This window comes from Pteropus medius, unplaced genomic scaffold, assembly GCF_902729225.1.
Source record: "Pteropus medius unplaced genomic scaffold, Ma_sr-lr_union100, whole genome shotgun sequence".
NCBI lineage: Eukaryota > Metazoa > Chordata > Mammalia > Chiroptera > Pteropodidae > Pteropus > Pteropus medius.
In genome coordinates this window covers 22,987,912-23,060,000 of record NW_024349801.1, presented here as the reverse complement: position 1 = coordinate 23,060,000, position 72,089 = coordinate 22,987,912, and the positions used below count along the sequence as shown (strand labels likewise).

Genomic DNA, 72,089 nt, shown 5'->3' with positions numbered 1-72,089 from the left:
TGTCATCAAATTGCTACGAGGATTAAATAAGGCACAAAAAGTGTTTAGCATATTGCTTAGCATTTTAGAAGCACACAATGAGTGATAGCTAGTAGTTCTAATGATACTAATAATAGACGTTCCATCCCAAGTCATTTTTTAAAAATTCAGTAGTAAAAATATGACTTTATGTAGTCTTATTTTACATTCTTTAATGAATAACCCAGCTTCTCCCAAGAAAGTATTTGAGGTAGCTTACGAAAATATGCAATACCAGCTGTGCCAACAAAACATACCACTCTGGAATATTTTTACAGTTATTGATAAAATGTTAATGTATTTCATTTACTTATTCACATATTTCATGGCAAACACCATTAACAATCTCATTCTTCTCATATACAATACTTAATGAGACTAGTGATCCAACTTTAGAGAAAGAATCATGCAGCCATCTCTAACTAAATTACATGCAGTGGTCTGGTCTCAGCCCCACTGATGCACGCATCTTTGCTGAGCTGTACCCGTGTATCGTCCTCTGTCCTGCAGGTTTGGCATTTCTATCTGTGGAAAACAACTCTTGTAAAATATAATGTGTGTGTGAACTAGTGTTCTGGAATCAACTTTCCCATAATGACAGTATTTAATTTAGTACTTACTCAATGTATTTAATGACTCTCGAATATCGTGTATTGTAGAGCTGTTTTCTCTTTTTATTTTTTTCTCTTTCATTTTATTTACAGTTTGTAGGTTTTTGTGTCCAGTATTCCTATATGGTTAGTCCTATAGTTTCATTGTTTTCTCATTTCAATCATTCTTCTCATTCTGAAGTGGCCTCTGTCTATATATCTCTGCTTTATTATTGCATTTGTAATGCTTATAAGGTTCCCAGTGTCCTTAGTCATGATTTAGTTCTTTTTACACTTCTTAAATTACTTGATTCAGCAAGTATATACTCAAAAATTAAATTAATAAAGGCCCAGATAGGAGTTTTATTTAATTGAGAAATATGTTTACTTTTTGTAAGCAATTTTTGTTCCCGCTATTAAACCCAAAATAAGTGACATGTTTAACATTACATGTTGTAGAAATTCTAAGCTTAACCCAAAAAGATTAGCTTTATAAATCCTCAAAACTTTGTATTATTGGTAAGTGATCATAATCTGATGAATCTTTCCTATTATAGTTTATAAAATAATATCCTTGCTTTTCACACGATTTCCAGAAACTTGCACAAATTAAAGGTGCGTTAAAAGAGAATTTCAACCAGTAAACCTTGGGGAAAGACATTTTAACATTAAATATTCAAGAAAGATTCTAGAAAAGAAAAAGAAACATGAGAAGAAATTACAGGGATGAGGTAATCAGGGAAAGATAATCAAATAAAGTAAAATTATTCCCAAGAAATAGATACCATATTTTTCTTCATAATTGCTAAAGCTGAGCCTGAGCCACCAATCTGGCTGAAACTGGCAAAGCAAAGAGGAAAACATATTTGCTTATGAGACTCACAAAGCATCAGTTCACTTAAGGGAGTCACAGGTCTTCCCAGTAATGAAATCTTAGAAAAATTTCCCTGTGGGTTCTAATGAAGAGACTACTATAGGAGGAAATGAATTACTTCTTCAGTATCCCTCTATATTAAATAGCATGGAGAATTAAATAAGAATGCTTCTTATAGCATCCAAGGCAGCTCAAGAGAAGTGGTCCATGAGGAGTCAAGACAATGGTGTCCCAGGTTGCAGCCCTAGATTCAGAAATAACTTAAAGTTTTTTAAATAGACCTATTTGTTCATTCAGTAAACATATGTTGAGTATTTTATGCATCAGGTACTGTGCTGGGAATTAGGGAAGAAGGAGTGATGAGAAAAATATAGTCCCTTCCCTCAGAGAATAACATACTCGTGGAGAGATAAAATAACTACAAACCCCTGAGATGTGTGCAAAATGAGATGACATCTAAACAGATTTTCAGCTCCATGACCTTATCATCTTCAGCTGCTTTTTCTCCATTTATTATAGCCGATCTAGTCTTATTATCACACACTACCGTGGTATTATTACAATCAGCATCGCCTCCAAATCTGTTTCACTAACCCAGACCTCTTCCACTAGCTTAAGCTCACCGACATAATTCTTTAACCTTACTGATATCTCCAAACCATCAACCACATTCTCATTATCCACCAGTCAGTTCTTTTTTTCCAATTTCCTTCTTATTCACTTAGATCACGTACTCTATAATTATAATCCCTTCCTTGGAAATTTGCTCTCCTTTATACCTCTCTCTTCTGCCACACTTGTCAGGAATAAAACTGAGGCTGGGGGAGTCCAGTTTATCCACACTTTCATTTAAAATAGGATACATTGGAGGAAAGCACACACACACACACACACACACACACACACACACAATATAGCTAACCAGTTTTACTTTAAATTCATGAGCAAAAGCCTGAACAAAACACTCAACTCTCCTCTTATGTCTCTCTAGTAACTTAGCTTTTCCAGTCTCATAATGATTATTTTATACCCTTTGCAGTCTCTCTCCTGAAACCTTCTTCAAATGGGAGCTAAACATGATTTTTTATAAGATTTTTTAAAAAATAGAATCCATCAGATAAAAATTTATGATCTTCCTCCTTACCAAATCCATATGTCTCCTTTTTCTGTAGCCATCGTCTCCATTTATCTTGTCTCAATGGAGAAAGCAGCACTCCCTCAACAAGGGCCCATCTATCTTCTGGAGCTCTGGAACCTGATCCCCGGCACCTTCTCGAGCAGTCCATTCTCATCGCTGCATTTTTCATTCTCTTGCTTGCTATTGGATCCTTCCCATCAATGCAAAAACATGCTAAAGATTTTCCCCTGGTAAAAACAAACAAAAAACCAAATCCCTCACCCAATAATCCCCTCCAGCTGCTAATTCAATCTCTCTTTCACATACAGAAAAAACCAAACAAACAAACAAACAAAAAAACCAAAAAACAAAAACATCCCTCTGTTCTTTCCTTCTTATAATTGACTCTAATTTCACTTCTGCCCAGTGAATCTTCTCTGTTAAGGTCATCCATGATCTCTGTGCTGGCTAATGTAATGGAATGTTTTATATTTCACCTTAGCCTCCAATCAGTCCCTCCTTGAAACCACCCAACTTCTACCCCGGCAGCACCATGTTCCTCCAATTTCCCTCCTACCTCAGTGATCCTCTTTGTGAAACTCATTTGCTGGCTTCTCCTCATCCACCAAGCTGCACCTTTGAGCTGTGTATCTCTGTATTCAACTGTCCACTTGACACACAAGTGTTGGAAGGACAGTGGGCTGTAGGGTGGTAAAGAGATGGCACCCTTATCGGGAGCCTATTATAGAACTCTGAGCAACAGATGATGGTAGCAATGGATATGGAGAAGAGTGTGTTGACCCAAGAGATGTTTAGGAGAAAAAGCTATCTGGACTCAGTGATTGATAGATGAGGTAAGGGATGGGAGAAGTAGGAGTCAAAAATGACAACCAAGGTGTCATTTTCTAAGAGGGAGAACTCGGAAGGAAAATGAGTCTTTATATAATATGTCCTGTAGAAACGTTCCAGAAACTTGGTTTCTCACAACTGAGCCTTTAAGAAGAATTAGGCAGCAAGTAGAGGATTTCAGGTTTATTCCTCAGCAAAAAAAAAAAAAAACCCTGATATGTAGCTATTGCTCCTCAGAAACCACATGCTTTGATCATCTTTGACTTTCCGCAGTGCCCAGACTATGGCTCTTTTGTTCAGCACTTTATCCCCCAGTGCTGGCATTGCAACTGGCATACGACACGTGCTCAGTGAATGGTTATGGAAAAACTGAAAAAGGAAACATCATCAGCAACTCCTTATAAACAGCGAGAGACTGAACCAGAATGGATGCCTGTTTCCTGTAAAAATCGGAAATGCTAGTAGCAACTTTCTCTTATAGTTATTGTTAAGAATTGAATACAATAATACCTTAAAGTCTTAGAATATAGGACAATGCAGGACTCATAACAGATGCTCAAAAAACTTTTTAAAATTATTATTATTATTGATACTCTTTTTTTCTAGGGAACATTCACTCTACCATGTGGAGGGGCCAAATGATTTTATGATTTCCTTTTAAGAAAACCATGAGACTTAAAGAAAGAAAGAATCTTGAGACTTGGCTAGGACTTCTGAGCCCCGCGGGGTTCAGTGTCGCAGGCACCTAAAGATCTGAACTCCACAAAGTACAGTCAGAGGAGGGACTTCACTCGCATGGCAGCTACCTTCCTATATCTCATTGTGAGCCCTCTTCAGAGGAAGCCAAGTCTGCTAACAGGGTGCTGAGCGAATGTTAAATGTTGCAGCTAACTTCCTTCAGAAGAGAATCCAAAGCTGCTGGTCCTTTGGCCACATCTTCCAGTGACATGAGTCCCCATACAGTACGAATTGATGGCTGCACACTCGCATTCAAAAGATAAGCACAGAAAGCACAGAAAAAGAGGCTACTCTTTGAACATGAATCTATCATTCTCTTTGTATCCAGGAGGAAAGTCTGAAAGTCTCTGGATTAGAAGGATGCTCCAAAGCCACGAAATAAGCACCTGACAAAAGGAGGGCAGAAAGTATGCTAGACAAAAAAGACAGGGGCTGAAATTAAAATAGTCTAACTAGATTAAAGCCATTTCCACTATCCTTCCCACTGCTTTGTCCTGTCTAAACAGCCCCCTGAAGTACCTGGAAACACAGAGTCGACTGAGGAAGAGACTGCGACAAGGCTAGTCCAGTTGTTCAATGTACTGCAACATGGCAGAAAGGACAGTGCTTTTCCATCGAAAGAGTGATAACCTCCAGGGGCTGCCTTGTGCTCTAGAGTTTACAAAGCTCTGTAACATATATATGTATATACATGAGATAACGTTGGAGAAATACTTTCCAAATCTTTTTTTTTTATTATTATTTTTTAATTTTCTCTTGTCCTATGGCTGCTCTCTCATGGAATCAACAGTATTCGTTCTTTCAAAGAAAGGGTAGACACAGCCTAGAACAAAGGAGTCATTCCTCCACTTCGAGTTCAGATTTCATTTGTTTATTCTATCCATGATAACAGTTTTCAAAGCCAAGATTTGTTGAAGGAAGAAGTGTTTTCTAAAATCTAAAATCTAATATCAAGAGTCATGTGGAGTTCTGAGCATAGAACTCTACCAAGCTACCAAGCCGGCTAGAACTTCTCACAGGTAGGGTGCTTTGAAGCTGTTACTGAGATGAAGCTTGGGGTATAAGATGTTTACTAGGCTCAGCATCTGTGAGGAAAAAGGGAGGAAGCAGGATTTGGAAGTAGAAGTTGAACTTCGAGGCAAGTCCAAAGAAGCCTCAGCCAAGCCAGCAGGGAGCTCTGAAATGAACATTGCCCATCAAAGTTGTCAGAGTCAGGCTGGAGTGTCTGGGCTTCTAAGTCCCCACTTGCTTAGATGTGGGCTGCCCTAAGACAGGACTATCTCAGGTAAAGCTGCTCTCTGCAACTCAGGCAGTCCCTAGGGGCTGTGAGCTAGAGACCATCTGCTGACAGCACCCCCAGTGCTGGGGCAATGGGTCCTCCCTCGAGGGAGATCTGGGAGGCACTTGTACATGTCTCCCATAGTGGCCTTCCAGTTTGAGGAAGAACTGGAAAAAGAGGGAGGGAAGGGCTAAAAGTGAGATATGTGTGTCCTTGAGTTCTAGAACAAAGTCATACAGTTCTAGTTCCTTGGGACTATCTGTCTAAAGACGAGACAGACTGAATAGCCTGGCAATCCAGAAAGCAAGGGTCTCTTTGTCAGGGAAGTATGCAGAGCATGCCTTCGGAGATTGATTTACAAAGAGCGACCACTATCACAGCCCCAACAACAGTGTGGACTGCATGGCCATGTGTGGTGCACTAAGCTCTTTGCATTGCTGTTGTCAGTTTTTCTGGTCAAGGTCCCTACTTCTCCTCCAGCTCCAAACCACCCCCACCACCATCTCCACCACCACCACAACAGAGCTGTGACAATCTCCATCTCTGCTTGCTAAGGAAGGACTTCAGAGCACGTGAAGCAATTGGAATAGCCTATCCCAGCCTGGAGAGAATTACGAAGGACTTACTGGCTTTCTCTCTTCAGGACCAGATTCTCTTATGCTCAGTTCTTATGAGCTCTAGAGGTTTGGGCTCTTAGTTCCAAACCTCAGGGAGAAATTCTAAGCCCAGCAAATTCTGAAGAATCCCTGATGAATGCCTTTGTCCCTATCATTCAGAGTAAAGGAGGCATCAATCTCCCCACGTAGGTTTGGCAGCCTTCACAGAGCAGACTAAGGAAAAATGATGATGCTAAGTAAGACCCTGAGGGGGTTTATTATATTAAAGTAAAGAAAATAAATCTCCACACTCCAGCGTGTTTGAGTCAGAGCTCCCCCACTTCTGGTCTCACTTGCCATCCCCTCAGAACACCTCAATGAAATAGAGCTGGAGGAGAAAATGACAAAGCCAGACTGAGGCAGGCCCTTTTCCAGATCACTCAGCAAACCACTAAGTATGGAAACACTCAGGGAAGACTTTCATTTGAACTCTTAGAACAAAGACAAAGGAAGGCTAGCACAAATGAAGTGAGAGTAACAATATCAAAAAGCAGTCTAAAAGTAAAATTTCATTTTTTGTAAATATAGCTAATAAAAATCCCTGACCTATTAATCTTTTCCTCAGATGATGGCCTGCCCAATGCATTCAATTTCATTGAGAGCTAAGCCTCTCTGCCAAGTTCTGGCAACAAAAAATGTGATCACATAGAGTTACAATGCAGAGGGAAAAGGGATGAATATTTATATTCTAGGCCTATAATCACATAGCCTAAAAAGCATGTGGTATTATCCCCTTGTATTGAGTTTCAGAAAAACATAAAGGAGAGATATAACTAAGGTTAAACTAATTTTAAAATTATTTCCACTCTAAAATGTTTTTATTTTATATAGTATTTGATCTGCAAAACTTATACTCCCTCTTAGTACTCAGAGAATTGGAATATGCCCACCAGTAAAAGAAAAAAAAAAATTTTTTGAGAAGACCAAGAAGGCCTTCTGGAAATTGAAAATATTTTAAATAATTTTCACTGACTTGAACCCACACAGCGGTGAATGAGACTAAACTGAAGTAGCTGCAAATTGGAAATGGTCAGTTGATCATATTCTAAACCAGGGCCCGACCTTGATTTTCTCTGGTAAACTCACTAAGGATGAGGTTGAAGGAAAGCTGGCAGCTACCTTGGGAACATGTTAACCATTGAAAGGAATGCTGCTCAACTCACGGCCGTGGCCGCGGCTCCAGCTAGCAACTCCTGTGATGGCGAGAAACAAAATATGACAGAGCTGGGCAGACTGAGCTGAAAGCTCCGCGTCATGAAGTTTCTCAGGCTACTCTCCTGTGCAAGCAGCCTGAGGGAGGGCCACTCATGAGACAGCAGCAATTGAGAAACTGAAGGCTCCCTTTAGCTATGCATTCATTCACATTCGACACTCACTCCACTCCTGCCTTCCCAGGTTGTTCTCAGCGTGGGAACAATCAATCCTTCACTTCATTAAGTGTTAACCCATGGGTCTCAACTCTGCGTGTGTAAATTGTAAAAGCCAATGGCAAAATATGTGCACTTTTCCGGATGTGTAGTTTGTATATACATTACATATGTATATATTACATGTTCATCTCATAAAAAGTTAAAAATAAAAAGGTAATATTGACAAGCTGGAGTTAGAGCATGGGAAGAGCTTTAGCCATCTTTTTCCTTCCTCTGCACAGTAGCAGAGGCAGCCTATGAAACCTTTCATTTAGGGTTGAGGGTGCAGATAATACAAGGCTGAGGGTGGTCAACATTCCTAGCTCTCATTCCATGGAGGAGAGTCAAAATAACTTTTCAAATGACAGATTTCACAGGGATCCTAATAGTAGATTTCCCTATTTTCCCTCCAACAGAAAGTTGGAAATCCCAACAATGTTTGAAGCATCAGCAGGTGGAGCTGGAGAGCTAATTGAGCCATTCAGAAAGGAGGCACTTCAGACAAATGCTTAGGAGCAGAGGGCATTTCGATGGGACAAAGGGCCAATTTATAAAAGATACTGTGTATTTGAGCGGGGGCGGGTGGGGGTCCTGTGGATGTTGTCAAGGAAAAATTATAGTGGAATTTCTTATTTATTTCATTTATTTATTCATTCAACAATAGTTATTAGATTCTCATCAAATGCCCAGACAGCCCTGTGTTGAACACCAGAAGTGCGGTAAGAAGTTAGACATGATTTTGCCCTCATGAAACTTACATCGTGAGGAGTTAACACAGCTTAGCAGGTAGGGATGTTCGTGCCCTTTGGCATCAGACAAACCTTTGTCTACATCCTGGCTCTGTCAGTTAATTCAGAACTATGTAACCTTACATCTTAGGCAATTGCCCAATCTATCATCTATGAAACGGGGATAGCAATAGCCATCCCAGTAGTTCTCAACTTTCCTAGAATCAGCTGGAAAATTTTTGTAACTATCCATTCTGAGCCTCCCCCATAGATTTCGATTCAGTTGGGCTGGGCAAGTGCCAAATAGTAATTTTAAAAGCCACCAGTTACTTCTGTTGAGCAGCCAATGAGAACGACTCCTCCGTTCTCGAGGATTGGTGGATAACTGCACTGAATGATGCACGTGAAGGCCTCACGTTTAGTAAACATGTAACTGTTAGCTTTGATTCCCAAGCATAATAGCTGCTGTCTAACTCAGCCGAGGTCCAGGTATCTTAGAGAAGGCTGTTAACTTGACATTGGTCAGTGAGAAAGGAATTGCTGAAGATAATTCTGATAGTTTTGTTTCTTAAAAGAAAAATGACTACCAATCCATAACTTGCTCAAAAACCACGTTTACAGTAATTTTAAATGGGTTAGCTTACTTGGCTATTTCAAGAGATGGCTTGTTCTGGAACGTCTTCGTTCATTTATTTTAATTCTACCATTCAGAGTTTAATAATGTTTAATACTAGCAAGTGCTAATAAAGAGAGGAATTGAGACAATATCTTAGAATCATATCTAGCCCAGTCCTTTCATTTTACAAATGAGAACAAGGAAGCCAGTGAAGTGATTTTTCGAAGATCAAACATTCAACAGCTTCGTAGTTTTGTTTTGTTCACTCGGCATGAACTTATGAACAATTTTGCTGCATGCAACTTTACGTAATAGATGAATTTCCCATTGGTTGTATGTAAATAGAATCTTTGTAAAGTAAACCACATGTTCAATGTTCTAAAAGAACTATCTGGTTTAAAAAATAAAACTCTAAATCTTTTTGGTTGAAAACAAGAAATATTTTCAAGATAGAGACAGGAGTGGCACGGTTCTTTAATCTTTCCAAATCTCCACATAGAAACAGGAAAGCAATCAGATAGCAAACCAAAGACCCATGGATAGCATTTCAAATAAAATTGTGTCAAATACAAACACAAATAAGTGGGGACAAACCACCGTCACAACACCAAATGCATGCATGGTATCAGCTTCTATGCAAGAGAAAGCACAAGAAAGGCGCAGGGAATATTGCCAACATGAGAACAGGGGATCCCAAAATAACATCAGGTAATTGCTGAAGTACAGCAGGGCTACTGTACTACAAAAAAAATTTGGCTCAGTCAGTTCAATAGCAGGTGAGTGTAAGGGGTCGCAATAAGGCCTGACATATATAAGCTCTCAAAACTGATCAACCGGGGACCGCTTATAGGATGGCGCCAACGATTAGAGATTTGAAACTTCATTTTGAAACTTCTAGTCATGGAATAAAGGCTAAGCTGGATAGCGAAAAGAAAGACAGAGAAGTTCCCAATAAATGTAGGAGGGGAGAACAGAGCCAGTAAATCTCACTACAAGAAAACAATAGAAGAGGGATCTCTGTGAATTGAGAAACTCTATACTGAACAACACCTTATTCTAAAAGTTCAGGCAAAAAATCATTTCACATAAAAGCGAGGGAAAGAAAGCTGTGGAGGCCAAATCCCACACAAAGTTACTATAAGAATAAAAGCGAAGGTGCAAAATAGCATCTCTTCAGACAGTGAAAGCAACCCAGAAGCAATAGGCATCCTTAGCAATGGTCTTGATACACTTTCCAATTAAAAAAACTAAGAGGCATTTTGGATAAATGGCTGGTTTCATGTATAAGAAGACTCTGGAACATCTTTTTATATCAGGTGGTGAGAAAGCTATCAAAAACTATTAAGATTATGTCATAGGCCCTCAGAAGACAACTTGAAGAAGCTCCCATCAGCTAAAGATGAGACTATTTGAGCTTCAAAAAGGATAATAATTGCGAGTGAAACCCATCAAATCCATTTAAGTACATTAATTCATAATAATTTTAAAAATCTCATTGGTTATATTTGGAGGAAAACAAAGAATTAATTACCTTGAAAACTGATAAAAGAAAAAAATCAAGCATGTATTTTGTCTTTTCTATATAAACTGGTATCTTTGAGTACCCAAAGAAATCATCTAATTGTAAAATACCTCAAGTAATAAATAAAGAAGAAATTATAGAATTAGAATGCCACCGTTTTGCAACCTCTAAAGAACAAATGGATTTAGGTAATGAGCATGAAAGGCTGGCTGCTAATGTCACAAAGAGAGAGACAAGCAGACACTGTGTGCTTCTGAGGAAAATCACATCACCACCTACAGTCTTGCCAAAGGGGCAGAAATGAGTCTGATCAAAACTCTGCATCCAGCTGCCAATTAACAAAAATACATAAAACAGAGGACCATATCGAGCTATAATATAGAACACAACCAACAAAATCTGGGAAGCTCTAAAGATCAAATGCCCTGGGGTTTTTCAACAGATAAATTATAAAGAAAAAAAGAAAGGAAGGAGGGGAAACCTACTTAAACAACTTTTTTAAAAAGGCTAAGCTATGTTATCCTAAAGATGCACTCAATTAGGAATAGGTGATAAATTGGTAAACACACACACACACACACACACACACACAAACACAAAAGTGATTACAAGTCAGGGTCTGGGGTTACTTTCAGAGAAAAGGAGTTGAGACTGAGTCACATGAAATGGGTTTCTTGGGTGGCTGGAAAAATTCTGTTTCTTGACCTGAGGTGTTTACAAAGGAGTCCATCTTATAAAAATAAAATAACAATAATAAAAATATAATATCATAATAAACTATACCATTATTTTGTGTGGCTTCCTTTATGTGTTTTATTTTCCATCGAAAACCTTTTTAAGATCCTTTGCAAAATAAAGAATAAACATACAAAGCAAATCTAATTAGCCTCCTAAATTCTCTTTTTTTGGTAAATCTATGATACAGTTTGTTATTATACATTATATATTATACTTTAATAATATTTTATTATACAGTTTGTTCAGAGTAAGTACATGTTTGTTCTTGGAATGTATTTTTAAGAATCATTACAATGTAATCAATCAACAAATATTTATTAAGGGCCTACTATGAGCAAGACACTCATGTCCCATTGTAATTGGCTTATGTCTTCAGATACTTGCTCTGTTTCCCAAATTAGCAACATGCATTGGAAGTATTCATTGTGTATTTGAGTTTTTATGCTATTTTGTTTGTTTATAACATTTAGTTTCATTCATGGTTGAACTATTATATTTTAGAGAAGGCTCATGAGACATTTCCACTCAGCATAAAAGTAAATGGCCTCTTCCCTTGGTTTAGCCACTGCTGGCATTGAAGCCAGGGCCCAGAGGTCCAGGGCGCCTCCTCCTGTGGGTGTCAGCAGCCGGAACTCTACTTGCTGAGAATCTGCTCTGCTAGTGGGCTACACTTTGGTGACTCATCATCCTAGCCTCATAACCACACTACATATCTGGATAGCCAGTTCCTTTAAATGACAGTTTCAGAGAGGTTTATAATGGGTACCAATTCCCAGCAAAACTAAAGGGCATTTGAAAATTTTTACCAACCCAAGATCACAAACATCCAGAAGCACTTACTCTTTTCTAGAAAAAAAAAGTTTCTAAATCTTAAACTAGAAAAGCATATGCTTTTTCTACAAAGCAAAGGAACCATGAGAGTTGCAAAACTACATATTTCCTTTAAGGCCAAGAAGCTTTTATCTCAATTAACAGTACTACAATAATAATAATAACAATAATAATAAATAATATAGATCAATGATCGAAAGTTAACACTGACCACGAGGCAGAGGCTGTTCTAAGCGGATTACTTGCATTAATTTATGTAATCCTCACAACAGAAATAGAGATGGTACTATAATATTCCCATTTTACAGATACTGAAACCAAGGAACATAGAGGTTAAATAATGCCCAAGGTCATACAGCTAGTAATTAGCAATGCTAGGACTCAAACCAAGTGGTCTGGCTCCAGAGCCTGGGATATTAGCTACATGTTACAATATTGCCACAAGTTCTAACATCTTGGCAAGTCCTGTAAATGGTAGGGCAGGGAAGATAGCGGTCTATATTTAAACACTTCCTGCCTTGTCAAATTTGCATTTTAGATAACAACCTCTGCAGAGAGCACAGCTAATTAATGATCAAATGCTCTGTCTCCTTAATAGTTTTTGAAGCTGTTGATTCTTCTCCATCTCCACTGCCACTGCTTTGGTTAAGGCACCCTCATTTCTCCACTAGATTATTGCAGTAGCCTTCTAAGTGACCATCCTGCCTCTAGCCCTAATTGCAGATCAAGATAAAAAGCCAAAATAGAAACATAAAAGAGTACCAAGCCAGCCACAGAATTCACATAACACATGCCCCCAACAACTTCTAGAAGCAAGAGCTGGAGTGAGAGAAGTGGAGGCAGTTGCAAAACTCGAATTCTTACAAATTTAGATAAAGACAAGAGCAGAGCCAGCATGGAGGCATGAATTAAAACCACTCCACAAAGCGGAGCTTCCTGGATCTACCCTCAGGGACTGTGGGCCAGGGAGAAGCTGTAGACGAGGATTATCTGCTCTCCTCCCTATCTCCTCCAGCCTCCTGATCAGAGAAGCTTGGCTGGCTCCAATCACCCGCCTTCCTGTACTGGCCTTGCTGAAATGTGCCCTGGGCAGGGCATTGGGCAGGAAGGAGACTCCTCACATGATTCAGCTTAATCCTCCTTCCCTCCCTTCCCGAAGCTGCCCACTGCAGTAAGAGCGCAGCAGAAATGCAGACAAAAGGGGGTCCACGGTGGACAAGAAGGGCCCTGCTCCTTGGCATCCTCTGGGCTACAGCACACCTGCCTCCTCCAGGTGCCTCCCTGCCCCAGCGTCTCCCAAGGGCCACAGGTAGGTGGAGACTGGGGTTAGTTACTCACTGCTGCTGCTGCTGCTGCCACATGTGGATGAAAGAACAAAGAGGGAAATTTTACTTGACTCACTTTTGCTTCCATTTGTACTTGCTCTGATTTTTAGCATTTGGAAGGATATGAAACACTTTTGATCTCTCAAATAAGTTCTCAAAGATGGGTCTGAAATAACTCACAGACATCACGAAGCAGGAAAGCCTCCAGTTTTTATTGTTAGAGACAAGAAGGAAAAAAAATGTTTCACCTTAGAAATTCTCTCTGCCAACAGTCAATGATTCTTTACATGTCTGTGGACGACTTAGGCTCTGAAATGGGAAAACGAAATGGTACAGATATTAGAAATCTTTATAATCAGAGATAGTTTCTACCTGAGGAAGAAGAGCGATTAAAAATTCCCTTTTAGAAATGAAGCGGACAAGGAAGAATGATTTCATGATTTTCTCTTTTTAATTCTTCCACTACCATCAGCTTATTTCATTAAAACACCTCTTTAGGATCCCAAAGTCTAATTTTCTGAGGACCTAAAACTATATCATATTCAAAAGTGCTTTATACATTTACACCAGGGTTCTAAAGATTTCACCCAGAAATCCCTCACTTACAGCTTTCTTAAGTAATTTCTCTTTGTGGGCTTGGAATGTGTGACTTCAACATCCTTCAAACATTCACCTCTTTTTCCTTACCAGGAAATAGCTCCCAGTGTGTTATTTCTCCCTCATCGGAGTTTCCTGAAGGGTTTTTCACGAAACAGGAGCGTGCAGATGGAGGCATCGTAATCTACTTCCTAATTATCCTTTACATGTTCATGGCCGTGTCTATTGTCTGTGACGAGTACTTCTTACCCTCCTTGGAAATCATCAGTGAAAGTAAGTGGCTGGAAATCTCCCCTGAAACCTTCCAGAATAATTGTACCGCACACACATATGTCTGTCTTTGAAATAGCTGCCTTTGAAATTCTGTTCATCTCAACTGGTTGCCGAATTCGGCTGCTAGAAATTAAGCTCAGTTACTGGTTTCTGAAAATAAGATCTACCATTTCAAGCCCATCGGTTCTATCCCTTCAGTCATGGACAGAATTCTGAGCATAGACCTTTCCTTGGTGCCCTAGCCCCCAAAATCACAATATCAGTGATGTTTTATTCCGTATAAGCAAAAATGCCAGCGTTTCCAGTCTCTGTCTCCCACGTGGTTAGTTTAATTATTTGAGCATGCTCACTTTAGAGAAGATCAAAGTTAAGAGTTAGGTTTCCTGTTGCACAGAAACAGCATCCTTTGCCCCTGCTGCCCACACCACACACAGAGCTAGCATTTCTTCACAGAAGGAAAGAGCATGAACATGAAGTCTCCTTTTCCCATGGCCCTATCCCCCACCCCTGCTGAACTGAAAGTCAAGTTCTTTTCTCTCTTGTTCACTACAGTATAACAGTATCCTTAGTGTCAAAAACAAAAGCTGGCAATAACAGGGGCACCCAACACATATTTGTTTAATGAAACAAATTATAGAGTAAGTCACCAGAAGTTTATTATAATTATTATTATTTAACATAAGTAAATGTAAATATGTACATTTTTACATTAACATTGTCTTACATTGTTACTGATATTTTTCTTTCATAGAGATTAAATTACTTTAACATAGTATTTTTTACTTAGATTGATGAAATATTAAAAAAAAAATAGAAGAAAAAATAAATCACCTGCATTTCTACAGTTATCATTTGGTGTATTTCCCATCAGTCTTTTGGATCTTGCTATAGATACAATTTGAAGTCTTTTCTTTTTTGTCATATATTTTATTGTGCACATTTTCCCACATTATTACTCTTCAAAAAGATGATTTTTAATGGTAGCAGAAGAGTTTATAATTCTGTAAATGATTTCAGACTGTTTTTTATAGAGTAGGCACAGAGTGGAAATTTATAATTCTTAAAATTACTAAACGCATTAGACATTTGATTTTTAATTTTTTTTGTTCTAAGTAATGTTATGCCCCTACTTGTATAAAAGCTTTCCAAACTTCTCTGATCGTTTCTTGATAAAGATGCAAAGCTATGCATATTTAAGCTTTAACTTAAACATTGCCAAAAGCTTTTCACAAAAGGTGTACCAACTTAAATGCCCAGAGTATGGTAGCTTCCATTCCAGAAAAACATGAAAAACAACATTTTAAATGTCTTTGGTAATTGCTTTAAAATGGAACTTCATTTTATAAAATTTGTATTTATCTTATTTGTGAAGTTGAACATTTTATGTTTATTGAAATTTATGGTTTCACTTTTGTGTTTTATTGCCCATGTTCTAATGGGGGGTGGTATGTGTCTTTTTCTTATTGATTTCCAAGACATTTCTAAAAATATGAGGGTATTAACTCTTTTTTAAATATAAGTTTTATATCCTATGCTTTTTCATGGTTGATTGCATTTTATTTCGTGTTTATCACATTGAAATTTACATATTTTAAGTGAATTTATAAATAGTTTTCTTTATGACTCTCCTTTTGGTTTTATATTTAGATTCTTTTTTTATCCCTAGGTCAGAAAAATTGTCATGCTTTCTTTTACTTATAGTTATTTTTTACATTTATTTCTTCCCATAAGAATTTTTTTGCTATAGAATACAATGCTATTTTTTGAAAAGTTGATCAATTTTCATATATTAAATTCATATATATATATGTATGTATGTATATGTGTGTGTGTATATATATATATATATATATATATATATATATATATATGGATCTGTTTCTATACTCTCAATTCTGTTGTAGTAATCTATTTGTTCATCCTTGTGGCAGTACCGTACTTTTAATTAGAAAAAACAAATAACTTATGTAATTATATAAATCTAAGAAACTTAAAATTCAAGGTATTATATCTCACCTAGAAACTTTCTCTTTCTGGAAAATAAAATAATCACTTAAAAAAACTTTTTGCCTTCACATTTCCAAACAATGACTTGATTGAATAATAAATCCATCAAGGATTTTGCTTATAAAAAATTTCTCTTGGGAGTGGTAAATAAATAACTTTTCTAGCCCTACAGAAACTAATGCATTAAAATTTAGATTGCTACTACAAAAAAAATCTTCATTAAATGACTTCATAGAATATCTATAATAATCACTTTCACCATGCCACCTGTGGAATTACTTTGAAACATCATCAAAAACATGCATTTCTCCAGCGCATTGCTCTTTGCTCTGAAATAGAGTGCAGTAGCTATTCTGGATGTGTGATTGATGGATGCTATGCCACTGCCAAATCTTCTTCAGCTGCTAAGTATTGACCCTGCTCTTGAGTATTGAAAATATTGGCAACAAAATGAGATAGAAATAGTGCTAGCTCAATTCATTTCCAAATACTTATAAATTAACTCTGTCATTTCTCTTCTCAAGGTCTAGCGTGGTCTCTTCCAAATAGGATATTAGCAGTAAAAAACGATCTCCCTGGAATTTGTTTACAGCCACAGAAAAGTCTGCAAATGCTTTACATTTCCCCATAGTTCTTTATTGAGCAATGAGTTACAATAGTTTTACCCATTTTGTCCGCTAATAAATATTATCCTCAAAACAGTTTACTGAAGTGTTCCGCAATGTAATTGAGTGTTATTATTTATTTATTTGTTAGTTACCGTAAAACAATTATAGAAAACGAAGCATGGTTTTAAATTAAATATACATGCTTTCATTTAGCCTTCACAAAAACCCTACAAAGTAGGGACTATTAGATTGATTTTACTGGTGAGAAAACTGAGGCTAATTCCTCAAGACTACACAGTACACAGCATAGCTTTGTTCTCTCTAATGCCAAAACTGAAGAATGTTCTCAAAAGATATAATTTCGCGCATCTTTGTTTGAGATTAGCTGCCATAATATGGTTGTTTCCTGTTCTATTTGAATAATCTTAAAAGATGTTTTCTTCCCAAAGGCACTGAAAATTTTGACAAATAAAAGAACAGGAAATACTCATTGTACCTATGGAGGAAATTTATTACAAAATAAAATAATTCACTTTAAAAAATCAGTTTAGACTTTTGGCAACCTATTGAGTGTTGGAAACTAATAAACACGCATAATAAAAAACCCTGAGACCTACACATTTTGTCTAAGATGTACATGAGATCTTAGGTACATATGATGTACATAGTATAGCACTGTGGAATCAAATCATCAGGTATGATGCAATGACTTTCCTCAGGGTGCATGTTCTGAATCCCAGCCTAGAACACAATGGTAGAATTGACAGGCTCCTAGCTTACCCCAGCCTCATCACCCCATTACCTTTTCCTCGTTTAGCCAGCAGAAGAGTCATCAGCAAGGTGAGGACTGGAACCTCTGTGCAGGAGACAAAGGAGGTAGAGAGCAGAGCCTCTTGCTGACACCCTGACCAGGCCCTAGCCCAGGCAAGTGAGAGCTCCTTCTCTATAGCTATATATGTTGGCCTGGCAATTTCCCCTAGAGTTGCCACCACTTTTCTCTTCTTGTTCTACTGGTGATCATGAAAATCTCTCAACCTCTCCTCCCCCCACACAACCCTCTGTCAGCAGTGGAAAAGTAAACACATACCCCTAATCAGACAAACTGAGACATTGTGCTGTCATCTTAACTGTGTAGAACCAATATGAGAAAATGCTGTTGCTATACCCTCTTCCTCTAATTCTATCTTCTTTTTTCACCCGTTTAGGTTCTATAGGAAAAGAGGCTAAGGGTGTTTCTTTAAACAGAGAGGGCTGAAGTGAAATGAATCCACATTATAGAGGGAATGAAAATCATACTCTAGCTGCTCAGGGCATTTACCTTGGGCAATAAGATCTGGTTTCTGTGGTGGGAAACAGATCAGAGATTTGGGCAAAGGGGTTAAAAGATGTTACCAGAGGAAGAATATTATCTGAGATAAGTGAGAGCTAAGGGAGCTAGAGATAATGGCTAACGAAAAAAAACTTATGGAGAACTCCCTCATTCCCACCACTTGTGCTTCTCTAGACTTGGGTGGACACTCTAGAGGGGTGTGTGTGTGTTTCTGTGTGTGTCTGTGTGTTTATCTGTGTGTGTGTGAGGCAGAGACAAAGACAGAGAGAGAGAGACAGAGAGAGAGAGAGACAGAGACAGAAAGAAAGACATAGAGAGAGAGAGAGACAAAGAAAGACAGAAACAGAAAATTCCAAATGACAATGAGAAAGGAAGGAAAGCCTCTGTGGTCTCTGCTCATTTTTGTAAGCCTGACTTATGAAACTTTGTCTAAAATTCCCGTGCTTGTTTTGTGAATTTACTTACATTACCTTGTACTCATATCCAGTATTGTCTGCTCAGGGCTTTTCCTTCTTTGTTTTACGTCTCTATCGAATACTTGCTGAATGGTCTATGACAATCCTTGCTCCAGTCCTTGGAGGTGCTGGAGGGGGAGAATGCCATTTTATGCTATAATGCCATACTGCTATTGGGAGATGGTTGAAAGTATCCACCTTGAAGCCTGACACGGCCTAGGCTCAAATCCTAGCCCCACCATTTACTAGATTTGACTTAGGGTGAGGTGCTAAATGTCTCTGCCCAAGCTATCTCAGCTGTGCAGCAAGGGTAACTAGAGCTCTGAGTTCATAGAGCTGTGTGCCAAGTCCATGAGGAAATACAAGGGCTTTCACAAGGACCTAGCACATAGTAAACATTCGCTAAGTTCATTATTACATAAGAACAGACTACAAAGATTAGAATTCTTTATTCAAGAAGGATGAAAGTGAAGAAACTCACGGTGGATATGAATATGTTTGGGGCACATACCAAATCTAGGGCACATCTGTGAGAGCTTGAAAACCAAGTTTAAGACAAATAAAAGCAAGCACTACTTCACAAGGTAGGAGGTAAGTTTATGAAACTCGTTCTTTTATTTGATCTAATAATCCATGCAGCAACTTTAAACAGTACCTTAAACATCTCTGAAATATTGTTTAGAGTTCCTTTTATTTCTTTTACATTAAAATTCATACTGTTTTATTTCATCTTTAGCAATCCTTTATTCTTTAAAAGTGGTATCTTTAAAGTATATTCAATTTAACTATAAATTAATATTGTATAAATTAAAGATATAAACTACATTAACTTATAGCCAAAATAGGACTATTATTTCTCACTTCATTTTAGAAACGCAAAAGTTCAGTATAAAGCCAAAACAAATCTTTTCATGTCCTTTTGATATGTAATGAGAATCTCCAAATCTTTGGTTTGCTTTATATGTATATATACACATAAAGGTTTCACTGTTCAGAGAAACCTTTTTTTACCTTTTTTCCAAGCTATCTACCTAAAAAACAGAGAATCCCTTAAGATTAGGCACTTGATATAGCCCAAAGTCCTCATGAGCTAACTATGAAACGTTTCTTTTTAAATACTGCACTAGTATATCATTCAGTTAGAAATTCTAATCCCCGCACCATACTTTCGAGGTACAACATGTCTTAAGTGAGAATGGTCTTAAAGTACAGAGAAACGTATTCAATACTTTCTGTTAAAAATTTATTTTTATTCGCTCTGCTTAGAACTAATATTTGCCCACGTTCTACTTTATGTTTCAGAAATAGACAATAAGAAAGAAATACAAGATTTAATTCCAGGTGGATTTGGTTCTAAATTGATAAAATTGAAGGATGTCAAATAATCCTGTGAGTATGGCATTTGGATAGCCTACAGTTCCAGGGATTGTTTGATTCTTAATCCTTGTGAAATTTACAGAGGCAAAGCCTTCCCAAAGAGCAAAATACCTAAGAATAGTGTTTCTTCTCTGCCACACAGGCCCTCATCCTCCTCTTAAGGGCATTTTCATCGTCTTTGTTTTTCTTTTCTCTCTGATTCTGATTGTGGTCTCCTTGGATAGCATCTAAATTTATTCCAGATGTATGGATCTAAATAAGTGCCAAGGCACCTGGATATTACCAAGATACTATTGCTGGAACAGGCAATGATGATGATAATAATAATTATAAAGTTATGTTATTAATCTCTTCACTTTACCTACATGGATAACCAAAAGAGCAGCTTTTTGAAGTCAAAAAAATCTAGGTACCTATCCTATCTCTATAGTTACTAACTCTGTAACCTTGGGCAAATTATGGAGCCAAAACTCAGGTAATAGTGAGGTTTGGAGATAAAATGTCGTGCACATGCTTTATGTGATAGGCTTAAGGCAGGTGGAAATTCATTGTAATGTTACAACTGTTAGATTGGGGGTTGGGAGAGTCCTTCTTTTTCAGTGAAAGAACCAAGCATTTAAAAGCATTATACAGGGTTTCAGGATTTATTCCATTATAGCTCAGACAAAATATGAGGTGGTAACCATGAAGTACTCAAATGTTTTTATTTATTGTTAAAAACCTCACAGAGCATATACATGCAGTTGTGCACGAAGAAGCAGGCATTTATTCCGATGCTAACTTACTCAAAATATTTCTAGAAACATATTCTAAATCAATGTCAGACGACTTTTGCAAAAACTTTGGATTGCTGTCACAATTCATTTTGGATCCTAAATAGAATTACTCAGCATGATTATTCACTCTAGTCACAAGACTTGGGTCTGAATGACTTTTGATTGCTTCTAAAACTCAAATCCATTCACAAAGCATGAAGAGTTGCTATCATTGAGGACTTTTTAAAATTGTGCCAGACGATACCTAGTTGTATATAGCCTATGCTTGTAACTCTATTAAAATGTGCAATGTGAAAAGGACTGGGAATACATTAAAATGATAGCAGTGATTAAAATATAATCATGAGAGTATAAGTGACTCGCTCCCTCTATTTTTCCCTTCCATTCTCTAAATTTTCAATAATGTTGTTTTTTTATTATAAAAAAAATTATTTAACATAAAAAAGTGGTAAAGTCTTAAGGCATAGAGTTTTTTACTCTATGTGTTGAGTAAAAACATGATAATTGTGTAGCCCAACCCTTCATTTTACAGGTAGCAAACTATAAGCCTTGTCTGAATGACTTGCTAGAGTCTCATGTTAAAGTACTGACAGGGGCAGAAGCCAGGTCTTCATTTTAGTTTAAAACTCTTCCAACTACGTTATATTTCCAGAAGTGGATTTTCGAAACCTGTTATAAACTTTCCAACATGGCATCCTAGAAGAGAACACGCTTAAGGAAAATTCTGATGAGTTTTAGTTCATTACCATAAAGTTGCATTTTATATAAAAAACATGTAATGATATCTAAACTTGCAAAGAAAATTCACCTTGAACATTTCTACAATATCTTGAAGGAAATGGGATTATCCCTTTAGAGTAATAGAGAGAAAGGAATTAATAGATCTGGGGTTGGGGGCGGGGGGAGTGCAGAAGAAACCCAGAACAATTTATCTTTAATAATAAACTATAGCAGAGAGAAATGCTACCCAAAGGTCAGTGAAGACAAAGCTAGTCTATTCTAAAGTTCAGAAATATAAACCATTTTTAAAAATATGCTTAGAACCTTAAGATATAACTTGTTAAAATATCTTTGAAGTTTTACACATCCATTGATGTTTTTTCCTTTCATAACTCAATTAGAGCCCCTCGAATAGCAACAAGCTTTACTTTTACTGCCTTTTGATAGTGAAAGTGTTAGAAAGGGCCGCCTATTTTCCTACCTGGCAACAACTCAATAGATCGTTCTTGAGATTGCATTTCTCTAATGAAGCATTCTTCAGCTGGCATTAAATGAAGATTAGTCGTTCACTCTTCAGTTGCACCAAGTTTGGACAGTTACTTCAAGATAAAGCATGTTGTTCGTTTTCAATTTCTTCCATGTTATTTAGCCCCGATTTTATTTGAGAAGAGAATTCACAATCATATCCAATATTACTAAATTTCCACGCTCTCTAGAATAAGCTGAAAAACCTCCCCCAAAGAAGGGATGAAATGGGGGCAGTTACATGCCAGTGCCATGAGACAGGGAAGAAAATAATTCAATCACCCACTATGTTATAATTGACCTGCCTAAGTGCCATTCTTATATTGGGTTTCTGTGGAGAAATTGAAATAGCACTGGACTTAGAACCAATATATTCAAGGTTTATGTTTAACTCCTTATATTTAAGATTTTTACTATCCATGTAACTTTGAGTTACTTTACCTCCTGGACCTGTTTCTTTATCTGTAAATTGGAAATACCACCACTCATATGTGAGGATAGTGGAGATTATTATGTACATGAGAGTAATAAATTATGAATGTAAGATATTATTTGCTTCACATCTAAAATGAAAAAAAAAGTTAATCAGAGCAATATGCTTTATCTTATTCTATTTTAAGTTTTACGCTCAACTGGCCTTACTACACATCATATATATATATATATATATATATATATATATATATATATACATACACATATATATAAAAATTACATATAATTATATATACTATATATTACACAAATCAATATATGTACACACATACATATATAAATCTCAGTCTCAATAAAAGAAATACTATGCAATATAAGTTACATAAATCATTACTTCTCTCCCTTCATTAGTCACTGCAGGTAGATTATCAAGTGACATGACCAAAAGCCAAAAGTGTGGAATAGGATAGAGGGTCTGGATTAGATAGATCATCAACTATCCTGAGAGGACTTTTCACAAGGAAAGGCCTAACAGGTGGCAAAACAGCTCAGACTAGAGCTAATTGGGCCTCTGAGACCAACTAATCCCACAAGGATAAAAAAGATGACTGGGGCTGGTATCATCAACAAACAGTATGTGGATGGCTTTCCAAGCACTATACCTTTCAGAATAAAAGTCAAAGTCCTTACTAGGATCCACAGGCTTTACATGTTCTGGCCACTTATTACCTTTAACCTTATCATATACCATTCTCCCTTCACACAGGTCCAGATATTCTGGCCCTTCCTCTGTTTCTCGGACACATGGGCTAGCCTCCACCTCAGAACCTTTGCATTCACTCCTTCGGCCTAGACGACTCTTACCCCAGGTAGATGCATGGCTAACTCCCATACTTTGAAGTTTTTGTTCAGTTACTGTCTCAGCGAAGTCCTTTCCAATTACCCAATCTAAAATTACAATTCTTCCTCCTTGACATTTTATATTCCCTCTCCGTGCTTTTCCTCTTTGTTTCTTCTAACATAGGATATATTTTGCTTATCCCATTTCCTCTTACTAGAATTGAGGCTCCAGACGAACAGAAACCTTCGTGTTTCATTACTGCCATATTTCCCAGCACATAAAAAAGCATCTGGCACAGTAGGTTGTCAGTAAATGCAACTATTATCTATGGCTGCTTAACAAGTCACCCCAAAACTAGTGGCTTAGAACAACTATCATTTTATTACCTTTCGCAGCTTTCGGGGTTTACTCAGCTCAGCTAGGTGGTACTTGCTTGAGGTCTCTCATGCAGTTATGGTTGGAAGAAAGGGCCAGATCATCGGAAAGCTCCCTCCCTCACATGCTGGTGCCTGGGATGAGGAGATTCAAAATATAGGGGATGAAACAGCAGGTGTTCCTCGGGCACCTCTATTTCTATATGGGTCTTCGTGAGGTCTCTCCAGTATGAGGGTTTCAAGGTAGCCAGACTTTTTAATGGTGGCTTAGGACTCTAAAACAAATATCCCTAGAAAGAGAACGCGAGGAAGACTTGCCACCTTTTATGTCCTAGCCTTGCAAATATTATGGCTCTGCCATAGTCTGTTCATCAAAGCATTAGTCATGAATTAGTCATCTAGGCCCAGGAGGAGATATAAACATAAACTTCACCCTTTTTTTTTTTATAGGGAATGTAGAAGTTCTGGAAAAATCATGTGGGCAGAAATACTGTAGCCCACGACTGTAAAATATAATCTGCTATGCCAAGAAAAAACAAAACAAAAAAACAGTAAAGTCAAAGGCAGATGTCCCAGCAAAGAAGTAGAACATGGGATGGACCTGAAAATGAGAAACAAGTTATGGTCCCCACAGGCAAGCGTAAGAAAATATTTACCAAAGGAGACACTCAACCAGGTGCACCAGAATTTGAGGGTACCGGTAAGACTAAAGTGCCAACAATCAATGGGTATAGTAAACAGTAAACATCAACAAAGGATTGCTATCGAGAGCCTTGGAAACCAGAATTTTAATCCTAATTTTAGCACTAACTTTGTGGCCTAGGGTAAATAACACCCAGTATGCTACCTCTATCGGCTATTTTTTAGTCTCCCAGTAAACCCTGTTTGAGGATTTCTGATGAAACTTTGTCTTGACCTTCTCAAAGCAAGGTAGTTTCTTCAACGTGGCTTTCTTCCCTACCCATAGTAGGTACCTTAGCTCTAAAATTGAAAGGGCCAAAAATGTCTTAAGACCCTCATCCCATCGATCACTGAGGATAATGGATCTGCATGCTTGTAAATCTGGGGATACAAACTATTTAAATAGTATTTTCTTGTATTTCTTGCTCCAGAGTAGTTTTAATGGTTCCATGTTTTAAACCAATAGGCTCTAATTATACAATAGTCAATCTTGTTTTTAACCAAATTCCTCTCATTTGTATTTAGACAAGTTTGAATTGCCAATTTGTGAATATACAACTTGATTCGGCTCTATTTATAAATGTTAGAAACTACCAACGTTCACTCTTTGTCAAGTTGGATCGACTCCTGAATTAGGCTTTCTCAGGTCCTACTAGAGCACTCTTGACAGTGTAGTTTTCAGTCATGCAGTTGCTACACACCTACAAGCCCTACGGCTAGAAAGGGATCTTTTCTGGGCCCCAAACGATCCCATCTTGGCACTCAGAATACTGAGTTGCAGCAGTTTCTACAGAATTAAGAACTAAAATCATAAGGAAAGATACTGGATTCCTCTATTTCTTAACCTGCATGTTTTACTTTTCCAGTCGAAGTCAATATTAATGCTTTTCTGTGAAGCTATGGCTTTGAATATCTACTGAATTTAAAGACATAACTCTTTCACTTGTCGTTTTAGTAGGCATAACATAATTTTATTTGTCTTCAGCCCTTGGATTGTCCCAGGATGTGGCAGGTGCAACTTTCATGGCAGCTGGCAGTTCAGCTCCTGAATTAGTTACTGCTTTCCTAGGTAAATATTGCTCCTTGTATTTTTTTACTATCTCGATGTGATTTTATCTATTTCAAGTCAACACTAACTTACCTACTATCTTGCTCATAGGTGTATTTATCACAAAGGGAGATATTGGCATCAGCACCATTCTTGGATCTGCAATTTATAATCTCCTTGGCATCTGTGCAGCCTGTGGCTTACTATCTAATGTGGTAAGAAAACTTTATTTAACAAAACTTATTGTCTTGACAAATATAAGAACGGTTTTATAGAATGGAACAAACAAGGCAATAGTAGTGTGTTCAATCAAATTTATTAATCAGTAGAAAAACAACATGTATTCAATTTTAAGTTAACCCACAAATAGCTCTTGGTCAAATTTATGAAAATCAGAGGTTTAGAAACAATTTTGCTTAAAATTCCTTTTTCTCTAAGCAATATGCAAAAGATAACAATATTTAGCTACAAATATACAAACAATTTTAGTATTACACTAACCATGTACTTGAAGTTACAGTGTAATGGAAACAGTAAATTATTATTTTACAGGTTTCAACGCTATCTTGTTGGCCTCTATTCAGAGACTGTGCAGCATATGCGATTAGTGTAGCGGCAGTTCTTGGCATAATATTTGACAACCAAGTTCACTGGTAAGCTTGAAATATTTGTTATTCTTATGTAAAACACAATTACAGAGATGATTTTATGAAATTCTGATGGTTTAGTAATATTTTTTTTCAGGAATATTCAGTCATATCTCAATTATGTGCCACTTCACCATTTCTAGTGGGTCTCTGAGCTAAAGTTCCTCATAATTGCTGATTGGGTTCTCCTCCCTTCCTTGCAATTTTTTTAGTCAGGTCAGTCTCCTTATTAATCACTGGATAATAGAACCCTTTCTTCTCCCCAGTGACCAATCAAAAAAGTCTCCCAACTTCTGTTGCTCATTAAAGTCTTAACAGTTGGCTTTTTCATCTACTGGGTTATTGTTCACCATGCCTCAGTTAGAAGTGGTCATGGTCACAAGACTGGAGAGAGATGATGAAGTAAAAGAAGTTCCTTGAAATTCCTCCAACTTTCTCTTTGAGGTTTATTTTGCAAGAACTATAGCCTTCTTCCTCTAAGAATCAACAATGTTTAGGTTTCAATGTTAAAAATTGTTTGCTTTGTAATCTCCATGTGCCCTACATCCCAAGAAAATTAAAAAGCAGGTGACTTAGTGAACAGATAATTTTTTTCAGTTAATATGCAACAGGTATCTATTTGATGTTTATCCCTATGCTAAGAATCATAAGGCATTAAGAAATGTAAAACATACAGCCACAGAAGCTGTGCCTTACACAATGCCAGAGGACACCAGAAAAATAGAAAACAATGTAAATGGCATCCCTCTGGAGTACAACTTAGCAGTGCTGCATAATACCTGCTATCAAGAAACTTAAAATCTAGCAGGGAACAAAATTTCTAAATTAAATCCTTCTGAGATCAGTCTGTCTCCCAAAGAAAGAATGCTGGCTACGGTAGGGATGCTTCTGGGACTCAGGAGCTGTCTGTAAGGGATCAATGACTGTGATCACATCCCTCCACTGGGGAAATCAAGAACTCTGTGCTTCCAGCTGGAGTAGAGATTCACTAGCTATAAAAAGTAAATGCAAGGTTCAAATGTGATGGTATTAGCTCATCACAATTCTTTAAATAGGAAACTGGAGAGCAGGAAAATAGTTCTCAGAGCCTAAGGTATAATTTTATTTTTGAAAATATGTTTTCTTGTGAATTCAGTTACATTAGAATAAAATAAATAAAATTAAAAAAAAAAAATCTCTGTATAGCAAACTGAAAATCCCCAGTCAAAGCCTAACATATTCTGAATATTTTATACAAAATTCCTACACCGGGAAGTCTGAATAGACACAGCTGAAATGAACTAACATGCTATATTCTTTTATAATTATTACCTATTTGGGGAATGTATTCTGCCAATGAACTGAGATGAGGAATGCCCATCACTATCTATTTCTTTCACTTTAATTTTGAAAATATACAATTATTTTCAAAGCATTTTTATGCCTACCATTTGGAAGGAATCTATAAATGAAGACGAGTTTACGATCCCTGTTTTTTTGAAATATAGAAAGGACAGTGTCAAGATTTTAACAATAAATTTAAAATAACACTGTAACCAAGTCTGGACACAGCTACAAAATCAAAATATAACTAGAAATATTTGTTCTATTGCTGCATTAAGAATTAAGCACATATTGCCCCAAAGCTGTTAACTCTCAAATAACTTTCATTTTTAATTAAAAAGCACAAATTTCTCTAATTTACAGGTATGAAGGAATTTTACTGCTTTTGATATATGGATTGTATGTTCTGGTGCTGTGTTTTGACATTAAAATTAACCAATATATTATAAAGAAATGCAGTCCTTGCTGTACCCGTCTCGCCAAAGCTATGGAAGAGAGAAGTGAACAAGAGCCACTGATGGGATGGGAAGATGAGGGTCGACCATTCATCCGTCGGCAATCAAGAACCGATAGTGGAATATTTCATGAAGATTCTGGCTACTCCCAGCTTTCTATAAGTTTACATGGTCTTAATCAGGTTTCTGAAGGTAATAACCACATCCTGCCCACTATTAAGTCTATTCAATAATGAAACTTAACCTCATTTCAAGTCAGCAAGTACCATATAGTTACTATGTAAAAAACACTGAAGATTAAGAGATGATGAAGAGGCAGTCCATATCCTTAAGAAGCTTCCAGTATTGTAGGAAATAACAGATTAGCTCAAATATGAAGGTTTAAGTACTTAGAGAAAGAAATAAAGTGTAACTGTGTTTCCTAAATGGGATAAATTATATAAACTTTAATGAGGATGGTTACATAGGAAAGATTATCAGAAGGGAGAATTTAAACTGAGCCTTGCAGAATGGTAAGATTTTAACTGATGACCTAATTTATAACCAGTAAGTAATGGCTGCTAAAGTCGTTATTAGGTAAATGATGCAGAGGTAAGAGTAAAGTATATTCTATGGTTGACACCAAGGAAATAAGCAAAAGATCTGTTCAAGTACTAGCATAACTGAGCACAGTGAGAAAGCAAAGGTGGATAGAAAGAAATAGGTTAGGAAGAGACTTAAATGCTTGTGTAAAAGTCTTTATAGGTTTGTGAGCAGATAAATTATCAGAATTGAAATATGGAATAAAAGACATGGAGGTCTGTAAGAGGCTACTAAACAGCTGATGTGCTCAGACAAGGCAAAGGCAGTGGAAATGAAAGAGAACAACAGATGGGAGACAGTGCAGAGATAGCATCGCCAAGACTAGGCAGTTGAAAGACTATACATGAGACCAGGAAAGGGAGCAGAGACAATTCTGAAACTTTGATCATGTCTAAGAAAATGGGAACACCACCTACAAAAACTAGGAATTTAGGGAATTTAGGGAATTTAGGAAATTTAGAGAAAAGGGCTTCTGTGGAGAAAAAGAAAAAAGTAAACGGTTGAGTTTTAAACATATCATTTGAAGCAGCAGCAAAACATTTAGGTAAATACGTTTAGTGGAAGGTAAAATTAAGCTATGTCCAGAAATATAAATTTATGGATTACTTTTATAAAATGGTTATATACAACAGAGTCTAAATTTAAGTTTAGGAAGGGAACTTAGATTCTAATTTACTAACTAAAAAAATTAAAATATCACTTTTCCTCTTACAAAAACTATAGTTTTAGTCTTTCATGTACAAGAGGTATACGTCTCTAAGTTAAATTTTAAACAAGAAACTCAAAAGAATCAGTCCAAAACTTTTTATTACACTAAAATTATATCTAATATTACTTAATGGTCCATTGGCTGAGGTTTGGCAAGTTATTTTTGTGAGTTATTTTACTAGCATTAGTTGTAATTTGATTAAATATATGGAACATCGTTTTGTAAATGCATACAAATTTTAAACAATTTTCAAGTGAATTCCCATGTTTATCCAATATATTATTGTCTTTCACTAACTTCATAAAACAAACTGAAAAAAGGGAAGATAGTCCAGTTTTATAAATTACACTGTAGATTCTATATTAGTTCCTATTTGCTTAAGGTTTTTTCCTAAGAATTGTGGTGAATTCTAAATTTAGTAATGAAAAAAATGAAACAAGCTCCTCCAACTCACAATGAGAATTAGAATGAAATTTCAACTTAATAAAAAGATTATGCTCCAGTTATATTATAATTCCTAAGTATGAATTATCTGATATATAGGGCAGGCTATCAGCATATTGGGGAGTGGAGATTAGAGTAGCTAAGGTATAAACCAGGTTAATCCCACAAGCGAAAATATTATTAAAGACCATCTACATCGTTAGAAAACCAAGAGAGATGTTTAACTGACACTTCATAAACATTATCGCTAACATATTTAGTGAATGACCGAAGACAAAATCAAAAAATGCTGAGTATCACATTTTACAGTCTGCCCTAAAGTCTCAATTAGTTTCCTTTTGCCAGCAATATCAGTAATGATGTACTCAAATGTTTTAAATAGCCTCCTAAAAACTGATACAGCTAATTTATTTCAATATAGCTTTCTAAATGGACATTTCTAACTTAATCGGCCATTTGAGAAAACTCAAAATCATTTAATTTTTCCTCAACAGATCCACCAAGTGTTTTCAAAATGCCTGAAGCAGATTTTAAAAGAATATTTTGGGTACTATCCCTTCCTATTATTACATTACTTTTTCTAACCACACCAGATTGTAGAAGAAAGTTTTGGAAAAAATATTTTGCGATAACTTTTCTCATGTCAGCACTATGGATATCTGCATTTACATATATCCTGGTTTGGATGGTCACGATAACTGGTATGTATCTTAAGTGCAAGAGCATAATTTAAAAAGAAAATAATCAGTTTCATATAAGAACTGTATATATTTGCTAAAGGTAGTCTAGCTAAGGATTAATTTTTTTTTTCAGCAAAGATTAGTGCTATTTACAAAAGAATTAAATATTAATACACTAATCATTAAGGTTTTGTAAACTGCATATTACATACCAACTATATTCTCACAATTATACAGCCCAGAGGTACAAGTCAAGGGATCACCTTATAAATGAAATTGGATTCACAAGATGTCTTTCTAATATGCTAATAATTCACATTGCATGAGGTCCATAATATGCTCTTTATATTAAATTCAATTCCCTAACAAAAATATAGCAAGATGCCAGTATTTTGAGAAAACGATGGGTGCTCACTGTTTAACTGGATTATATTTTATTTTGCTGTTTAATATGGCAATACAAACATACTAAGAAATTAGTAAAAAGAATATAAAATTAGGTTTCACTTTAGGTTTCTGCTACCTTCATGATTAATATTTAACTACCAGTGCTTCGCCATAATCAGCTCTAGTCCCACAGAACTCCTAGTCCAGGAGGAAAAACTGAATACAAACACAGAACAAGAAATTCAGGAATTTCTCCCCAAAGGGTAACCGGAATGGACTCCTATCAGAGGTGAGCAAACTACTGCTCTCGTGTGCCCAAATCACTAGGTCTCCTGTTTTTGCTAATCAGGCCCATCTATTTACATGTTATCTATGGTTGTTTTCATACTACATTAGCAGAGCTGAATAACTGCAACAGAGACCATATAGCCTGCAAAGCCTAAAATAATTACTATCTGGCCCTTTACAAAAAAAGTTTGTCGACTTCCAACTTTTCCCAAATTAATGTGACCTTAGAAGAGTATGCTAGCAAAAAGCAAAATATTTCTTTTTCTTTTTTTTTAATAAGGAAAATAAAAAGTCCAATTAGCTTGCATAGTAAATCTCTCCAAACTTTCTCAGCCAGAACATATTTGACATTAGGAAAACAACAAAATCAAGTAATAGATCAGAGAACAGCCCCCAAGATGACAAACATTAATGTTATTTATGTACATATGAACTGTGGCTAACCAGTAACAAAAATTAACCAATTTCAATTCCAGTATCAATATATAAGCATGCAATAAATAAGCTACTTAAAGTTTCTTAACTGACATTTTAAAAAAGAGAAAAAGAAAATTTTCAATTACAACAATAAAAGAGCAGTTACATGAATTTTTTTAACTTCCCACTGGTTTTGTTTCCTAGATTGAATACATTTCTGAAAAATGTTGAACTGACATCAAATTTAACAGAAGCATTAATAAGTTGGGACTATAATGTTAGGAAAACTCAAGCACCCTATTTTGTTTTCCTCAGATTTATGGTGCTTTCCCAAAGAAAATACTAAATTAAAGTACATCACTAAAGTAGAACTTAAAAAATGTATACCATGTTAACACATTTACAGTTTTAAAATAGCTATAATTTGCTTAACACTGACCACTTTAAGAAAATGCTTTAAAAAAAGAGAGAAAATAACCAATCCCATTAGCATATATTAAGCAACAGCCTTGCTGATGTAACAGTGGACATTCAAAACTTCTGTAAGCATACCAGGTAGGGAAATTTTGTCTATTAAATATCTGTCATTAAAAATCTTTGCTACCCATGTCCCCAGTTTACCAATATTATTCAAATACTTCACTAGCTAAATTCTAAGTACATGTTGGTCATGAAATCTAAATGTGCCTATTTTCTTTTTGTTCTGGAAAGAAATATCTGAAATATGTGCAGAGAATGGTTAGTGAATAAGATTTATAACTTATAATATCTATGTTTATCACAGGAGAAACACTGGAAATTCCAGATACAGTAATGGGCCTTACTTTATTAGCTGCAGGAACAAGCATACCAGACACAATTACAAGTGTGCTGGTTGCAAGAAAAGGTAAGAAGTAGGTCCCTTAAGCTGCAATGCCCATTCTTCAAGACTGGCTGAAATACACTAAGCACAGGTACCCTTTTGAAATATTTATTTCCTCAGTAACGTACTTTGAAGAAAAAAAAGGAGTAGCTCAGGAGGAAGGATTTAGTATTCAATTAGTTTTACTAAATCTAATTCCCCAAATAATATTCACCTGAAATGTGCACGAAATTGTAATTAAACATGTTAAATTAGAATGAAAAGCAACAAGTAATCTACATATCTTATTGAAAAACGGTTTAATAAATAAAAATAATTATTAAATAAATGTTAATACTTTAAATACTAACCTCCTAAAATTAAAAATACAAATTCAGTAAGACTTTTGTTCTACAACAATTTTCCAAAACCATCAAACAAAAAAAAGTATGTATCCAGTGTTTTTTCTTATGAAACTTATTAATAAAATACAGTATTGATATGCACATTTTAACAACATACTTTTTTTTTTGCAGGCAAAGGAGATATGGCTATGTCTAACATCGTGGGATCCAATGTGTTTGATATGCTGTGCCTAGGTGTTCCGTGGTTTATTAAAACTGCATTTATTAATACATCAGCTCCTGTAGAAGTGAACAGCAGAGGACTGACTTACATAACCATCTCTCTCAACATTTCAATTATTTTTCTTTTTTTAGCAGTTCACTTCAATGGCTGGAAGCTGGACAGAAAGTTAGGAGTAGTCTGCCTAATATTATACTTTGGGCTTGCTACATTATCAGTTCTATATGAACTTGGAATTATTGGAAATAACAAAATAACGGGCTGTGGAGGCTAAAATTAATAGTGTTACGTAGGAAACGTGAATGACAGATAAGGGCAGGGAAAGAAAATTCCACTTCTTCATTTTAGCCAAATAAAAAATAACCTGAACTTTAGACTCTAAAACTTATAGTAATTCTTTATCACCAAAGAAAAGTAATTTAAAATCGACCAAAATTACATCCTAATTTGTCTGAGTCCTTTCTTTTCAAGGCCAATTACATATATAAAACAGAAGTTTTGAAAAAACCATCTATGTTTTACCTTATAATAAGTTGATAAAAGCTAGAGAAACTTGAACAAACAAATCCCACTAAGTAGTACTGAAAATAACAAGGAAATGGCTTATTTCATTAAAAACAGTATAACCATTCATTTAAACTGAATGACCAGACTTGCTGTCTTTAAAAACCCAAACTAGAGATTAACAAAAATCACAGTATATTTAACACTATACTGTTAAAAGCTGGTGGGAGTTTTAAAGTTCATTTTTACAGCTTTTGTAAGCATACAGCATTACTTAAAAATGACTTTCACTAGGAGATTCAGCAAAACAGATGTAAGAATGTTCCAACCGTGGTTTGAAATTATGCATTACGATCCAAGCGAACATCGATTTCTCTGCCACTGATTTTTATGCCATTCATTATTCTGCAGGCTTTTTCAGCTGATTCTGGGGAGTCAAATCTAACTGTTCCACAGCCTTTTGACTTTCCATTCTCCATTTTTATTTCTGCAAACATTACATGACCTGTAAAAGAGAAATTATAGAATTACTAATCAGTTTAAACATGTTCAATATTTCACTACACAAGTTTGAAATTTCTCACAGCCAATAAAATGGTAAGTAACTTGACCTAATGTTAACATTAACATTAATGATTTAAATATAATACATCATATAAGCATTATTCATATTTTACATTCTGAATATAATGCCTTTCATATAAAGTAATGAATACATACAGGTTAAAATATACAAAATTGGAATCAAAATAAATTTTAGGATTTAATATTTTATTAAAATAAATTTTTTTGTTAAATCTTGAGTTTCTAAAGTGAATTTGATAGCAATAAGGCAAGCTATAACAAAATGTCACCAAGTAATTAAACCCAATAACAAATTTAAACAAAATTTATTTTTAGACAAAATTGTTACTTTCTACCCGATCTCCTCTTCCTTCCCTTCTATCCTCCATTTCAACTCCATCATTTATCGAAATACAAAGTGGCCATAAAGATCCATCACCCAAACCAGAACACTTGAAAGAGTAAAAGGGGTGGGGTTATTAATAATTATACACAAATAACATATGTAAAGTGTTAAACTCGATCTACACAAGTTTAGATGTGAGGTGCATGACTACTGAATCTTAACCACTAGGCCACCAGAGAGCACAGGTGTGTGACTACTTACCATAATATTTCCCTCCCCTTGAATAGTATAGTTGCCAGATTACTACAGGACAATTTTAGTTTGGCAACAAAATCAGAGAGCCAGACACATTTAGTTCTATAAAGGGAGAAGAAAGGAAAAAGGGGGGAAGGTAAAAGTGAAGTGCTTAGCAAAAAATTCCATAAGCTCTTTCCAGGTAATGGGAACAATTTTTATCTCATGCATGAGTAAGTTTTTTTTTTTTCCTTTTTAAATACTGATCTGATTGATCTCTTATCTACAACATTCTGGGCTACTTTTCTACTTTTGTATTTTCATCCATTACCTATCCCCTCATAAATAAATTATTTTAAAAATAACTGGTATGTCAATCAATCATTCACTCAAAACTAATTAAATGGTCCAAGTTAATAAATGTCGCTGAGCCAAAACCATGATCTTATAATTAATCCAAGCCACGCAGTCTTTAACTGTGTTATCAAAGTCATAAAACAGACTAATCTCCAGAGAAATTATATTACAATGGTTTAAGTAGATATAAACAATGCTTACCCTACAATTGATACACACACACACACACACACACACACACACACACAGAGGAATCACACTTTCTAAAAAACATAGGACAAAATAGTATGCAATGAGAAATCGGTACCACAAAATAATCAAACATACTGCTGTTACATATACTAGTCATAAAAATGACTTATCCTGCAGTAAAAGAAAGCTTTCTACTTTATTTAACCCAGCCTATTAACTTCTCAGTATATATTTGGGAAATCTTATATAGAAGCATATCTAAAATTAGACTAAAATAAAGCATGCATGAATGCATGCATACAAACATAAATAAATACACAGTTCGATGAAATCTACTTCTAAAGTGAAGCTGTAACATAACCAGAGGAGAAAAAAAGCAAAATCAGATATTCTACAAAAAACATTTATGACATAAGGGACAAAAAAGTTTTACCATTTCTTTACAAATAAAAAAGTGACTTCATCAATAAATGTTCTTCATATGTTATTTTTTACTGTTACTGCATTATTTTTACTCTTGGGTTTTTCTAGAGTCAAAGTCTACTAGTCATGCTTGAAGCAGCATGTGCTTTTAGTAAATAAAATATCACGTTTCCATTTTCTATGCAATTAATAAGCATACTCATGTTGAAATCTGTGGAACAACGTTATATTTGTTTACATAGTTTACAGCAGAAATAAAGAACAGGCACTATAGTTCTATAATGTTATGGCCCTGCATCATACTCAGCCAGGGGGTCAAAATAGAGCTACAGGGTATACACAAAAATGGAGCAAATTTGAAAGACTATGCCTATTTAACTTCATTAGCACAACCTGAAATAATGTGGGATCCAACTCTGAATGGGTTACTTAATTTATTTACTCAGCTTTCTTAAAAATGTATGTCACTGAGAAATTATATAGGAATAAAAAGATTTTATTATATTCACTTATTTTTCATTTTTATATTTGAGCATGTGAAAACATTTTTTCCTGAATTACAAAGGCCAAGGAAATGCTTTATTGAGGGTAATATAACCCATAACACAATATTTTCTCAGCCTTTGTAATTGCCCATCAAAGACAATTAACCACTAAGAAATTTAATAAGCAGAGGGCTTGCTGGTGGCCCAGTGACTAGCAGATAATGTCTAGGGAGATGCATGGAGCAGTACTAGACTCTTAATAAGAAGCAAGCAAGAAAATATACTTATTCACCTGTGGCTCAAGGGGGAAAAAACAAAATACTGCCTTTTACCGAGAAAGAGGCTATTCCTGGCTTGGAGCAGATTAAATTTTCCATACTCAGAAAGAAAAATTCTTAAATTTAAAAACAAAGTGATGTGAAAGAAAAATGGATCACCCAATTCACACAAACCGGGGAATTTTCATAGTTGTCGATAGCTGGTCACTTAATTCTGTATCACCATAACTTATTTTCTTTCCCATCAGTGCAGTTCAAGATTAAAAATAGGAAGATGGTAGGAAATTATTTAAGTATAGTATTACCTCAATATAAATCTAAAAGTCAGAAGCTTTATAATTAGAATTGAGAAGAAAAACAAAAAATCGTTACTCTCATGATACAATGATAGACTAATCAAAAAGGGACATAAGAATACAGCTAAAATAACAAAGTGAAGAATAATAATTTAACCACTTTTTTAATGGCTAAAATGCTGTACACATTTTTTAAATGTAGATTTAGATACTATTTTTTTTACTTTCCGAAAATGTCTTTGAACTGATTTCCTTCTGTCAAAAAAAGGCCAGTCCACCATGAAGTTCACCGAAAGATCTCAAGTTTGCCTTACCTATATCTGACATCAAAGGAAATCTGCCTACACAGTCAATTCAGTATTGGTCACATTTTCATTGATGCCATTTGTTTGCCCACTTTGTTCTTTCTCATGTTTCATTTCTACTTTTTAAAATAATGTCATATCTCATTTGGAGATTTTTTTTTCACTCAAACTACAACAATAAAAATTATCTATACTTGCTGCCACTGCTCCTCATTTGATATATTTCACTAAAGATCTAATATGTTCATTCCTCTATAAACTATAGGATTCATGGCCAGATGCTGCTTACTCATTCAGGTAGATCTTCTTACATCTACAAAGACTACCAAAACCTCAAAACAACTTTATAATTCTGCTTTCTCTTAGTGGTGACTGTTTATTAGCTGACTCGTTTTCAACAACTTTTTACCAAGAAAAAAAGTTTAGTTCTCCATCTTTGACTAGAATATAAAAAAAGATGATCAACAAAAGAAGCCAACAGAACACTCCACACAGATTCACACTATATGTTGAGGGCAAAGATAATATCTTACTTTGTTCAAATTTTGAATTCTAATATCAACAAACTGCCAAAAATACAGTATTTGTAGATTTAAAAACTGAATAAATGAAGATCTGCTCAGAATGCTGACTCACTTAAAAACATTTAATAAACTCCTACTATATGTACTGAGGCAATGAAAAGTGCTAAGAAAAAAAGATGACAATTCTTGCCCTTAAGAGCCTCCATCGAGGAGAAAAGAAAACACGTGAACAGATTACTGCAACAGTTAGGTATAAAGTATTCTGAAAACACAGTAGATAACAGATTCCATAGTGACCACTCTGATGACAAGCAATCACCAAAAAGGCTACGTTTGTGAGAGAACACGAAACTTACTCCTTTCATGATCTTCAAAAATTAAAGATATACTCCAAATACTCTTAACTTTCCATTAACTCTCAAAGGCTGAATTTTTAGCCCTTTTCATCATTATATGCCATCTATATAACTTACTATTGTGCTTATAGTCTCTGGGAACACCACCTAATAGTATAAAAATACTATCAGATTTCCTAATGTGTTACTTTGTTCCACTCACTCTAATTCTCTCATCATCACAAAAAAGGCCATGTTTTCAAAGTACTAAACCATCTAATCTTCTGCAGACCTAATGAACATATTAAAGTTGTATAGGCAGTATTGTTATAGCCAAGAACAGTTTATAAAATAATTAGAAGAGTCACCACAATGTACCTATATCTAAGGAGTTCCAGGCAGTGGGTTCTATGCTATTAGGTAAGTTTCCTGTACTGTGTAGACAATGGAGTGTATAGAATAGGACAGCTATTAACGCCATGTCATTTGGATGTCACAGCATTTCATCGGGTCATGCTGACAATGCACTGCACTATACTATAAACAAGGAAATAAATTTACCGTTCATTAGTATTTCTCACAAGAAAAAGTAACCCTTTAAAATGTAAGTAATCATAATAAATTAACCTTTTAAAAATAAGGTAAAAAATCAAGCTAGGAGACAATGACAGGTTCTACTCTAAATCATGTTAGTAGTAATTTGCACTGCTCTAAGAGCATAGCAAAATAATTTGTTTACCTGAAGTGAAATTAGACCTGTTATACTGCCTAGGAGTAAAAGTCTAACCACAGTGTTTAAAAGTTTAAAATCAATTTTTCCTCCATAATCACTATGAATATATCTGCAGTCATTGGCATACTTACCACACTGACTGAATTTCTCTTTTAGTTTCTGCCAAGTCAAGTCAAAAGGCAGCTAGAATGAAAAAAGGTATTAGTAACAGATATATAAGGCAAAAAATAATTTTAAGTATCTTTTACATTTAGCTGCTTACATTTCTGACAAATATCTGGTTGCCTTTGGAGCCTATTCTGTCTCTCATTCCGCTTCCCATCGGACCCGATAAAAATCCTCGATCCATATCGATGCTCCTTTCCAGTATAGCTCCTATACCTGGTCCCATTCTATCAAAGCTGGAACTCATCCGATCCAGTCCCATCCCCATTCCTCCAGTCACACTGTTCATGCCACCCATTCCACCACCTGGATTTTCAGAAAGGGAAGGGAGGATTTGGGAGTTTGGTGTTTTTGTTTTAAAGGAGAGAAAGAGGAAGGAGAGAATCATTTTTGAGAAAGGGAGAGAAAAATTAATTTGTTTATGTAATTAGATAATACGTAAGCATAAAATTATTTTCATACAGGCCATATAACATTCTTCCAAGAACAGAATTTAATTTGGTATACATTTCGTTAGTTGAATGTTAATGGCTAATTCAATCTGTTAATTTTAGCCACTTGGTAATATATTATACACATGCTCTTTTATAAAATTATACTGATCACAAAACATCATATATAAATTATATAAATTTTCTACCAATTACTTTATCCATTAATGTTTTTATCCTCATTTTTATTTTCTAACACACCAAGCTTAATAATTGCTAGAACAAAGATACATGGGGCCAATTCAAATTATTACAACTCCAACACATCAATTGTTGCTCTCATCATACTCTGCTACATAATATTCTTTTCCTAGCTTACTTTTCACCTCAGGATCTTCTGTTTCACATATAATTTCTCTTTTTGTATCAATTCATTTTTCAATAACCACAGAAACACATAACTTTTAATTTCAAAAACTTTTAATCTGCAAAACTTGTGGAGGTAGCAAAAAAAAAATGGAGTCACATCCCTTTAGCTGCAGCTTGAGAATTTAGCTCATAGCTCATATCCACTTCATTTTTATGAATTGAGTTCCCTTTAACTATTCCAATACTACTTATTTTCAAAAGTTTTCCTTTTTTCTCATATCTAAAATCCTCATACAAAGCAATATGGAAAATTAACTTTGCCCTCAAATTAGCTTTCCGTGAATAACAAATATAAAAATAGGGAAACAGAAGTAGAAACACTGAGGTGAAAATGGGAAGGTAGGGAAGTTAACCTTCATAGGAAAACGGCCAAGGCTGAAAAGATGATAAAAAGAAGGAGTAACATGAGAAGCAAGGTACAGTGGAAATAGTTACCTTGAGCTGACAAGATTTTGAATTTACTCTTAGAACAGTTCAAATAGGCTGTGTTTCCTATTTGTGTGATTTCAATTAATTAAAGGAAGTCAATAAAGTATGCAGAGCTCACAGAGACATGGTTCTGCAAGTAATAGAGGTCAAAAACTAAGCCAGAGTTAAGCCTTAATATAAGGCCTAATGGCATTCCCCAGTGCTGCAACTATTCTTGATTCTACCACAAGAAAGGTTTAAGAGGTGAAGACATAAGCATCCGTTTCAACCTTAGCCCTTAACCTCAGGAGGTCTCTTTAGAAGTGTTACTTTATCTGGGGCAATTCTCTTGCACTCTACCAAAAGACAAAAAAAAGTTGTTTGCAGATGAAATAAGCTAGTTATCAATAGCAGTTGTAGAGAATAAGCAAGGAAACAAAGTTGATGCTAATGCAAAAGTTGTTCCTAACACATGATCAGAGAAATGTCCAGATTCATTAGTTGGAAAGGAGATTCTTGGATTGGCTTATAGTTAACACGTACTCTGGTGTTAGTTTAGAAATATCAAAGGAATAAAATTCAAAGTTAGTTCAGAAATTTCAGTAATCAAACAGAAAAACTCAATAACTATCAAAGTTTCTTTAAATTATGACAAGACATATTAACATATAAGAACAAAGTATTACTATACTACAATAACTACTCTTGCAAAGTCTTTGCAAGCACTCAAATATTACTGAATAAATTCTAGTAAAATTTAAACCTACTTATTCCAGATCCTACTGGCCCCATGTTAGAAGCTCCTATTCTTCCTGCAAACCCTCCAATCATTGCACTGCCTAAACAAGGATGGAAAGATAATATACTAATTAATTTAAATAACCATACTTTAAATTCCTAAGGTATTATACTCTCAGAAGATAGATGTACAGTAACTGAAAAGTATAAAGTCTTCTACAAATAGGATTCAAATATGTAAGATACTGAAAAAGAGAGCCAGTACATTAAAATCTCTAGTGTTTTTTTCTTCTAGTGTAAAACATTATAAATTGTGTAAAACATCATAAATTTCCAATTTTTCACATAAAAAGAGGAACAAACTTTGAAAAATATAACCCGCAAAGACAAAAGGAGAACTATGCGGCCAGCCTACCAAGTCTACCAAAGGAATCTCCAAAGCCTCGATTTAGTCCAATATCACCACGTCCAAAATCTCTCTCCACGCTACTAGTCATTGCACCACGGTATAGCTCTGAAAAGATTATACAACAAATTAACTCTTTTCCAAATATATCACTATGTAGTAATCCATTTAGGAACATACTGAAACTAAACTAAAAAGATAGTAAAAGTCACAAATACAGAAAAAGTCTGTGATTTACCCAACTTACCTCACGTCACATTCCATTTTACCATTCCTGTCCCTATTCCCTAGTGCCCACATAGGCCCTCTGAAAACATCTATAGTATCCATTCCTAAGTAGAGGGGGAACATTTTAATAATAGGTTAAACTAAATGTAGCATACACATCTCACTACATACATTTACCTACCTCCCATTCGGCCAACTCCTCCAAATCCTCCCATGCTATTCACTGCTTCCAGACCACCAAAACCAATTCCTATGGAATAAAGATTAATTTTGAGATTTGACTGTTAGTTGTATAGCGGAAAGAGACACTTTACAAATCACCTTCCATATCCCTTAAGTATGTACCAGGCTCAATTTCTGCTACAGCCTTGAGGATGTGAGTCAACAATAAACCATGACTTTTTCTCTCTTGGAATTCTCAAAACAGTTCCTAATTTACGAAAAATGGTGGTGGATACATACAAAAAAACAAATGCTTATACATACCTCCTCCAATTCTATTCATTCCTCCAAAACCTGGACCATCCATTCCCATACCTCAAATAAAATACACAGTATGTACTTTCAGTAAATCTTATTTGCATGACCAAAGAATGACAACGCAATACAGCAAAAGAGACACCACTGGTTTAGTCACAATGGAACACTAGAGAAGCAGCAAGACACAGGTGGAATGGTTTAAAGTGTTATGCCATAGCAGAAGTCTATTCATGAGTATTCAAAAAGGCCTCTTTGAATATTTATTAGACAAGAAAACAGAATTCACTGGCCACACTCACATTCAGTTAGAGAATATCTAGGAAGATATTCATTCATTTCTTTTTGTTTTGGCAGAACAAAGAAATATCTCTATCACTGTTTCCCTCACTCCCTTCCCTCCCCGCCTTCCCCGCCCCGGCCCCCCACCCGCCACCAGCACAAATACACAAGTTATCACTACAGCAGATTTAGAGATCAGGTCAGAAAGTAAGCACTCCTCTGAAATGGTAGCTAAGGGAGCAGTAAAAAATTAAAGAATAAAAATAGTATGTGTTTAGGAGGGTAGAGGGTCTAAGAGTAAGGAAGAAAATCTCCATCTGTTTGGATCAGAATGATTACCATAACTAATCTCATAATTTAAAATGTAGCTGTAGCATCTCAAAAAAATAGAAATGTAATCCCATTTATTAGTCCATCAATTAAAATAACGGTTTCAAAGTATGGTCTGGGGATCTTTGAGGGTCCAGTAGGTCAAAACTATTTAATTCATCAAATAATACTAAGATGTTATTTAACTGTTTTACTCTTTCTCTCATGAGTATAATGTAGAATTTTCCAGAAACTACATGATGTCTGATAATGTAACAAACTGAATGCAGGAGGAGATGTAATGCCATGGCTATCTTGCATTAAGCTAGACATTAAAGAGATGTACAAAAAGGTTGAAGAATGCCACTTTTCTCACTAGTTCTTTTGTGTTAGAAAACAGTATATTTTCTTAAAATTGTATTTATGTTAACACATAATGAGTTTATTATTTTAAATATGTAAATGTTTTAATTTCTAATCTAATAAATATTGATAAATTTAAGAACATAAACAAGAGTACTTTGGAATCCTCAACAAATTATAAAAGTTAAAAAGAGTATTGAAATAAAAAAGTTTAAAAACCAGTCTTCAAAAATAAACTAAGTTAGTCTACGTAAAGAGCCAAACAGCTATCTGAAAAGCTACCTTCCCAGCCAAATATACAAATTTAAATTGTTTATGATATGGTACACTTTCAGTCATTCCACAAATAATGTACATTCATAATAAACAAGTTACTATGTTGAACATTCTCCTCTGCCTTAAAGCCATTTCAAAATCCACAGTGCTAAAAGGCTAGCTACAACACAGCTGGTCTCAGAGAAACCCTCCTGCCATTTGCCCACCCTCTTTCCTGTTCTCTGCTCTCTTAATATTTCATTCCTTTTTCAGACTAACGTGACATCCTAAATATCCAACTATAAAATACAGTCCTTTAAACATTATTATAAACGAGTAAATATGAGCTTTATGATCTAGCAAACATATCATTGAAAAAGAAATTAGAAAGTTGGAATACTCACCAGTTGGACCTAAATTTCCCATTACACCACCTATGTTCAACTGGCTGGCACTAATAGGCTGTCCTCCTGGACCAAGTCCCATTCCAATGCCCCCAAGACCACCTGAAACACAATTAAGAATAATATTACCAGCCCATATATGATTAACTGGCACTAAATTTTTTTTTAAAAAGCTACATGCCAGTAGTAGTATCTCTAAAATGTTGCAAATTTATAAATAAGAACACTGATTCTTGTTTTTAGTGGAAGGCAGCACACTGAAACCATTTACAATTAATAAGTGTTTTATGAAGCAGGTCCATTTTATATCCCAATTAAATACATACTGAAAAGGAATAATGAAATACCAAGAGGATTTTTAATATTACATCACCTTATAAGTGGCATACATATTTGAAAATGGGAATCTTGCTCGAATTTGTAAAACCACTTAAAATCTAGGAATTACTTTTAAATGGTTCAAATTAAACAAAAAAGTCAACTACCATGAAAACATAATATTGAATAAAGCAAATGTCATGTTACCTAATTTAATCAATATAAGCATTTATTTACATGTCAGTGGTACTTTAAGTGTTTTCACATCTATTATCTATCCATAGTTGAGGAAATTTCTGAGACCTTAAGTTACTTGTAGGATGCCATTTAGCTATGTTAATTAAGAGTAGAATTAAAGTTTTCTATTTCTAAATTCAGCATTCTTTTTACTACTTCCCTTAAAATAAACTAAATTCATTGAAAATAGACTTTAAGAAGATAATCAGATGACATTAAAGACAGAATTAATTAATATTTGAGTAGGAACTCTTTTATTCTACTTTTAAAGTTCTTGCTAGTCACTGTAGCAATTAGGGGTTGAGAAAATCTTATACCATATATATGTATATTTTTTAAAGTAGAGTACAGAAGTATGTTGTGTTAAATTGGAAAAATCAATTTGACCTGGTAAAGTATCTTTTTTCAGCTCAGTACCTCAAAATGGTCCAAATGAAAGCAATAGCATATTTGACCATCAACAATCTCATGTCTATACTTAGCACTCATATTGTCATCTGTTATCACTGTTCACTAAAAGAAACTAGGACTCCTTGAAAGTAGGTCAATCCCATGTCTTAGAACAAGAAAATCTTCATGGATCCAGGAAATCCTGTTTTTACCAAAAAGTGAGAATACCAAAGGCATATAAAATGAGGGGGCTCCCACTTGCCAAGTCATAATAATTTGAGTGAAGGGAGGGAGGGAGAAAGGAAAAACAGGAGGTTAATTATGATTAACATAACTAAACAGATTCTGTCAAAGTCTATGAGTTCATATCATACCTCAATTGAGAAGTGTATACAAATGTAAATCTCAAAAAGAACATAAAAGAACATAAAAAGTATAAATGTAATAGAGGATTTATTTTTTATCTAAATAAATGAGTTTTAATAGTGGAAAAGTAAATTGGGAGCCCCTGCATAAAGCCAGGATCTTAAAAGATGACACCCTGAGTGACAAGGTAAACTTGGTGGAAGCGGGAAAAAACAGCCCTATAATGGGAGAAGGGGCAATATTCAAAGACACATGTGATAAGAATTTTCCAGTTTATTTTTTTAATGAATTATCAGTTCATGAAAGCCCAATAAATATTAATCCGCACCCACACTGTGGTAAAATTGCATATCAAAGACAAATATCTTAAAAACAGCTACATGAAGACCACAGCTAATCTATAAAGAAAGGACAATTCAACTGATAGTTGACTTAATAGCAACAATGGAAGCCAGAAGACTGTGGAATATTTTCAAATCACTGAGAGAAAATAACTACCAACCTTAAACTATATAACCAGTGAAACTATCTTTAAAGGTATTTATAAAAAACCGAAACTGAGAGAATTTACTAACAACAGATCCTCAATGAGAAAGCTTTTATAATATAGGCTTCAGGGGAAAAAAATAGTGCCAGGGTCTATGAAAGCAGAGAAATAATAAGACAAAAAGTGGTAAATAATAATAATGCTTGATTCATGGGATTGAAAAAAGCAATACAGAACTAAAACACTGAGCAACAATAGTACATAAATCAGTAGGAAGTGATTAAAATATTCAAAGGTCACTATACTATTGAGTAAAAGAATAATTATATTGACTTCAGATTTATACAGACATATTAAAATATCCAGGATAACCACTAAAAGAGAAAGATAGGAGAAAAATATTTATGTATAAGAAGAGAAAAATAAAACACAAAATAACAGGAACTAATCCAAATAAATAAAAAATGTGAATAAACAAAGCTGTTGTATCTACGTTAATATTAGACAAAAGACTTAAAAGTAGTTACTAAAGAGAAAAGTCACTCTATAATGATAAAAAAATTTTGATTCATTAGGAAAACATATCTTTTCTAAACATGGATGCACTTACTAAGTTAGCTTTAAAATATTTAAAGTAAAAACAAGAAAAAATAGACAAATCCACCATTCTAGTGTGAGATTTCACACGCATCTCTCAGTAATTGAGACCACAGACAAAATTATTAGGAGAGATAGATCAAATGATTTAAAAACTTGACTTACTGGACATATACATAACGCTGCATTCACTAAGCACACCTGGAATATTTATAAAAATATGCCTCATATTAAGACTATTATGCAAAATCCAAATTAATTTCAAAGAATCACAATCATAAAGACCAACTTCTCTGGTCACACTGTTAAGTTAGAAATTAATAAGAAAAAGAAAAATCCATACATTTGGAAATTGAAAAATACATGGCTTAAGAAGAAATCATAATGTGATGTAACAAAAAAGTTAAATCGCAATAAAAATACTCCATAACAAAACCTGCATACAGTGGCTAAATTCATAGTCGTAGCTACTTACATTAGAAAAGAGAAAAAGTTGAAAATCACATGATATCACTTATATGTGGGATAAAAACCTAAAAGCAACAAATGAACAGGATAAACAAACAGAGACCATGGACATGGACAATGGACTAGTGGTTACCAAAGGGTAAGAGGGTGGGGGGAAAGGGGAGGTTGACAGAGGAAAATATAAAAATAAAAAAATAAAATAAAAATAAAAAAAATAATAATTTTTAAAAAAACCAGAGGCTGCAAATTAGTGAAATAAATATTTAACTTAAGGAGTTAAGAAAAAATAAAAGACAAAACCCAAAGAAATAGGAAATAATGATGCAAAGAGCAGAAATTTAGATACAGAAAGCAAAATTCACTTCTTTGAAAGCACTAATAAAACTGAAAGATCTTTCTAAGCAAAACTAAGAAAAAGAGAAACTGCAAACCTTCGAAACTTAAAAGACAGAACTATAGATGTGAAAAAAATTTAAAGGAGACTATTTTATGCCAATAAATCTAAAAGTGAACAAAAATAGTAAAATTCATAGATGTACAGTCAAACCAGTAAAACCTAAAAGATAAACACTATATTCTTAAGTTGTTTCATCAGGGTAAGGTATCTGATGGGAGGTGGGCAGGGGAGAAGAGGAATCTCAACTTTTATCTGTAAAATTTTATTTTAAAGAAAAATCATTTAAAACAAATATGGCCTTATTGCTACAGGAGTAATTTTATGTTTGTCTATATATTTAAAACATTTTATTTAAAACTTAATGATAATAACCAGAGAAGGTACGGTAAAATAGTAAGAACAAGAGCTAGTATTTATTGAGTGCTTACATTATGCCAGAACTGTACTAAGTGCTGTCTATATATTAACTCAGGCAATACTCAGGCTAACCCTATGAAGTAGGTACTATTATCATCCTCATTTTGTACATGCGGGAGGGCACTGAGACACAGATGTTAAGTACATTACGCTGTTGTTTTATATCCTTTGAAAAATGATTGATAATATTGATCAATGAGCGTACCTTTAGAACCTGTATATCTAATTTAGGATATTTATCTTAAGGAAATAACCAAAACATACCAAAGATGTTATACAAAAAGACATGAATTACTCTGTTGAAATAGTTATGGAGCATCTATATGATAAACTATTATATATCCAATAAAAATATTTGGAAAGAATTTTCAACATGAAATAATACTTATACTCTAATGATAAACAAAAGGATACAAAATTATTATACAGTGGTTCTCAACTGTGTAAAAAATATACATAAAAGACTGAAGGAAAATACAAAAAATGTTATGGAGGTTACTTGTAAGTGGTAAAATTACAAAGACTTGTTTCCCCCACAAGTACATAAACTTAAATTTTTAAGTATATATTGTTTTTATAATGAGGAAAAACTACCAAATGAGAAAAAAATAGCACATATTTATTTTCTCAGTCCTCCTAATCAATCATGCCAAACTATTTCCATAACTCCAAACTAACCCCAAACTGTGGGCAACTTAGGAGATAGGCACAAAAACAAAGAGTTTTGCTTAACACATAATAAAACTGAAAAACAACAGTCTGTATTGTTTCTAATAACAGCTTTTAATTACACTTACGTGGTAATTGTGGTGTTTTACTGTCATGTGAACGGTAGTCTTCATGAGGGACAGACTTGTCATCCTAATTGCAAAAAAGTTTATTATGTTAATATAAAACTAAAAAGATCTATAATGTAGAGGAGAGCAGATAAAATATTTGAAAAGTTTGGAGGAGTGAAGTGATATATAAGAACTCACCATTTTCACATGCATAGGTCTATCAAACAAAAATTGCCCATTGAACATAGCTGTTGGTTCAGTCAAGGAAAGCCAGTTAAGATAACTATAAAATTATACTTAAACGCAAACACATTTTTAATAATTTTAGTCAGACTATCTTTAATATTTTAATCAAAATCTTTAATAATAATTTTACTTATTTGTATTAGTCTCTTACATATACTCAAATAAAAATCTAATTCTTTGCTTTATAGTTCGATTTTATAAATAAAATGTAACCTTTTAATTCAACCACTGAAAAAGAATTAATAAGGCTTCATTTAAAGCAACTGTATTAATTTATAATGGATTACATAACTTTCAAGAGCATGTAGGAAGAGAAAGTAGGAAAAAAGTTCATACTAGGCCTGTACAATACAGCTAATTCAAGTTTTAAGAGTGACTTTAGTTCTTGGACATAGAAAAGGTTTTAAGTGCTGGAGACTAAAGTCTAATACACACTTCTAAGCCAGGCATCCTTAAATTGCAGGACTCCCACAAAATGGTATCAAGCTTCTTCAATCTTATTCAATAATGCTAAAGTATCAATCAGGATACAAATTGCTTGAACTGCTTCAATTGCTTGTTCAAAAGTGACTGTGCCCATTCCTCTGCTCTTGCCATCTTTGTCTTCTTTAATATCTGCCCGCTTTACAGTTCCAGCTATGCTGAACACTTCCTTTAGCTTCTTCCAACCAACTTTGAAGTCAAGCTTAACATAAAATTATATGAAGTTACACACCTAATAAACCCTTCTCCCCATTTATAAATACAAAGAAATCTTTTCTAAACTCTCAAAACTATGAACAGCTATAATTCTTGTTAAACAGTATATCAATAATATTCAAATAAAAACATCTTAAGTTGTTTAAAATCGGTTAAGCTACACCTATGTTGTTCCTTATCCTTAATTTTTTTAAATTCCCAAAACAGTCTCTCAACTATTCTATCTTGTTTTGTACATTTGAAACTTGTATATCTATTTTTACTGAAATTCAGATTTTGAAAATTGTTATCACCGACTTTCAAAAGCTTAGAACAAATGACAAACCAACTGCAACATGCACATTCACAAATATCAAATATCAAAGCTAAAGAAACTCACCAATATAAACAAAAATCACATAAAGTAAATAATTTCAAGAACTGCTAATGTTTATAAATTCCACAGTTCTTTTTTTTTAAAAAGTCTAAATATTTATTTACACTCTAATCTTACATAGAGAGACTTAAATTGGGTTTAAATTTATAATTTGTTTGGCTTACTTTAATTAAAAATAAGCAAAATGTTCTATAAACCTATAACCCATTCATCTAATTAAATAATCTCATAATTAGAACTGAATATCTGAATAACAAAACTTTAAACTAAAGCTTAAACTTACATTAGCAACAAAAATTGTGGAACCAAGTCTACCAGCCTGCAAATTACTGATAACCTCAGGAGGAATGTTTGGATTATTGAGAATGGAAGGTGGTAAATTCATCAACCCCGATCCCAAATCGGGTACATGTCCTCCTGGAAATGATCCTCCTGTTCGTTGTAATGCCCTACGAGCATTTTCTCCATCAGGATCCTATAACACACATTGAACATTAAATGCCACTAGGTACATCAGTAAGACTATATAATTAAAACAACAACTTCAAATTCTATAGTAGCTATCCCATCTCACTCAAATTATTGGCCCTCTTGAAGAGTAAGCTTTTTTCTCATCCAGAGAATTCAGTCCCATAAAAACCTGTGGACAGACAAAAGATTACAGTCTCCAGGGATGTCAATTAAATACCTCTTTCCAATCACTAAAGTCACTTAAGAACTTGAAATTAGTTTAATTTTGCCCTTGTACTACTGTACAAGTATATGGCACACACACATAAATACGTATAACTCGAAGAGGAACAAAATACTTACTGTAACTCTTTTCTTTCCAAAATGCAGTAATGGTGAATTGTCACCACTGGATGACCAAAGCAATGCCAAATTGAGACTAATTAAAAGCTTTTCAACCACAGAACAGATTGCTATAAAACCCAGGAATACTGGGGTAGAGAGGAACTATGATAATGTATAAATTTCATTCCTGAACAAAATACAATTATCCACCTTCCAACTTTCCTTCCTCAACATGATTATGATCTAAAATAGGGGCAGGGAAGGGGACAAAGAAAAGCTGTGTCCAAATGAAGAATGATACTAAACATTGCTTTTATTTTTAGTTCATTAACTTTATAAGAGAAATATTCTATTTTTAAACAAAACAAAAAAGGTAAGTTTAAACGTACTTCTCACTCATCTCACTAGGCAGAATGCAAAAAATAAAAAAATCACATAAACACATTAACAGACTATCACCTACAATACTAAATGATTATGATCTATGTAATCATCAACTCTACTCTGTTGGCCTGCCTGGAAATACTAATAAAAGGAAAGTTTGGTGACTTCAATAAATTCTCTAAGAAGGCTGGGAGACTAGAAAGTGAGAAAGTGAATGCAAGAATAAAAGTATTCTGGCTTCCAATATATTTCTTCATCATGAATAAAAAGAAATACACAAGTAAAAAAATAAATCTTTAGAAGAATGCTATAAAACTTTTAAGTTAATAAATAATAAAACCTTCAGACCTAAGGTTTCAAAAACTTGCACAAATACAAAATTTAGGATAGGGGTATCTTATGCAGGAAGGAAAAGGACACAGCAGAACAGGTTTCGTGAACTATTAAAATAGGTTGTTTGTTCTTATCTTAACATTAATAAAGCATATTACTATGCTTTGATTTGTCTACTCTATATATGACATATATATAAACATATATAATACATAACACATATATAAAATACAATGAATATAACACAAATTACCTACTGTATAACAGTTTTTATTCTTTTCCCCTTGGATGTCAGCCTGCCAGTCACTGCCTGGTATTGCTATCAGAGAGCCTATAATAAGTTTATAACTGCTACTAACTCTCATTTAATTAAATGAAAAAGTGCAATTCTAATATTTGTAAAGGAACATTGGAAATCAACTTTTCCTAGTTCTCAGTACTGACCCCAGTCATCCATTTATAAATCAGATATTCCTAGGAAAGAGACCTTTAGGGATATTAATCCAAAAAAGTTAATTGAAAAAACAGCTCATCATTTAGCAAGGCAAAACACAACCATTTTTTCTTTTAAAAAAACTTAAAAATGGAAGCATTCTATATCAGCTTGGATCACATGACTCTATTTTTGGGTCTCTGAAATATTACTGAGGATCAACAATGTGCTCAAACTTAAAAAAACATAAATGATATGGACCTGGCCTTTAGTATCCAATGAACTTTTTCCGATTAAACATAAAAACACTGAGAATCTATAATACTTGTCTCTCAAAGAATAAGAAACATCATAAAACAACAAATCATAATCCTCAAAATAATAATTTCCCATAAGGGTGGTTATTCTACAAATGCCACTCTTATGGGAAATTATTTAGGATATCAACACATTTCTGAACACTAGTACCAGCTTCCACATAAAACCCACTAAATAAATGGCTGTCACAGGCCAATAAAAGTCTAAACTTTCTCTATCAATTCTCTGCTTCTGAGTCAAAAAAAAAAAAAAAAACAACAACAAAAAACAACCAAAAAAAGAACCACCACTCAAATAGGATTAGAGGAATTCAGAAGCTGACTTGAGTAAAGGGATTTGAGATACTTGTATTTGTTGTCAGCATAGCCTTTCATTTTAAGCTATAGTAAGTAGTCCCTGCTTATCCATGGTTTTGCTTTCCTTGGCTTCAGTTACCCAAGGTCAACTAAGGTCTGAAAATATTAAATGGAAAATTCCAGAAATAAACAATTCATAAGTTTAAAACTGCATGCTGTTCTGAGTAGTGTAATGAAATCTCGTGCTGTCTCACACAGTCCCTAGGATGTGAATCATCCCTTTGTCCAGTATATCCACACTGCATAGGTGGCCCATCCATTAGTCACTTAGCTACCTCAGTTATCAGATGGACTATCATGGTTATCATAATGTTTGTGTTCAAGTAACCCTTATTTTACTTAACAATGGCCCCAAAGAATATGCCAAAGAGAAGTCGAGAAATCTTACAGTGCTTCCTTTAAGTGAAAAGGTATGTATGTATAGGAAAAAACATAGTATATATAAGTTCTATACTATCCAAGGTTTCAGGAATCCACTGGAGGGTCTTGAAATGTACCTCCTGCGGATAAGGGGAAACTACTGCAATATTATCTCATACTCAGGAAAAGGAGAACAAAGACCAGTAACATTCCCACCTTGGGCAGGAATAATAACAATCATAATTATTACTGCTAACAGTTATTACGTAGTTAACTATTTTGAGCACTATGCTAAGTGCTTTACATAATACCACAATTATAAGAAATAGCTAACATTTATTAAATGTTATATATCTTAACTCTTTGAGTCCTTATGACACTATCAGGTTCTAGTATTATTCCCATTCTACTGATAAGAAAACAAAGAAATAGAGAGGTTAAGTAATTCACTGAGTCACACAGATTCCTTTATGCCACAGCCTGAATTCTTTACCATATATCTCATTTAATCCTCATAAACAACCTATTAGGTAAGTATTATCTGCAGAACTATTTTAATTACTAAGGTTTAGAGAATAAGTAACATGCCTACTTAGAGCTAGAAAGTGACAGAGCTGGGACCAAATCATTCCTATACTAAATTGCATTGTAAGGGACAGTACTGTACTATTACCAATGATTAACATCCGCCCTTATGGAGACTCTTCAGAGTCCCAAAGTTAAATCTCTCTATTCTTTTTTAAAAGAGACTTTAGGAAGGATATACACATAACTGATCTGTGAGCAAACTATTGAGATTAACAATATCAAGCTAAATGACAACTAAATGAAAATGACAACTATTCAAGCTAATCATGTCCAAGGTCAACTGTACCTAATTGTAAATAGTTTTTAAGTATCTTCTGATTATTCTTTTAACAACATATTTATATTGCAACTATTCCATACAAAGGGAATATCTATCTCCATTTTAGGGGTTTCCAAGTTTCAGTTATAAATTTTGCTAAAAGACCTGTAACTTTTCTTAAATTCTAATCTGGCACAGTTTCAGGTTAATTTTATTAAAAGTGAATATCAATTCTATTCAAATCCATAAGTATTTGCATTATTAAGCAAACTTTTATTATCAGAATAAACTACAAGAATACCTACTATATTTCTATATTTAAACAACACAATCTAACAATTGAAAATGTATATACTAATAAGGTCAGTACCTAAAATATGTCATCTTTAAATTTTCTGGGTCCTGAAATTTTTTTAAATCATATACCTCTGCTTATAATAACTTGGAACAAATCAAATACATAGAATAACTGTTTATGGGCACATAGATTTTCCTGTACAAGCAAAACTATCATCAAAATATAATGCTTTAATTAGCATCTAAGCTTTAAAAACTGTTGTAGACAAATACATTACCAAAGATGAAAATCCAAAGAAAATAAGTCTTTATATTAAAACATTTAAATTATTCAATATAAGCAATCTTACCTCTTTAATATTCAGAGGTCTTCCACTAAGATCATATTTGTTCATAGTTTCTAATGCTTTCTTTACAAATTCTTCATCTTTGAATTCAACCACCCTTATTGGGGAAAAAAATTTATAGGACATTTTTATGTACTAAGGTTTTTTTTTTCCAATCTGAAGTTTAAATTTGACTTAAGAGATTTTAAAAAAACTTCTTACCCACAACCCTATATCCAGGTAGATTTGTCAATATATGCAAAAGAAAAAAGGTTTCAGATCAGTAGATGAAGTTTATGGTAGAATCTAACATTTAAGTTTAAAGCAATCAATAAGTCAATCTTTTTTGTCTTACACCTCAAGAACAGTCAAGTGACCACAAATTTTCTGTAAATTTTTAAATATATTTAAGACAGTTGGATCTAGCCTAACATGCTTGAAAGCACACTTTTACTTTTACTCTTCATTAACTTAAAACTAATGAATTTCATTGCATAAATGCAATCAAAAGTAATTGAAAGAAATAACTGACGGCTCCAATATACCTAGTCTTACAAAGTCACATATCTTTTCAAAAGATGTACTATGCACAAATAGTTTTTAATGTATATTTTTATTAAAATCAAAATAGGAATTATTAATCTCACTTTTAACAAAGTTCTTAGAGAAAACTGGCTGCACATAATTTAACAGCCAGTTCTAAGTAGGTGAAAAGTATCCTATTCTAAAGAAACAAATTTGTACTCTCCTTTTTTAAATGATTCTTTGTCATTATTACTCTTCAAAGCACCACTAAAGGTAATGACAAAGTTCTTATTTTTCATATAGTCAACTGGTTTTCACTAATATAATTAAACATTGTTAAGAGCTTTCCACTGTACTCTTCAGTATATTTTCTTGTTGCTAAAAATCAAAATTGACTGTCACCCAACTCCTTCTATATCAATTTATTCATCAATGTCATTCATACCAATTGGTCAGAGCACTGCTTCTTACGTAGTCCCATAGGCTAACAGAAAAAGTTTTTCAGTATAAATTTCAAACATACATTCTGAATTAACAACTTTAAGCTTATAGGCCTCTCAAAAAACTCTTAGGGAATATTATCAATTCGATGACTTTTAAATATCCTTGAAGACATCAAAACACAACAAAAAAAAAAAAATCCTACATTAAAATCTATTGGCTAAAAAGAAGCATTACCTTACAGCATTAGAAAAGTGAATGCCCTTTATGAGTATTTACAAAACCCAACCCTTCCAGGCAGCTAGCTTGATTTGTATAAGTGTCAGACTTGCTAGTATAAAGCCTCAAATCTTGCATAATAAAGTAAAACAAAATGAAACTTAAGTTTCCAAAAACTGGTACAAGTATTATACAAAAAGTAAACTGCTGAGGAACTTTTAAACCTCGAGCAGATTACTGCCCACAGCACTTACCCTTGATTTTCCTTCCGCATCCTTAAAGAGCTCCACGTATGTAACCTCACCAACTACATAAGACATACAAAAGGAAGATACCAAGAAACAATACATTTAAACACCAATATCTTGCTTTACTGCACACCTGTGCACAACTCTACAGAAAAGCACCTATTATTCACCAACAATCAAAACCAGACCAACATACCTCCTGTCAATGGCTATGTAAATTTAACTGATTTTCAGAAATGTACATCATCCACATTCTCTAGAAAAGCTAACAACCATATTAACCTAATTCATACTACAGATCATATTTTGGCCAGCATGATATAGTTGGTGAACAAATGTACATATACATACAAATGATCCCTTAGCCTATCATATTAAAAACATCAACATTAGCACTTTTCAAATAACTTTAGTCGCCTACACACAACAGCTGTTTTAAGGTGACTTCCTACCTGAATGTCTTCAATCATGTTTGCCATCAGTAAACTAAATTTACAAGTCATGCTTCACAGCAAGCCACACACTTTCTAAATAAAGTCAATGAATAAAACCAATCAAATAGTTGTCACCTTACAACAGATACACCAATGCAATTTTTTTTTAATTTATTAGAAGAGATCAGCCTCAAAGCCAAGTACATAGTTTGCAGGACTGTTGAAACTCAATTTTTCAAGAGATAACAAAACTAACTTTTACAAGATCAATTATGAAAATTAGTTTTCCCCAAAACCAACCATGTACATAAAATAAAGGTTTTCAGGTTATTCTGAAAACAAAACTGCAACAGCAGTAACGCAATTTTAATGTAGAACTGCAGAGACAGCATCATGGCATTCATGACAATGCAAACAAAATGAATTCCACAGCCAGATTCCAGGCTCCGCCAAGATAATAACAAAACAGCTTTTGGAAAAAAAATAATCAGACCTTATTATTCATACTTTAACAGCTAAATGTATTGCTTAACTAATACAACAGTCTTTTAAAAATCTATAAAAACTTCAACTAGACAAAGCAATCACTTTAACAAAATTCTTGGTGGCATGCATATGCTGGCTCGCTACTATCCCACTGAAATAACAAAAAAAAAAACAAAAAAAACAAAAATACTTCATTTATCCATACTACCTTGTAATGAAATTGTGTCAAGTGAAAGAAGAGGAAAAGATTAATGCATGTGTCAAGAAATAAACAAAAATCAATTTTTTTGAGTCTGTGTGGCTCAGAGGAATAAAAAAAATTTTGCTTAGTTCTTTCTCCCTTTCTACATGATTAGCAAACAGTGGGTTTATCAGAGATGGTTACCTTTTTCTCTCATTAGATCTTTAATAGCTTGCCATTTCATGTCATATGGAATGTTGCTAATGAAAACTCTGTTACGATTTGGACCTTTCTTTTCTCCAGTGCCAGAATTCTTGTCTTTTGAATAAGGATGAAATCTATTGGCCTTCTTATTTCCTGTAGATTTTTCTTTAAATTCTGATTTCTCTTCTTTCACTGATTCATCATTCTCCCTATGAATTAAAAACAACAAAAAGAAAACCTCAGTCATGCTTCTTATAATGAGTATATATTAAATATTTATCACTTCACAAAACTTTCCACTAAGTTAGATTTTGCAAAGCAACTGTAGAGTCATACTGCTGGCTTTGAAATTACCCAATGCTGTTTCAAAGCAAGCATGTGGGGATATTAACAAAATTTCTCATTTCACAATCCTTTTTTTCCATATTAAATAGTTGCAGCATCCAAACAATAATCCAGTTTTTCCCAAGATAATGCTTAATAAATGTTATTAGAACCTAACAAAAGGGAGAAATTGGTGATTTTATCCCTACAGTATGTAAAACTGCCAGCTTTAATACAGAACTCTAAAAAAACAAATTTACAAAACGATATCCTGAAAAAGTTCATCTCTTAAAGGTTAACAGTTTCTTCCCAGAACTTTTCTCCTCCATTGCTCAAAAACATGGTTAATGGGAGGAAGGGGTGGAGGAAAGAAGCAATACTTAAATGTAATGCAAACCAGAATTTTATAAATCTACATTTTAATGAGGCCCTAACTGGAAAATATTTAATTTATAAAACTGTAATCACAATGCAACTATATGATGCTATCTACCAACCATCTGTAGAATATAACACTGAAGTAAAATAAATCCTATAGATAAAAAGCTGAGTATTTTAAAAATGCAATTTACTTTTCAAAAGAAATCCTTTTTTTACAGAATAACAATAGATTTATTTTAAATCATTAATTACTCTAGTGAATTTTATACTACTTAATTAAAATTCTGATTTTAAAGCAAATTTTTACAAACATATACTAATTAAAATCTCTGGAAATGACATCCAGGAATCTAAATCTTTTAAAGCTTCCTGGATTACTCTACCAACCAACCAGGTTTCATAATGCAGGCTCTAAATTATCTTCTAAGCCAAGCAACTGTGGGAACCTACCTATACATGGCAGCACTCTACACACACATCATTTGCTAGTTGCTTATTCCATGATATACCGAACTTTTTAGACACTACTTTTCTGAGCAGGTAACAACACTACCATAAACATAGTGTATAAAACTCTATTTAAAAAAAACAAACTACCTGGGCTGGTATTAGCAGCATCTAGTATGGTGACTGCATATAACATGTGCTCAATAAATATTAATTCTTGAATGAGCAAACAGTCAATTGAGAACCCATACTCATCTGAATACAGATGGTACTTTTATTTGCCAGAAAAACTGATAAAATCAAGAGACTCTAGAGCCAAACTTGCTTTGCCACTTTTTCAGATCTTGAAAGGGACACATTCACTGTCAAACATCTTCCCTTATCATAAATGGCACAGCCTAGTAGTGATCATCCTACCTGTCCAACTCTAGCAAGTATCTATCTGTCTGAACAGAGCTGTACTTCTGTGAATGGCAGTAAGCAGCCAAAAGGCACAGAGGCCTTCTCTGGCTTCTGGGGACAGGAGATACAAGAACCCCTCTTTTTAATCCTCCGAAGAACCCATTTACATAGTAGGCTGAATTCAATTAATGGTTTTAAAATAACTAAGTCTCTATTCACGTGAACTGACATCTATATGGTCGCTAGCTAAATACCAATTCCCCTGCCTATTTTCCTCTTGCATGAAACCAATTTTGGAAATTGCACAAAGTTCTGAAGCACTCACTGTATTCCTCTATTCTTACATGGATGCTGTCAGCACAATCTGACAATTCCATTAAAAAGCAGTAATATCACCTATAAAACCATTGCCACTCTCAAGAAAATGAGAGTCCATCGCCCTCAAAAATGTCTTCATGCACCTTTGTAACCTTTCCCTACCACCTCTCCCCATCCCTTCCCTTGTCTCCAGGCAATGACTGACCTGCCTTCTGTTACTCGTCTGTTTTCTAAACTTTATATAAATTAAATCATACAATATTTTTTTTTAAGCAGTAGTATTATACAGGATACCCTCTTTAAAACATTTGCTCAACAGATGAACAGAGAGAGCAATTTCTTCAAGTTTTCCCCCATCAGCAGCATCTTAAAGATACAGCTGAATTGTTCATCTGTAATGTACAAATTAAGACTATCTATGGAAGGCACATCAGTTTAGTGGCTACAGGTATAGTGTGATTAAGAAACTAAGCTACAATTACTCAATATCTGAACTCTTTGTATGTCCAAATACGCTATGGAAGAGACAGTGAAAATATATGTGAAAACTCTTACAGAAATGATGCTACATAATGTCAAAATATTGGCACTATATCCAAAATTCCTTGTAATAATTTCCAAACTATTCATTTAGGCAAATCTTCCTCTTAATGTACTTGACATAAAAACTGTAACTATTCTAAATCACAAAAATGTTATCTACTCATAAAACTAAATTACGCCTACCCAAATTATAATATAAAATTCTGAAAAATACTGAACATCGAATAAGAAAAGTTTTAATATAGAAGGCATAATGCTAGTGTATGAGATGCAAAACTAAGCCCAGTTCCATTCTTTATTCCTAATATGATTAAAAAAAAAAACTACTACTCTACTTCAAACACTTCACCTTGCTCCATGGCTTAATATTTTATTCAAGTACCCTAATGTAACTCTCAATCTCCATATACTCCAAGGCGTTACTTAATCACACTTGAATAATGAAGAGTTATAACAATACTGCTATTTTTTCCCTCCGATTCATTTGAGAGCTAGTATACCATTTTGGCATAAAGAACAAGACTATACCTACAGAAACATCTTCAATTTCTTGTCACAAGATATGAACGCACCAACTAATCCTCTGTATATGAGTTTCATAATCATAAAAGTTCACATCTACACTTCTTAAAAATATTTATTGGGCCTTTATAAGCATAAGGCCTTGGGGATATAAAGATGAATAACATAATGGTCTCCATCCTTAATGACTATGGATTAACCTCAGAAAGTCATTTCAATCTTGATAACAAGAGGCACTGTGTTCGCTTCTAAGCAACATATATTTTAAGACAATATTTTGTAATTTTTATCATCTCAATAAATTCTTATTAAAATACATAGAAATCAACTCAAGTTTATATGTTGGGTTGTTAACTACTAAAGTTGGTTCACAGGGTAAAAAAAAGGTTGTTAGGCTGATACAGGTAAATGTCCCTAATAATTTGGAATGAGTGATCCATGCTGGACCATTACATGTTCTTATGGAAGAGGCGTATAAGAAATCCCTGAGAGTAAAGTGGCCTCTTCACTCAACTTCTAGGAAAAGATAGGAGAGAGATGAATTACAAGCAATATGGAAAGAATCTACATTTGTATTTACTTATAACATTTCTTAATTTCTTCACCTTATATTTTTCTTTTCCTCAGTAAGAAGTTAAAGGAATTCTTTTTCTACCTCTCTCTTCTGTCTGGCTAAACCACAATGAGACCTTAAAAGGGATCAGAGACTTTTAGATATGATGGAGGCTTAGATACCAGCTTTATCTGTACGGACACTATTAAACTGATCATATTCAAGAACAGTAAGGCTTCTCTCTGTAATTCAAGGCTGCATTTTTTGTTCAGGAGGAAAGGGTGGCAGGTAGTTTTTAAAAGCACATATTTAAAATTTATCATTTCACTGATTTTCATTCGCATTTATGATGCCAAATTCCTGAAAGCCCACATTATGGTAGGTAGAGTAGAAAGTGCATCACCCCACTTTGGTTCCTCAGTTACTGAGGCATGCCACTTTCCACCTAGGAACAAACTCCACTGAGGTGGAATCTCTTATAACTGCACCTCTATTTTGCCTAAAGATACTGCCTATCCTATTCAAACTCAGTTGAGAGCAAGTGTCATAACCAAGCAAGGGTAGCCACTTTGTCTGCAATCAAAGGTTACACAGAATGGTCAAAATTTATCACAGTTTCAAACATTTTTATACAAAAGTAAAAAACATTTCCGTTGTCTATTTTAGTGTGAGCAAATGTTCATTGCTTGCCACTCTGAGGCATAACTGAGAGAAGGAAAACAATGTTTTTCGTTAAATAACATCCTACTTTCAAGTTCAGATTTAAAGAGCTGGACATATGCAAATAAATGCCTGAATTCATATCCTCCCATAAAACAAAAACGAAGAAGAGCATAACATTTCTTTATGATAACTAGAAATTATTTTGTAGTCAACTAAATTCTTTATAGGGACTAATGACAACTAGAATCTTAAAGGTAGTGGATTTTCTTCAATTGAAAACAATTTACTTTACCATTATACCAAAATTAAGAACCTACCATCACACACTGAGGTTTGTTTGTTTTTAAGTAGCCTGCAGGGCTGACAAACATTTGGGAGTCGGGGAGAGGAAGGAAGCAAGGCACATTTTCTTTTTTAAAGTACCTCTTACTACTTCAAGGATTAACACAATGGTTTCGGTCTAACCGCACATTATTAAACTTCCTCTTGGTATGTATCAGTTCAGAAATGAACATACCTTAGAAAACAATAACAAAACACTGAACTTATAAACCTCAGAATGAGGCCGGGGAGTTGGGAGATATTCCTTTTAAAAACGTTCTCGGTTGTTAGGAGGACATGTCCGATGATGTCATCCTTAGATACTCCCTAGTGATGAACACTAACTACTGGCCTTTAAAAGGGGGACCATTTTCCAGCAAAGCGTGGCGGCCACCGAGCTTTGCTCAGAGGTTCTCCAACCAAAGTCGGAGAAGAGAGGGTGGCCCGTGGTCTCGGGCTAGAAATGGAGAGGGGGCGCCGGCCTCGTGGTCCGCACCACGGCTCCCCTGGCCCGAGGCGGGCGGGTAGGGCCTGGGAGCGTCCGGCTGCACCTGCTCCTCCCGGTGCCCACGGCCCGAGGGCAGTTATTTCCCCACCGAGGCCCAGCCTGGCCTCCGGCCCTACAGGCCGACTTCCCGCCCCCCACCTCGTCGCGACCCCAGAAAGAAAAGACAATACATTTTAACGCCATTGGAGCTGCTGCTGTGCTGAGGAGGCTGCCTCTCCGTCTCTGGCGGGTGCGGTTCTCGCCGTGGCTCGCCCGGCAGCTCTGCGGGCTGCTGATTCGGGCTGTCGTCGCCAGCGGCACCGGGCACCTCGGGCTTGTCGGCGTCCGCCATCCCGCCGCCACTGCCTCCGCGTCGGCCGCCTGCGCTGAGGGGCTCCGAGCGCGACAATGGCGGCGGCCGGGGAAGCGGTAACGGATCCCGATTTGAAAAGGCCCCGAGCGCTGTTGTCCGGATCTCGCGAGAACCAGTCGGGGCCCGGCGACTGGGAGATGGTGTGAGCCCGGGGTTGGGGGTGGGAGCGTTGGGAGGGGGAAGGGGAGGGATAGGGTGGCGGGTCAGGGCCGCCATTGCTGCAGTCTTGCTCCAGGGCGAGGAGCGCTTGACTTGTCCAGAATCCCCCAGTGGGGTCTTGTTCTGCCCACCAGCCGGCCTGTCGCTTGGCACTTAATGGGGTCTTCGCTTACAAAAGTTGGCTCTGGGTGTTAGAAACCTCTAAAGCTCTGAAACCCAGACTATTCAATTCATTCCATGTAGAAGCAGTTTAAATGAGAGAAGCACCCACCACTTTGCATCTTTAAAGACTTCTGCAAATCTTAGGCTCCCGTTAGAAATCCTTTGAATAATGCAAAGAAATCACTTGCCTCTTCAATGCCTAGGCACCCTGTGGACATTCAATAAATAGTTATTGATGACTGGTTGCAATTCACCAAACTGAAGGGCTTCGAATTTCTTTTGAGTTCCGGCTGTTCTCCATAATAAGGCTTTCCTTAGGACTCAGCTATCTGCTTATAAAGAGAAGAGTGAAGTTTTTTAATTCTCCAAGCAACAATCAATGGAGAGAATCTATAATTTTTATAAGAAATCTTCTACTAGATTGGCTAATAATGGACATTTTGGGTTTGGGTTATGTGTTTATTATATGCTGTTGGAAATTATATTTGAAGCAGTTATAGGCTCTCAAATTTAATTACCATATGGAGTTTTAAAATCTATAGTTATAGATTTTTCCCTTACATATGAAAAAGAAATCCATTAACTCCCAACTCTTGAGTACTATAATTTCACATTGAAATAACATTTATGAGCTGAAAAGTTCAAAGACCTTCAAAAGGTTTCTTTTCATAAAGATACAATCATGTATGGTTTCCATGCTTTGCAGAATATCACAAACATTAGTGGTAAAGTTGTTAGAAATACATTCAAGTATTACATAATTTCATCAATCCCCTCTGTTCTTTGATATTTCAATATGTAGATTTCTGCCCTTAAATATAAAACATTCAATCCTATGCTAGAAGAGTTGAGCTACTTAATCCAACATACACAAAAATCAGAACAATTTTAATCATAATGAGTACACCTGGTAAAATACTATTTAAGCTGCTACTAACATTGTTTCATGAACACAGCCCATGCTATTGTGGTTGCAGCACAAATTGTTTCTCCTTAGTCAATCCTAAAATTTAGTGTTTGGAGAAGCAGAAGGGCATGGGGATTTGATACAGAAAACACAGAACTCCAGTTCTGCCACTTTCTGCCTGTAATTCCTTGGGCAAGTCACTTAATTTTTCAATCTCTCCATAATAAATAAGGATAACAATACTTACCTTGCAGGATTAAGGTGGGGATTAAAAGAAAGCACTTTATGTAGGGCAAAGTGCTATACGAATATAAAGTAATATTACAATTCCCTATCTCTCCATACTGGGCAGGGTTTTAGTCAAAGAGAAGTCAGGTTCTTTTCTCAAGAACAGAATTATAAGTACTTTCAAAACATTCATCATTATCTGTTATCTTTTTGCTATAGTTGAATTTAATGATGAAAACTTAACCCTGTAGTCCCTAGTACAGAAGGATTCTTGCAAAATCCTTTAATAGATCCAATTTAATATTTTTTAAGAGGTCTTTATGTTTAAAACGGAGTAGTAGGTGCATGAGGAATACAAAAATTAGTATAGGCCTGTTGGGAAAGTACATTTATAAAAAACATTATTCAAGTGCTGTAATGAAGATAAAAGTATAATTAAAAATTTATTTACAAAATAAGAGACCAGCCTGAATGCTGTAGTATGGTAATTAAAATATTCCACTGAAATATTTATCTTGTGCTCACTGTCATTAATCATCAGAGAAATGCAAATTAAAACCACAAGGAGATATCACCTCATACCTGTCAGAATGGCTATCGTCAGTAAATCAATAAATAAGTGTCAGCGAGCTGTTGAGAAAAGGGAACCCTCATGAACTGTTAGTGGAGTTGCAAACTGGTACAGCCGCCATGGAAAACAGTATAGAGGTTCCTCAAAAAATTAAAAATAGAACTACCTTATGACCAAGCAATCCACTTCTGGGCATTTATGCAAAGAAATCCAAAACACTAATTCAAACAAACATGTGCATCCCTGTGTTAATTGCAGTATTATTTACAATTACCAAGAAAGACGATTAGATAAAGAAGATGTGGTACAAATATGCAAGGAATATTACTCAGCCATAAAAAAGAATAAAATCTTACCATTTGTGACAACATGGTTGGACCTAGAAGATATTAGGCTAAGTGAATAAGTCAGACAGAGAAAATAAGTTGGACATAGGAATTTACCTGATAATTTCACTTATATGTGGAATCTAAAAACCAAAATAAACAACAAAACAGAAACAAACTCAGATACAGAGAAAGAATGGTTGCCAGGTGGGAGGGAGTTTGGAGGGCTGAGTGAAAAAGCTAAACGGATTAAGAAATACAAATTGGCAGTTACAAACTAGTCATGGGGATGTAAAGGACAGCATAGGAAATATAGTCAATAATATTGTAATAATTATGTGTGGTGTCATGGAGGCACTAAACTTATCAGGAGGATCAGTTCATAAGCTATTTAAAGGTCTAATCACTATGCTGTATATCTGAAACATAATATTGATGTGATCTATAATTGAAAAATTTTTTAATTAAACAAAAATTTTTTGTCTTGATCATGGAGCTTTGTGGCCCCTTTTAAATTCTGTGCCTAAGACAAAAACCTCACTCACTGTACTGTAATCTTGATCCTGTAAATGCATAAAGGGTAGAGGATAATTCTTATAGGGGGATCTATGAGAGCTTCATAGAAGAGCTGAATCTTAAAAGATGGAGAGAATTGGGGCAGCTTCTGAAGAAACATTATTAATTCTTACCACTCCATCTGACTGCTCTATAGATTAATCTTTTTTTCCTTTTGCTATTAATATTGAACTTAGCTAAATCTTCAAAGAATAAAAAGAAAATTGTTATTAATATCCTATTGCTATGTTCCATTTCTGTATTTTCCTCTTTTTCTTCCTCTACTTTTTTTGAGTCCTTATATATATATATTGTAAAAATCTTGAGTAATGTTTTAGTTTTTACCTTCTCATCATTTCCATTGTATATGTCTTGCTTTGCAATTGCACTAACTGTATCACTAGTACAACTTCGCATAACTACTTAGTTTTTTTCTTACAAATTGAAATATGTGTGTTCATAATGTGTGTGTGTGTGTGTGTGTGTGTGTGTGTGTGTGTCAGATGGGTCCTGGACTTAGTGGGGCGATCACTTCCTAAGTTATATAAATGTCTAATCACAATGTTATTGTATACCTGAAACTAATATATTGTATGTCAACTGTAATTGAAAAATAAGTTTTTTTCAAGAATTACAAGCAAAGGCCAAAAATATATAGTTGAACAAAAAGTATACTACAATTTTTAAGTCAATTTGCTCGGCTTTATAAAATTAAATGGCTGGATTTGTAGCTATTGAGTTTCCAAACTTTAGAGAATTAAAACGTAAAAAGGAATTTATAACTTATATTATAGGTTATATTTGAAATTCATATGTAGTTTCCTTTTCCATCATAGAAGTTTATTCTGTGATGAAAAAGTGGATATTGGTTATTGTCACTAGAAAGGAAAGTATAGTTTTATATTGACAGTCAACTATTTACCATTTCTTCCCTCTACATTGCTCTGCTTAATTTAGGAATCTATTTTTTAGCATTTAGCATTCTAAAAATACATCCTGAAGAAAGATCTCTACCAGACAAGTGGAGTCTAGAATTAAAACAATTATCTGAATAATCCAGGCAGAAATTCTGCTTTCACCTCAATTATTCTAATAATTCAGATAATATCAAGGGTTTTGCTTGAATTTCTTAGGTAATTGTTTCATTTTTCAAGTTTATAATGCTGAGGTTATTGCCCAATAACAGATTTACTTTTGATTTTTGTAAGAAATATTGGGATATACTTTTTTTCTTTAAAGGCTATTGTTTCCTTTAATTCTGGGATATTCGAGTCTCAATTTTTATTCATATTCTAATTTCTTAATTTGAATCACTTAATTTCTATTTTTGAATTAAATTTCTTCATTTAAATTTTTTTCAATCTCACCCCAGTAATTCTACTAAAAGGAGAATCAACAGAGCAAATTTTCAAGAGCTCTGCTCTACTTCCCTTCCTATGCGCATAATTTCTCTCCTCCTTAATAATTCCATGAATTGATCTTTCTCTGTCCAAAGCCATGCATATTATATGGTAATATTTTAACTATTTTAAGTTTGATATCCTAACCCAAAAACTATAGTAGTTCCCCCTATTTACAGGGACACATTCTAAGACCCCCAGTGGATACCTGAAACCACAGCTAGTAGTGAACTTGATATATGTGTGTGTGTTTTCCTAAATGTATATACCTATGATAAAGTTTAATTTATAAATTAGGCACAGTAGGAGATTAACAATGACAACTAATAATAAAATAGAACAGTTATAACAATATGCTGTGATAAAATTTATGTGAATGTTTTCAGGGCCATCACTGAGTAAAATAAAGGTTACTTGAACACAAGCAGTGCTATATCAAGACAGTCGATCTGATAACCGAGATGGCTACTGAGTGACTAAGGGGCAGGTGAAGGACAGATGATATGATTAGGATATGCCGGACAAGGGATGATTCACATCCTGAGCAGGACAGAGCAAGATTTTATCACACTACTCAGAATGGTACACAATTTAAACTTATGAATTGCGTATTCATAAATATTTATGAATGTTTATTTATAAATAAATATTAAATGAATTGTTTATTTAATATTCTCAGACCATGGTTGACCACAGGTACTGAAACTGGAAAACAAAACAGGAAAATGGGCGACTACTGTATTAATGAAAGTGATTGCTTCATAGCAAATATTGTTTTTAATATAAATAATTACCCACTTTAGCAATATCGTTCTCAATTTTCAATTACAACTTTTAGAAGAGAAAATAGATTTCTTACAGTGATGAATAATAAGGTTTAATCCATATGCTGTCCTGTATATTTGAAGATATCCTATAAATGGTGAGAATAGAGATAATAATTGACACAATCCATATTCCTCTTCTTATCTAATAATAGAAATTTACTTAAGGTGACTTTTATGTTAAAAGTCCACATTTCCTAGGCACACTTGCAGCTATGCAAGGCCACATGACTACGTTTTGGCCAGTAATATAAAAGCAGAAATGTTTTGAGGATCTTTTAGGAGGAACTGACTTGACTGGAAGAATGGCTCTTTTGTTAACGGATTCAAGAAAATAATATATGTTACACATGTTTTTATATACTTAATCTTATTTAGAGGTGCAGGCATTCCTAAATCTAACAGACACAATGAATTAATGAATGAAAGAACAAATGAATATAGTAATTGTTTCCTTTGTGTTTGGGTACCCGAGAACATATGCCAAATGGCTTATAAACTATGCCAAATATTACTTATTGATGCTCAGCATCATTCTTGCCCTTTTAAGTTCTCCCTTGTATGAGACATTTCTCAGACCGTTGCCAGCAGGATTACAACTTGAACTCTACCAATAAGAAGCACTGGTGAAAATTTTAAAAGGAGGAAGAGAAGGAGAAATCATTCATCTCAGCAGCAGTAACCTTGTAGATAACGGCAAATGGCTGATGTGATGAGATGTTATGCCAGCTGTATCTGGGTGTAAGAAAATTCTGAGACTTGCTGCCCCAGCACTCCTGATTCTTGTGTAAACCTCTAAGTCTTTCTTTGTGCACAAAATAATGCATGAAATATCTACACTGTTAGACTTAATTCAAAGTTTTATTTCTTTTCCTGGCTGACCATTGAATAAAATGAGACATGAAAATCATGGGAATATACCTAATCGAGTTTGTTTATATACATATCTGTGTATATATTTATGCATATATGCATACATTTAACATGTTTAAACCGTTTGTGAATTGAAATGTAATGACATGAAATCATTTCAGCCTACTATTTTGCAATACATCATGGAAAGTGTATCATATTTGTATACCACCAAAAAAATCATTGCTTCTAACAAACTAGGCTCATAAAAGCCCCTATATAGGCCTTTCTAATTGTCTTCTATAGCGACCTAAAGCGACCTTGTATCTTACTAATCACTCGTTCAGTCTAATTTTGCTTAAAATGTGAGAGGTGTGAGTTTTATATTTTGCTAACTTAGTTTTAGAAAGCTGATATCAAATACATAAGTGTGTCTTCTTTAATAATGCACATTTTCTTGAAGAGAAATCCTTATGTTTTACAAAATCAGACATTAAAAATAATTGGCAACTTAAGAAAATGAAAAGACAAGACCCAATGAAATAAAATCTCTGCAAAACACATATGTGATAAAGGACATATATAAAAAATACACAAAGAACTCTTAAAACTCAATGATAAGGAAACAATCCAATTAAAAATTGGGAAAGATCTGAATAGACACTTCACCAAAGAAGATATACAGGTGAATAATAAGCATAAAATGTTCAATATTTTATGTCATTGGAGAATTGAAAGTGAAAAGAACAATGAGATACCGCTACATAGCTATTAGAATGGCTAAAATCCAAAACACTGACAACACCAAATGCTGATGAGGAATGTGAAACAACAGGAGCTCTCATTCATTGCTGGTAGGAATGCAAAATGGTACAGCACTTTGGCAGACAGTATGATAGTTTCTCACAAAGGTTAGCATATTCTTAACAGTCAATCCAGCAATTACTTCTTAGTTATTTACCAAAATGAGTTGAAAACTTATGTTCACACCAAAACTTGCACACGAATGTTTATAGCATCTTTTTCATAATTTCCAAAAATTGGAAACAACCAAGATATCCTTAAATAGGTAAATGGCTAAACAAACTGTAGTATATCCATGCAATGGAACAGTATTAAGCAATTAAAAAAATGAGCTATCAAGCCATGAAAAATCATGAAAGAACATTAAATGCATACTACTAAGTAAAAAAAGCCAGTCTGAATAGATAACAGTCTGTATGACTCTATACATACATTCTGGAAAAGACAAAATTATAGAGATGGTAAAAAAATCAATGGTTTCCAGAGATTCACCAGGGGAGTAGGGAAAGGGGAGGAATGAATAAGTGGAACACATGGGATATTTAGAGAAATGAAACCAGTCTGTTATGATATACGATGGTGGATACAGGACATTATGCATTTGTAAAAACCCATAGAACTATACAACACAAAGAGTGAACTCTAACTATAGACTTTAGTTAGTAACAAGGTGTCAATATTGGTTCATCAATTGTAAAAAATGCACCATACTAATACAAGGTGTTAATAATAGATGAAATTGTGGGGTAAGAGAGGAGGTATATGGGAAGTTTCTGTACTATCTGCTCAATTTTTCTGTAATCTAAAGCTGCTCTAAAAAATAAAGTTCATGTAATTAGAAAAATAACTGGCAAGATTTGGAGAAAAAAATCATATTGGGGAAAATCCAATGTAAAACTTATGCAACTTCACAAGCAGAGCACTACAAAAACATTTACAAACCTACTGAGAATACTAGCACAGTTAAAAATACAAGTTAAAAAGCTACATTATAATACATCCAAAACTTTGCAAAAAAATTAATTGAGAAAGAATGATGCAAAAGTAATTAAGAAAGAATGATGTAAAAAATTTAATTAAGAAAGAATGATGATGAATTATGGAAATAAGGGAAAATGCACAAAGATCAGAAAGAACTGTTCAGTATGCATTTCAAGACAAAGCATGTGGCCAAATTGAGCCAAGAGGATGACAGAGTGAATGGGCATTGTATATAGGACAACTTTCCTCCACAGCTAACTGCTTTCAGCTGTTTTAGTGAATTTAGAAATAAGCTGCTTTTACTTGGTAGTCAAAGCATTAATGTACTGGAGAAAATCATGTATAAATCAATTAATTTTCACTTTTTTTGACATTCCTACTTGCCAATAACTGACTCATATTACAGAAACATAGACTGTAGCAGAATGAACTGCTTTTGTTTCTGTTTCTTTAACCCAGAAAAATAACTTAAGCCAATTAAATATATTATACTGTAGTTATGGCTCACACATTTGTGGAGGTTGTGCCCAAGGTACCCTATAATACTCATTAGATTCAACAGTAAATATAGTAGAGGGCTTGAAGTACGCTTTAAATGTATCAATTTAAGTCTTATGATCAGTAAATTTAAAACAAATTAAACTTCATAGATCACTCTGAATTGAAACTTTTAGTGCATTTTTCTTTGAAGAAAAGTTTATTAGCAAAACATAACATCTCATTTTCAATGGGACTCATCAAATAGATCAGCATTAGGTCATTATTGACACTAAAGCATCATCATACTCAATTCTCTTATGAGTCCACTTACTTAGATAATTTCTTCACTGTTGACAAAAATCTCACACAGCCATTTTCTAATCAAATCTAATAATTTTATTACTGTACTCTTTAATTCTATTTCAGTAGATTCAGTATCGGTTATTTTCTAGAGATCAGATGGGAAAATGACTCCCTCTGATCTCCAAGGAAATCTGAGGAAAAAATAATAGGAGTGGTAAAAAAAAAAAAAAATACAGGATTTTAAGCCAGTCAATATTTAGTTGTAAACCTGATAATGAGAATATGGATCATTCACTTATAGCAGAAATTTTGAAATCTCTCCTTGCCTTTGGGATTATAGAAATGGACTGCTAGGCCCATGGATGCCCTGAGTTGTGAGCAAAATTATCTGCATATATGTATTTTTAGGTAGAGGGCATATATTTCTTTTTTGAATTTCAAAATTATTCTTAATCCTCCAAAAAGATTAAAACAACATATGTAGGAAAAAAACTATGGGTAGCTATGAATGACACTCAAAATTAGTAGGAATGCATTTTTTAAAAATAAGCAGGTGACTTTGGATATAGCTAAATATCTAAGACCATCTAAAGTCAAATACGCATTGGGTTACTTTTTTAATGTTTATAACTAAAATAATTTACATTTTAAGTCGTTTTTTAAGGTTTTACATTTGAAAGTTGTAATACTCAATGTTTGAGTAAATAGCAACATTTCAAATAAAAAAAGCACAGACACATTAAAACATTTTAGCTCAGAAAGAATAATCAAACTTCAGCCAGGCAAGATGTACATTTCCATGAAAAGCTGAAGGTAATATGTTTGTCTAATAAGTTTAAGAGACGATCTTCCACTATAGAAAACTTGAGAGCAAGAAGTCAACTGGAACCAGAGTAATAAGAATTGAGAGCAAGCAAAATTTTTCTTTGAAAAGAATCCTGAGCTGACATGTTAGAGAAAATTCTTACTTTCAGTTCCTTTGTGACCTTCTCTTTCTAGAGGATATTCATTAGAGTAGAGCTGTCACGATCTTTAAATTTCTATAGTTACCATGTCATCTAACAAGGTAAATAATTAACACTTCTACTCTGTGACATAATGAAAAGTCCTAGTCACATCAGAGACACTATTTATAGTGTATAGAATTAGAAAGAGGAAGCAAAATGTTTAGAAATAAATCATGTATGTAGTTATATAAATTAAAATTTTCTTCTGATAGCTTAACATTTACTATTTAGTCATAATAAATTATACTTTTCATAGCTAACTAGAAGACCATTTTTTTTCTAGATTGTAGTACCTTGTTAAAAACAAATTTATAAAACAACCATATATACTCACCCAGTAGTCAAATTGTTTGGCCAAAAAGTAGAGAAACGAATGTATTTATTTACTTATTTTTTATTTATTTGCTCCATTTATGATTTTATGAGGACATGTATTAAAACAGATCATTAAAAATGAAATAATATACCAATACTTGAGAAAACAAAATTGCAACAATCAAGGCGATGGAGGAAAAAAACACAAATATAAGGGCCTTAAAGTCTTATATAGTTACTCATTTGTAACTTTTAATTTAATTCTGACATCCCTGGTAACTAAAAGAAAAGGCAAATGTGATCAGTTACATGATACACATTATATATAAAAAGAAAAAACATCACTTATCTCAGGATGGTTTAAGTAAGGAGGAGGGCTGTGTGAGTTCAATTTATGAAATGGTATTTTGGAAGGATGTTATATAGGAAATACTAAGTGATGTATTGGTCAAGTCTTTAGTAACAACCCTATAGCAGGCTTATAGCAGGTTGTGTAAGCCAAGGGTTGTTTTATATAGAATGTTTGTGTATAAGCTAAAAATGTAATGTCAAAGCATGGTAAAGGCAATTCTGTTTGGGGGAGGTCTAAGTAATGCCAACCTCATATTTACCTTTCTTATAATCCGAATTGCTCTGAAAATAAGTCATAGATGCTCCAGAAGTATATGTTAACCACATGTTCTTTAGAAAAGCATTAAAATATTTCATATCTTTCTGCAACTTTTTAAAAATAAAAGTTGGGCAGCAAAGA

The 72,089-nt window shown here is 34.4% G+C and overlaps 2 protein-coding genes across 7 annotated transcripts; one reads left to right on the top strand and one right to left on the bottom strand.

Annotated features, from left to right (window-relative positions):
- The first annotated feature begins 13,080 nt into the window (after nt 1–13,080).
- On the top strand, nt 13,081–32,989 carry SLC24A5 (solute carrier family 24 member 5). Its single transcript, XM_039888211.1, has 9 exons — nt 13,081–13,274; nt 13,981–14,160; nt 25,275–25,358; nt 25,449–25,552; nt 25,890–25,990; nt 27,671–27,954; nt 29,992–30,198; nt 32,054–32,155; nt 32,647–32,989. The coding sequence occupies exons 1-9, from the start codon at nt 13,154–13,156 to the stop codon at nt 32,967–32,969; spliced, it is 1,506 nt and encodes a 501-aa protein (XP_039744145.1). The 5' UTR covers nt 13,081–13,153; the 3' UTR covers nt 32,970–32,989.
- MYEF2 (myelin expression factor 2) lies at nt 30,589–61,555 on the bottom strand. Of its 6 annotated transcripts, XM_039888205.1 has the most exons (17): nt 61,283–61,499; nt 56,131–56,339; nt 54,832–54,884; nt 53,615–53,622; nt 53,417–53,510; nt 49,227–49,418; nt 48,400–48,553; nt 47,821–47,870; nt 47,641–47,704; nt 43,167–43,268; nt 41,563–41,613; nt 41,258–41,326; nt 40,858–40,956; nt 40,472–40,543; nt 38,534–38,742; nt 38,403–38,454; nt 30,589–33,704 (listed from the first exon to the last, which is right to left on the bottom strand). In XM_039888205.1, exons 1-17 carry the CDS (start codon nt 61,441–61,443, stop codon nt 33,541–33,543), a joined length of 1,803 nt encoding a protein of 600 aa, XP_039744139.1. In that variant the 5' UTR covers nt 61,444–61,499; the 3' UTR covers nt 30,589–33,540. The 6 variants fall into 6 exon arrangements, with proteins under 6 accessions (XP_039744139.1, XP_039744140.1, XP_039744143.1 ...); XM_039888206.1 differs by lacking the exon at nt 40,472–40,543 and having other exon boundaries at nt 32,416–33,704; nt 61,283–61,549; XM_039888208.1 differs by lacking the exon at nt 38,534–38,742 and having other exon boundaries at nt 33,638–33,704; nt 61,283–61,551.
- Nucleotides 61,556–72,089: the final 10,534 nt, after the last annotated feature.

What these genes read in the sequence shown, in the direction of transcription:
- SLC24A5 (XM_039888211.1), top strand. Translation starts at nt 13,154, where the DNA reads ATGCAGACAAAAGGGGGTCCACGGTGGACAAGAAGGGCCCTGCTCCTT. An exon ending in TCTTAATCAGGTTTCTGAAG is followed by an intron (nt 27,955 to 29,991) that starts GTAATAACCACA and finishes TTTCCTCAACAG; the next exon opens with ATCCACCAAGTGTTTTCAAA. An exon ending in TTGGATGGTCACGATAACTG is followed by an intron (nt 30,199 to 32,053) that starts GTATGTATCTTA and finishes TGTTTATCACAG; the next exon opens with GAGAAACACTGGAAATTCCA.
- MYEF2 (XM_039888205.1), bottom strand. Translation starts at nt 61,443, where the DNA reads ATGGCGGACGCCGACAAGCCCGAGGTGCCCGGTGCCGCTGGCGACGAC. An exon ending in GGGAAATTTAGGTCCAACTG is followed by an intron (nt 41,614 to 43,166) that starts GTGAGTATTCCA and finishes ATTTTATTTGAG; the next exon opens with GTATGGGAATGGATGGTCCA. An exon ending in AGAGAAATTCAGTCAGTGTG is followed by an intron (nt 33,705 to 38,402) that starts GTAAGTATGCCA and finishes TCTCTTTTACAG; the next exon opens with GTCATGTAATGTTTGCAGAA.